General features: G+C 36.3%; 2 protein-coding genes and 1 pseudogene across 2 annotated transcripts; all 3 read left to right on the top strand.

The window, feature by feature from the left end:
- The first annotated feature begins 12,150 nt into the window (after positions 1-12,150).
- On the top strand, positions 12,151-15,609 carry LOC109193242 (wall-associated receptor kinase 2-like). Its single transcript, XM_019344084.1, has 4 exons — positions 12,151-13,094; positions 13,674-13,808; positions 13,938-14,105; positions 14,194-15,609. The coding sequence occupies exons 1-4, from the start codon at positions 12,194-12,196 to the stop codon at positions 15,393-15,395; spliced, it is 2,406 nt and encodes an 801-aa protein (XP_019199629.1). The 5' UTR covers positions 12,151-12,193; the 3' UTR covers positions 15,396-15,609.
- Positions 15,610-34,749: 19,140 nt separating this feature from the next.
- Positions 34,750-50,179, top strand: LOC109193252 (wall-associated receptor kinase 5-like; the record flags this gene model as incomplete). Its single annotated transcript, XM_019344091.1, has 5 exons — positions 34,750-35,373; positions 35,797-36,204; positions 36,977-37,177; positions 37,266-37,287; positions 49,999-50,179. Coding segments are annotated over exons 1-5 (1,269 nt in total), but the record flags the coding sequence as incomplete, so codon positions are not given.
- A 2-nt stretch (positions 50,180-50,181) lies between these two features.
- Positions 50,182-51,315, top strand: LOC109193251 (annotated as a pseudogene).
- Positions 51,316-71,077: the final 19,762 nt, after the last annotated feature.

The following is a 71,077-nucleotide window of genomic DNA, read 5'->3' as shown; positions in this document are numbered from 1 at the left end:
CATTTTTAGTGAAGTAAGGATCTTTTTTTTTCTTCATATTTTACTACTTATTTTCTGACTGATTATTATTACTATTAATTAATCTGTGAATTTCATTTCCTTTTCTATTTCTCGTGAATTAAGAAATTTTTTTTATTATTCTAATTTTTGGTAGAATTTTTTTTTTTACTGTTATCCTTATTATGACTTTTTTTTTTTTTTTTTCACACCCTTACGTTTCTTTTTTCCATTTTCATTGAATTAAGACTCTTTTTTTTTACCAATTATTATTAGTCATAATCAGTAAATTCCGTTTATATTTTCATTTTTAGTGAATTAAGGATCTTTTTTTTAATGATTATTGTTAGTTTTAATTAATTAGTGAATCCCGTTTCCTTTTCTATTTTTTGTGAATTAAGGATCTTTTTTTCTATTTTACTACTAACTTTTTTACTAATTATTATTAGTATCATTAATTGGTAATTTTTTTTTTTTATTGTTTGGGCGGGTAAGTAAGAAATGGGGGTTTAGTTTTTAAGAATAATATAGAATTTTAGTGAGTTAAGGATCCTTTTTATAGAATTCTCTTTCAATATTTAAATACATTAGCATAGTAATTACACCAAAGAAGGAAAGAAAAATTATTAGAATAATAGTATTTTCACCCGTTCGATGCACAGAATGGATTTGTTGTAATATATTAAGAATATTTGGATCAATATATAATTATTTAAATTAGAACATCAAATATTATATAGTGCAATTGAACATATGGTTTGGATTATCTATGTGTTTTGATGTTATCATTGCTTAAATTTGAGCAAATAATTGCTCAAATTAATAGCTAATGTGTAGATGTACGCATGCGGTGCTGTAATTTTGGAGATTTTACTTATCATTGTTTAGTTTTTTTTTTTTTAATTTTTATAAATTAGTCAAATGTGCTCATTCTCAAGCAACTCAGTTATAGGAATGAATTACTATCTTAATTCATTTGTATGGAAGATATATATTTTTTTGTCTAGATATATAGCAAATTTGTCATTTAAAAAAATATCAACGATTGTATGTACACATTATTGAAACATCTTTCGACATTGGTAGTAGCAACACAATCTTGTCCATCATCGTCTATAGCTAACACCTTCAGTCCATCATGATGGGTGACTCGAGTGAAAATATATAATTGTAGAATATTAGTCAATTAGGGATTTTTTTATATTTTAAGTAAGTTTGTAATATCATATTCATTTTCAGCCAATTATTCTTTTTTATTTTTAATCAATTAGTCAATTAGAATATCATATGCAATGATATTTTTACCTAATTTTCGTTCGAGTTTTAATTGATTATGTATAATATTATTATTGAAATATTTCTGTTGCATTTTTAATTTAACTTTATTATTGTTTAAAATATGCCTTTATTATCTATGATGTAGAATATTATTGTTGAAATATTCCGTCAAATTTTAGTTTCCATCAATTTTTAATTAAAATGCAATGATCTAACCATTTATTTTTTTCATATTAGTTAATTATAGATCATTTTTTATTTGCAGTCAACTATTAATATTCATTTCATTTTATATTTTCAGTTAATTAGTAATATCATATTCATTTTCAGCCAATTATTCTTTTTTATTTTCAGTCAATTGGTCAATTAGAATATCAGATGATATTTTATCCAATTTTCGTTCCATTTTTAATTGATGATGTAGAATATTATTATTAAAATATTTTTGTTTCATTTTTAATTTTCATTGCATTTTTAATTTAACTTTATTATTAATTAGAATATGCCTTTATTATTGATGATGTAGAATATTGTTATTTAAATATTTCCTTTTCATTTTTAATTTACGTTTACTTGATGATGTAAAATATTATTATTGAAATATTTCTGTTCCATTTTTAAAATTGTGAAAGATTTATGACGTAATTATGGTTTGATGTACTATATTGTGTAATATTATTGTAAAAAATTAAAATGTAATAATTTGACCATTTCCCTTTTTCATTTTAGTCAATTATGGATCATTTTTTATTTTTAGTCAATTATAAATATTTATTTCCTTTTTCAATTAACCTAATTTATGTTCCTTTTTTCATTTTTAATTTTCAGTCAATTATTAATATTCAGTTATTTTTTCAGTTTACCTAATTTCCATTCCATTTTACGGATGATGTAGAATATTATTGTGAAATATTTAAGTTCATTTTTTCCATTCTTTTTTTAAAATTTACCTTTACTATTTACTATTGTTTGGGTGGAAAATCAAATAAATAGGATTTTGTTTTTAATTATAGTATAGATTGACTCATTTACGAATTGGTTCAATAAATCGTAAATATTACCAATTATTTGGTCACAAAATAAGCTTTATCTAATTATATCTATATTAAATTATATATATATATATATATATATATATATATATATATATATTATTTAATAAATTAGAAATTATAAAAATAAAAAATGATTAAATTGTGTAAAGTATATCAGGGAATATTACGGATTATTTGCTTAGAGGAATTACTTACTGAAAAAAATGTAGTGAATTATTTTATTAAAAGTAGCAAAAAATTGTGTATATAAATTAATAAATTAGTTGTATAAATTAAAAATGAAAAAACAGGAAATACATACTTAAAATTAGATTTCTAACTTATTTAATTTTCAGAATTTCGGAATAAATTTGTAATTGTATATAGTAAGATAAGAATAATTCTTATGCAATATACAATTTGACAACTCAATTAATATTAAGATTTCGTGCAATGAACATGTATATCATCTTGTGTACTCATTTGAACGGTAATTTATTTTTATATAGTAATTATGCATAATAAATTAATATTATGCTAATTAATAACTAATAAAATTTATTATTAATTTGACAATTAAAATTAGTCTGGATGATAAAAAACATATATGAATTGGTTCAATAAATCATAAATATTACCAATTGTTTGGTTAGAAAATAATCATTATCAAATTAAAATTGATTAATTTGACAAATTATACTTAAGATAAATATTACAGATTATTTACTTATATAAAACTTTTATTGAATTATTATTTTATAATAAGGAGTGAAAAATTATATATATATATATATATATATATATATATATATATATATATACACCATATTGGTTATTGGTTATATACCATATTATGGATTTACGTCCATATGAGAATATGAAAAGAATAAATGTACAACCTAATTAATACTACGTATTACATAATATCATACCTAATATTACTATATATAATACCATACGTAATTATTATTTTTAATACCATGCATACAATTACCATACATACTTGAATTGGTTATCAATATAGATTTCTTAAATTGGTTATAAATCATATTATAGTTATTACGTCCATATGAAATAATATTAACATACCTAAAATTACCATACATGTTAATATTTAGATTTATTAAATTGGTTACAATTCATATTATGGTAAAATAATTGTTATGCAATATACGATTTGGAAACTCAATGAATATTAAGATTCCGTGCAATGAACATATATTCCATCATGTGTACTCATTTGACCAAAAATATGAAGGTTGGTTCAATAAATCGTAAATATTACTAATTGTTTGGTTAGAGAATAATCTTTATCAATAAAAATTAAAATAATTAAATCTCTATCATATTCATATGCTGTTGCTTTAGGCTTTTGTCAAGGAGCACTACTCACGATCCTCAACACATTGCCATGGCTCCAAATCCTTGTGTTACTCCTATTGGTGCTGGAAGGACCGTCACATCAGGAAAAAAAATATTAATAGTCCAAACTCATTCAATGATGTCCCCTCTCATGCAAATGACCTGCAGATCTAGTTGCTCAGAGTCCACTAATAATCAGATGGTCAATTTTTTTTCTATCACTATGAATAGTGCATTACTTAATCTTGCCCAAAGTCCAATAATAAACAACTTTTAATGGATTGAGATAAGGTATTAGAGAAATACCTTTTAATGGGTTGAGCAAACTCGTCCAGATTAATGATGAAGAAGATCATATGATATATATGATCAATATAATCATAGTTTATATAATATATGTAGATAGATTTTAAATTTCTCCAATGGTATATATGATTTTCTATTATTTATTAAAAAAAAAAAGAGTTGAAAAAGGATACAGAGATTTACCAAATGTGTAGGTGTAGTGCAACAGCTCTTCTGGATACGCAGAGAATATGGGTCTTGTTCCTCCTCTTCTTGAAGGTCCCTGTTCTCTACACCATTGCTATGCAGTTGCAGAGAATATTCCCTTAGGTTCTTCGTAACTTGGTACTGTTTGTATTGAAGAGAATGTGATGTATATATAGGTGTTTAGATATGATTAAGGGTAACATTTATGGTTTTTATTATATTACCAATTACCAATTACCAACTAAAATTAGAGTTACAATTTTACATTTGCTTACCAAAAAATTATATATAGATACTTAATTTATATTTGAAGAATATATTTACCTAATTTACTTTATATACAGTAATAAGTATGTCTACACATAAATGAATAATATATAATATATAATTTCAATATTTTGATAATTAATTAAAGTAGAAAATTAGGATATTATATAAATGCCGCTAAGTTTTGGGGAAAAATGTATATGGTTTCTATATTATTATTATTATTATTATTATTATTATTATTATTATTATTATTATTATTATTATTATTATTATTATTATTATTATTATTATTATTATTTTATTATGCTTACATTATTTCATAAGATTTTTATTATATTTGAATAATAATATTTTCAATTATATTATAGAATATAATATCATACATAATATTACCAATTATGTAATATAACAATTAATAGATTTATTTAATTTCCATTTGACATTTACTTACCAAATAAACTTTATTACAAAAGTTTTGGGGGGAAAATTTGTTAGGAGGATTTTACTTTTATATATATGTAGATATAGATATAGATATATAGATTACCAATTACCAATTAAAATTAGAGTTACAATTTTACATTTGCTTACCAAAAAATTATATATAGATACTTAATTTATATTTGAAGAATATATTTACCTAATTTACTTTATATACAGTAATAAGCATGTCTACACATAAATGAATAATATATAATATATAATTTCAATATTTTGATAATTAATTAAATTAGAAAATTAGGATATTATATAAATGCCGCTAAGTTTTGGGGAAAAATTTATATGGTTTCTATATTATTATTATTATTATTATTATTATTATTATTATTATTATTATTATTATTATTATTATTATTTTATTATGCTTACATTATTTCATAAGATTTTTATTATATTTGAATAATAATATTTTCAATTATATTATAGAATATAATACCATACATAATATTACCAATTATGTAATATAACAATTAATAGATTTATTTAATTTCCATTTGACATTTACTTACCAAATAAACTTTACTACAAAAGTTTTGGGGGGAAAATTTGTTAGGAGGATTTTACTTTTATATATATATATATAGATAAGTAGTTATTTATTAATAACACATTTCTTTATTTTCAGTAATATATTCTGATCTATTTTAATCAAGTATTAATTATCATTTTGTTTTTTAATTAGCCTAATTTTCATGTCATTTTTATTACCAACGAATAATTCTTTTTAATATATATTAATTATATTAGATAATTATTAATATAATGTTTTTTATTTCAAGTAAATTATTAATAACAGATACTTTTTTCTAATTTACATATACTATTGTTAATGTGTTTCATTTTCGACATTGTTAATTTGGATATTTTTTTTAATAAATAAAATATTATACCATAATTTGTATATTTCGATTCTTTTTTAATCTCAGTCAATTATTTTTATCATTAAACTTCCTGTAATATATTATATGTCATTTTTAATTAAGTATTAATTATCATTTCGTGTTTTCAAATATATATATATATATATATATATATATATATATATATATATATATATATATATATATATATATATATCTCATTTCCTTTTCCAACCATGCCATTTTTTTCTCATTCAATGATTCTTTTTTGATACATATTAATTAGTTAATTATTTATAACAGATTTTTTTTTAATATTTCTAGTAAATTATTAATAACAAATATCTTTTTCAATTTACATATACAATAGTTAATCCGTTTCCTTTCCTACATAGTTAATATCGGGATCGTTTTTTTTCTTAAATATATATTATACCATAATTTATGTATTTTGTGACATTTTTAATCACAATCAATTATTTTTTTAATTTACCTATACTATTGTTTGGGCTGTCCATATATATATATATATATATATATATATATATATATATATATATATATATATATATATATATATATATATATATATATATATATATATATATAAAAGGATAAGAAAAGTAAAAGTATACTATATATTACTCTTATAGCTAATGATTTTTTGAGAAATTAGTTTAGTTATTTTGCAAGATTATTCAATTATCAGTACCTTAACATTAACAAATTAAATAAAAGTAAATAAAAACACATTAACAATAAATATTCACTCGGAGGTCATCGTGGCTAGTATAATTTGCAAGGTAGATGTGTTGTATTGATTGATCTTTCAAATCAAACATTTTAATTTGAAGTCACTCATTATATTAATAAGAAAAAAAAAACTATTTCATTGAGTTAAACTTGTTTTTGTCAGATCACAGAATGTCTTGAGTATAGTTTAACTATAGGAAACACATTTAAGTATGTGTCATACTTAGATTCATCTATTGTAGTTTAAAGAATCCATACCTCTCGAGATTCAATCACGTGATATTCTCTCAATGAGAATTACAAGATACTAACTAAACACAATGTGCTCGGTAAAAATTTATGTTAAGTGAAATTTCATTTTAAAACAACATCATATATGTTAATTTGAATGTTGTTGAAACTTCAAATTTACACGTCATTTGAGATATTTAATGCAAGGCAGTGATTGATTTTAATTCCATGGCAATTAGGAAATGACTTTTTGGCTACATTTAAATAATGGGGTCCATATTTTGATCGTGACTAATAATATAACACCATAGAAAAATATTATTCACCAAATAACTTGCATAATAAGAGTGATGACGCCATACTCATGATATATACGTGATATTGACTATTGCTTCAATTATAATATTCAGCTAGTATAATGTACCTACCAAGTGAATTGAAATGACTTAATTGCTTAACATTATTCCAATTAGAATACTCTTAGCTTTGTCCTTTTAACATATTATTATCCAATGCTTATACCGAGAACCACAGTTTATATAATATACTATAATTGAATCTGTAGTACACTAATAATGGATCTGTATTAAAATATAATAAATATATTAAAACTAAAATTTTAATATATTAAACATGAATATATATATATAGATTAGCGCTCAAATACGGCAGTGGCTTTAGGTGCAGCGGTGCGGCTATATCTGTTGGATTCTGCTACATGAGTGATGAGAGATAGGAGGAGAAGAGGTGCAGAGAAGATGAAGAAGAAAGATGATGAGACGATATTATTAATGATGAGCGATACACTGGTTTTATATAAGGAAAAATAAAAGCAATAAAACGGAAGGGAGGATATTATATTTTTATCCTCCAACACCCCCCGTAAGCTGGAGTGTGTAGATCCTACATGCCCAGCTTAGATACAAAAGAGAAAAAAAAAACAATATTTGGTGGGACTGCATTTTGAGTGTATCTTGTGAAATCATCAACCAAACTGATTGTAAACTTTGGCTTCCAATATGAAACCCATTCAACTGAGACATCCTCTTTAGAATCAGCCATATCTTCTTCCACTACCTTGGCCACATCTGATTCATCTTTAGAATCTTTAGTGTTTCCTAACAAACTCTTCTTTTTATCTGCTTTTGACTTGGGAAAATACGTGACAACAGGATGTGTTCTTCCAAATGATACCAACGACTGGCACTCTGTATCACTGGGATCTAAAGCCTCAGATGAAAAGTACTTCAAAGAAAATGACCTTGAGCTAAAAAGCAAAGCAAGAGCCTCAGAATGACCCACTTGCATCCAATATCATTTAACTGCTTCACACTGATTTCTCCAGTAAAAGCTCCACCCTTTCCAATCCAACAATTCTGAGCAGAAATCTCAACCCGATCAGTTAAATTGTTCTTTACTTGATCATTATACAGAAAATGAGGTGCCACCACCACATCAACATCAGGCTCCAGCTTTGAACTGTTCAAGTCAGAGACTAGCTTGGCTATAGACTCTTTTGTTCCATTACATTTCCAGTTTCCACCAACATCTTGCATAACTCTTTTGAGAATTGGAACCTGCAATATCTGCTGAGCAGTAGAGACAAGAGTTTCCAAGAAAATAATAACCTCATTTGCATATTCATTTCCCCCTTGAGGAGGATCATCAGCCATCCAATTTACAATCTCTATCAGCATTAAAAACCCATCAACTTTTTGCTTAAGCAACCCAGACAGCATCTCTTCAACCTTATCACTGGCTTTAGTCAATGGAAACTGCCTCCTGCCCCTCTCCGCCATTCTCAACGAAATCCCTGAAAGTTGTGCAGCATGGCGAAAGAAGAAATCACAAGCCCGTTCAAACACTGCCATATTTGCTGCCATCTGCATAGCTTGAGTAACACCAATAATTGAGGTAGCGATAAGTTTCAATAAAACTCCATCTAGGGCCTCAGTCAAAAGACGGTCCAAATATTTCTTTACCATATTGTAGAAATCAAGCTGTCTGCCATATGACATAAAACTCACAGAATCCTCAGATATCTGCTTATGACAATCAGACAACAGGAGTTCATGATATTTATCCCTATGCTTGCTCAACACATCAAGCAAAGCATCAATCGGGTATCCATAACGACGCAATGTTACTCCAAGCAAGCTCACATAGTCCTTTATCAGCAGCAAATGGTTAGCAGTTTGCATCCTAGAAAATTGATCTTCAAAAACAGAACACATCTTACTAACAGCAATGTTTCATAAATTCTCCACCTCTAATTTAGATATCAATCCACCACCGGTCCTCAAAACACGACCCTCAATAATAAAAAATCCAGCAATTTGTGCAAAAACAGTGTTAATAGGGTTCATGGCCACCTGATTCATGAGACGCTCACTGTCAGTGAAACCGACGTAAGACGGCATCCTGTTACCTTGGTCATTGGCTATGATTTCGACACGATCGTGCTGCCACACGCCGACGCAGGAGTACGTGGTGCCGAGATCGATTCCGATCGCTGGCCCTTCACCTTTTCCGGCCATTGCTCTCTTCGAATGATGTGTCGGCGGAATACGTGAGGGACGAAGAGAGCTCTGATGAACTATTGTTTGAGAGAGAGACAGAGCGAGATTAAAAGCTCTACTGTATTCAACTCCATTAGCAGGAGTACTGTAACATTCATTCTTCTTCTTCACCAAAATATCTCGACCTGAGATTCGGTGTGGATTTTCCAGACCTTCTGGATTGTAGTTCCTCTTCGTGAACAGGTTCCGATGCGGAACGGCTATGGCTATCACCTGAACTGGAGATCGACTCGGAATCGCCAGACGAACTCCTTCCTTCCGCTGCGGAACGGCTGTGGAGATCGCCCGACCTGGAGATCGACTCGGAATCAACGGAGTTCCTTCCTTCCGCTGCGGAACGGCTACGGAATTTTACTTCTCCGAACTCAGATTCCTCTGCGAAATCATTGACGATGCTGATCTAACTGGTGATCGAGCATAGGCTTTGTTGCTACGCATCCTCTGCGGATGGATCGGAATTATCCTCTGCGGATTAACTAGGATTTGGATGAACTGGCTATTCAGGTGTCGGCGTCACTTCGCTTCATTGACATCTCCGGCACCGGAAAATGCAGCAGCGCGGGTGAGCTTCCGCCGCTCTGATACCATGTTGGATTCTGCTACATGAGTGATGAGAGATAGGAGGAGAAGAGGTGCAGAGAAGATGAAGAAGAAAGATGATGAGACGATATTATTGATGATGAGCGATACACTGGTTTTATATAAGGAAAAATAAAAGCAATAAAACGGAAGGGAGGATATTATATTTTTATCCTCCAACAATATCAGCATCGTCTATTTTGCTTAATCTAACGGCAGCGGCTAATTTCTGAAGATTTAAAGATTTAAGCGCGTCCTGATAAGTGGGGGGTGTTATGGTAATTGTAGTGGTCATTTATATCGGTCGCTTGTCAGAATACACCAACAGTGTTAACAAAAGACACCAATAGTGTTAGGAAAAAGCACAACAATGAAATGCACAAATACACCAAAAAACACACAACACACCCAAAAAATACACCATATAACTCACCACCGCAATGGTGTATTTCTGAACACTATGTGATGCTTTTATTCATACCTAATGGTGCGTTCTGGTGATGCGTATCTAATTTGTGCATGTTTTTTTTTTTTTTTTTTTTTTTTTTGTATGCATTTTCTAACATGGATGGTGTATATTCGTATAACTATTAGTGCACCCGCACTGACCGCATGGAAAGGCGCGGGCGCACCTGAACTTGGCACCAACACGAATCCTCAAATACACCACAGTAAGGTTAATAATGCACCAATAACGAACATAAAACACACAACACTATGATTTGATATATTCAGGTGCCCAATGACGACTTTAACCTTGCAGTTCGCGTAGTGTGAGAACGTGCGCGAAAATATCGGAAAAGCCTGGATGAATGTGATTCGTTGGATTTATCTAATCTAATGGCCTACAATTAACCGCACTGCCGCACTTGAACTTTCCTTTCTCTCTCTCTCTCTCTCTCTCTCTCTCTCTATATATATATATATATATATATATATATATATATATATATATATATATATATATATATATATATATATATATCAAGATCTATTTTGTTAGATAAACCAGTAAATCCCGCAAACTGACTAATTTGCCCCATTAAAGAATCTTGCGATGTAGAAATCAAGCATAGCGTAATATTGGGGACATTGACCGAGATAAGTTATAATTGGTTGCATAAGACGACGTTTACCCCCGTCAAGCACTCGTAATATACATAACCTTTGGGGAGTCAATGTAAATATTAAATTTATAATTCATTATTTTTTGATAAATAAGTTTAATTTTTTTATTTTTTAATCTTTTGAGTACTTAGTGACTCACCAGGACTATGTGGTCCAATGGTACTCGGGTTGGACTTCCTTTTGGAAGGTTGTGAGTTCGAGCCTTAGTGGAGGCGTTATTAGCTCTTTGTGTTTCAGTAGGTTGAGAAAGTATATGAACAGATACTACAATGTAATAGAGCTAGTAGCATTCAAAAAAAAAGAGTACTTAGTGACTCTGTAGTATTTATCTATAAATACTTTTTAAACCTATTGAAGCACAAAGAATCAATGTCTCCACACCAGAATTTGAACTTGAGATCTTTCATTTGAGAAGGCACAACTATGTCACTCCACCACAAGACCTTTGGCGATAAATTAGTTTAGTTATTTTGCAAAGATAAAAAAATACAAATAAAAATTATTATTAGTACCTTAGCATTAGCAAAGTACACAAAAACACATTAACATTCACTCAAAGTTTGTCGAAATTTAAAGTCATTAATATATACGAGATAAATATTGTATCGCATTCATTTCAAGTTGTATAATTTGAAGTCATTCATTATATATATATTTTTTAAAATACTATTCATCCTAGATGTGACTTGTTACATTGATATAATGATATATGTAATATTACTTTCTTAGGTGTTCCTAGACTTTATACATACAACCTTTGGTCTTCCTCCTCTTGGTGACTTCACTACTAGAAATTATGAAATTTCCGATTACTTTTTGCTCGATTTGATTTAAGATCACTTTCAGGTGGTTAGAAATTTCATAATTTGGTCTTATGTTTGTATTCCCACAACTGGAGGGCATAATATATATATATATATATATATATATATATATATATATATATATATATATATAGAGAGAGAGAGAGAGAGAGAGGGAGGGAGAGAGAGAGTGTGTGTGTGAGAGAAAGAGAGATAGAGGACTTCCCACAAGTAGAAGGCATTGCATTATATATATATAGATACAAATAATGTTGGTTAAGAATTCAACACAAACCAATCGTTCGGAAAGTGTATAGTCGAACAACATGAGCTTATTCCTTGTACTACTACTACTTGTGTCGTTGGCAGTAGTAAGTTTTGCTCCAACTGCCGCCACATCAAAAAGTAATTATCCCATAGCCAAACCCAACTGCCTTGATCATTGTGGGAACGTTAGCATCCCATTTCCCTTTGGGTTGACAGATGAGTGTGCTCTAAACCGAGGCTTCTTCATCGATTGCAACAATGCTACTTCCACTAATGGTTCTCCTATCCCATTTTTAGGACACGGCGGTAATGTAGAGGTAAGAAGGATATCAGTTGATGGGCAGATGAACGTCAAGAGCTACGTAGCTCGACGGTGTTATGACAAGGGTGAATACACTCCCCGACTCAACATATTTTCTTTTAAGTCATCGAGTCAATCGTTGATATTGTACGTCAACCAGACCGGCAATAAATTCGTCGCTGTGGGTTGCGACATTTTTGGTTACGTTTACGGCTATGGCGAGAGCGGCACCTATAGAGTCGAAGGTTGTAACGCCACGTGTAGCAACATAGGAAATATTGAAGAAGGGAGTTGCTCCGGCTTAGGGTGTTGCGAGACCGGGATTCCTAACGTGGCTAGGAACGTGTACGTTTCGGTGGATAGCTCGAATAATAACTATAGCTATATAACCGGTGTTATTCCCTGCAACTACGTGTTCGTGGTGCAGAAAGAGGAGTTCAACTTTTCCACCACTCTCCTTACCACCAGAAACTGGGATTTGGAGAGGGAAACGCCACTGACGATGCTTCTTGACTGGACCATTTCCGAGCAGTTATGCCTTACCGTGTGTTTAGGTAATACCACGTGTGTTCTCGTCAATGGTACTTTCAACAGTGAGGGGTACCGTTGCGGTTGTAAGGAGGGTTATGAAGGTAATCCTTATCTCACTGGTTGCCAAGGTATGCATGTCATCTCTTATCTCCATCTAACCATCTTTATCTCTCTCTCTTGCATACATAAATATATGAGGACATAATCAAATAAGAGCAGGGTAACTGGACGAGGAAAATTACCTCAACCTTTGTCTTGGACGAGGATGGAGACAACCATAGTTGTCCCCTCCTTTGTCCGATCTGGATGAAGGAGGGAACAACCAAGGCTGCCTCTCAGCTCCTTCGTTTGATTTTGATGAAGGGGAGGCAAGTATAACTGCTCCACGAAGGAGGGGTAGCCATGGTTGACTCCATGGACGAATTGAAGGTGGAGATATCCATGGTTACCTCCCCTTCTACAAATTTTAAAATTTTTATTTTTTATTTTTAAAAATAATAATTAAAATAATTTTTTATAAATAACTTAAGAGTAACTTACATGATGAATTTTTATAAATTTGTAAAAAATAAATTGTAAATATTCAACTTCTATGTATATGTGGGGCGGGACGGGCTGACCCAGATTTGACAGCTCTACACTCATCATATGTTGTTTGCTCTCCTTGTGTTTTGTACATCTTCATTTCTTGTTAACTGGGTCTGCAGATATTGATGAGTGTGAGGTTGGAGAGAAGAACAGCTGCTCAAAAAATTCTATTTGCACAAATACTGAAGGTGGTTATAAGTGCGCTTGTGAGAAGGGTTACGAAGGTAATCCATATTTTCAGCCAGGTTGCTTAGGTACGTATATACGGTTTACACTTCTATATGTACAATTTCATTTTTCAGAGTGTTTTTGTTTTTCTTTTTTCTTTCTTCTTTGCCATACCGGTCCCTTTAATTTACCCTTCTTGTTCATTGGCTCTACAGATATTAATGAATGCGAAAATGGGCAGCACAACTGCTCTGAAAACTTCACTTGTAAGAATAAACCAGGCAATTTTTCCTGTCATTGCAAGGATGGTTACAAAGATGATGGGAAAGGTGGCTGCCAATTACCTAGTATACATGGAAACAATGTGCACATGATTGCTTTGGGTAAGAATCTATTGCCATTTAACAACACTTCAAGTGATAGATACTACCATCAACACATGTTTAAGTAATTAAGAAATGTTTATTGCAGGTGCGGCTTTAGGTACTATAATGTTGCTGGTCATTTGTTTTTCTTTGTACTTGGCATATCGACAAAGGAAATCAGTACAGATGAGAGACAAATTCTTTAGAGACAATGGAGGAATGATTCTGCAACAAAGGATTGCCCAAGGTAGTACATCTTCTGGCACAACAAGAATTTTCACTGCCGAGGAGCTTAAAAAAGCCACCAGCAACTATGACCAAACTAGAATTATTGGTCAAGGAGGTTTTGGCATTGTCTACAAAGGACACCTTCTTGATGGCAGGATAGTAGCCGTTAAAAAGGCCAAGATGATGGACCCAACCCAAGTCGAGCAGTTCATCAATGAGGTAATTGTGCTCTCCCAAATTAATCACAAAAACATTGTTAAACTCTTTGGGTGTTGTTTAGAGACAGAAATTCCGTTGTTGGTTTACGAGTTCATAAGCAATGGGACGTTGTCCGAACATCTACACAACAAAGACATGTCATCGGCATTATCTTGGTCGACCCGTTTAAGAATAGCAACAGAAACAGCTGAGGTCCTCTCTTATTTGCACTCTGCAGCTTCTCCCCCAATCATCCATAGAGATGTTAAATCTGTAAATATTCTCCTTGATGATGACTACACCGCCAGGGTATCAGATTTTGGTGCATCGAGATTAGTCCCTCAAGATCAAACTCAATTGACAACAATGGTGCAAGGAACATTTGGTTATCTTGATCCGGAGTACTTGCAAACCAACCATTTAACAGAAAAGAGTGATGTCTATAGTTTTGGAGTTGTCCTCGTAGAGTTGCTAACAAGTAGAAGGGCTCTATCTTTTGAAGGTCCAGAAAAAGAGAGACATCTATCTCAGTATTTCCTTTCATTGTTGAAAGAGAATCAACCGTTCAAAATTCTTGATGCCAACATTGTATCTGAGGAAAACAATGATGAGTTACAAGAGGTTGCCTTGCTTGCCAAAAGGTGTTTGAATGTGAAGGGGGAGGATAGGCCAACAATGAAGGAAGTTGCTGTGGAACTAAGTGGGTTGAGGAGAGCATCAAAACATCCATGGACCAATAATTTAGGGACTTCAATTGAATCAGAGGCTCTACTTACTGGGCAACCAATCCCCTTTGGATATGATGCTACTTTCAGTATAACAACAACTGAGTATGATAGTTTAAAACATCATATGCAGTTTCCGGCTGCTGCTGGAAGATAATTGCAAGTTGCAACCCCTTCATTTCAGCAAATTAGCTATATGCTCAATCTGGGAATAATATATATGATGATTTGTTTCTATTATTCTTGTGATAAAAATTAAGATAATTAATGTATTTCAAATTTAATATTATGTTGGATCTTCTTTAGTTGAATTCTGTATTAGCTTTTAAACTTCAATTTTGATTGTATTTTTTTTTTATTTTTTACTTATATTATAAGTGCATTAATATTATTACCATTTGTTGGGATTGCGGCTTGGAGGACCGAGTTCAACATCTCACTATTTAACCGTGGTTAAATGGTTAATGTTTACTTACTTATCAATAATTGGTTTTAATAAGTATATGACAACTATATAACCAATGAACTCTATGGTTAAGCTGACTTATAGAAGGTCACTCTGGGAAGTAAGCATAGTGTAGCGTTGATATCCTATACCATTTAATAATTTTAATCACTTATTTCATTATACACCAACCATTTAATAATTTTAATCACTTATTTTCTTATACACCAACAATTAATTATAACTAATATAATATTTTAAAATTAACAAAGACGATATACATATACTTTCTTCATCTCATTTTATGTGTCGCCAATTAACAATGGTCCATTCAAATTAATCTTTTGATTTAATTTGAACCTTAAGATGAGAAGAGGTCATGTCGTGAAGTGAGGGTCACTCCTTCACACAATAACTCAATAATTTGTGGTAATTGGAGCTATGGCCTATGGAGACTTAAACAAGTAAAGCATAAGACGACGTTGAACCCGTTGAACACCAACAGTTATGCCATGGACCTGGGTCTACCTTGCAAGGTGCACCGACATTCAAAATACACAATTTACATAATTATATACTGAATATTTACAATTTGAATTGTAAACATTTAATATATAAATTGTGAACAATCAGTATATAAATTGTATATTTTTAGATTCGGGTCCACCTTGTTATAGAATATTTTTTGCCGTTGAACACCCATATTATATGTCGTGAGAAGAAAGAATGGCAAGTTAAATGTTAATTATTTTGCCATACTTTTGTTGAAAATGTAGAAAATTGGGATATAAAGTTTCATATCAGAGGTGTGTTAAAATTGATGTTGTAACAACCCAGACAGCATGTTAGGAACAAGTGTATTTAGATTTTGATGATACCAAACTGTCATAGATTGTAGACCCCTATTTTTCGTTTGTTAGATAAGTCTCGTATGACAAAAGCATGAAATGTTAAACCATGCACGAGACTATTATAATAGGTCTACATGAAGATTCGAAGATGATTGAAAGATGCTTCCAGACGAATGAAGGATTAAGCAAGTCTCGGATAGACTTCCTCTACAAAAGGAACCTTCGTCTAACAAGGAAGGACGAAAGATCAGGACAATCTTTCGTTCCTCATTCCTAAGTGAACAAGTCAAGGACAGACTTGTAAAAAGACAACACTCATTAAGTGAAGCAGTGAGAATGTTGTCTATTACTCAGATGGGCAAATCATTCGAACAAAGAGTGTCCTAGGAAAGATTTTCACTAAAGACAATGAGCATTAAAAGACTTATACCATCTTGTCAGAGATCAAGGACAAAAGCCACAATGCTTTTGGCTCCAACAGCTATACAGTACAAGTGCATTAAATGCTCAATGCTCACTAGGTAATTCACACTGGTTTTTAGGTTTGAAATTTTCATCTCCCTCCAACTGATGGATTTTTCCACCTATAAATACCTCTCTTCACCATTGAAGAAGGTTCTGTTTAACTCACTCTTGCGATCATAAGAAAAACTCTTCAAACGGTTTAATTTTCTAAATCTTTTCATAACCAGTGTCAGTTGTGAAGTTTTTCAAACACACATTCATCCTCATACTTCACAACTTGAAGCAGTCTTGTTATTTCTAAAGTGAAGATCAATCCAGACGTTAAAACAAGCTTCAACCTGTTGGAGAAACATCAGATTATCTTTCCAACATCTCAATTTAGGAAGAAGTTGATAGAGGCGAACACTGCTGGAAAACAACAAAATTCCGACCACCCGAAAGTGGTCAGAAATGGACTAAATCCGGTCGGAAACGTCTCTTCCGACCACTTTTCCGATCATTTGGGGGGTTCGGAAAATGCCTTGTCGGTACTTCCGACCACCTTGTTTGTGGTCGGAAGTAGCGACCATCTTATATAGAGTCGTCGGAACACAACGACGAGCTTGGAATTGGACATATCCCCGTGATTTCCGACCACCACGGTGGTCGGAAAATCCGGATCCAAGATTGAGTTCCAAATTTCCGACCACCCCATGGTCGGAAATCTGGAACCAAGAATTTGTTTTTCCAGCAACCAGTAAATATATTTTTTAGAAAAATACATTTATTTATTTTTGCTTTTTCTACAATTTTTTCACTGCTTTACCAATTTTAAAACAAGTAATAAATTCATAACACTACAAATATTATATATTTAAATAACAAATTTAGTTTCACATAATATTTCAATTCTAACATTCACTTTCAAAACACTAGTTTCCAGTTCTAAAATGCTACTTTACAAATCAAAATATTTCTTACATCACAAGTAGCATAAAAAACAAGTTAGTTTCCAATTCTAAAATGCTACTTTACAAATCAAAATATTTCCTACATCACAAGTAGCATCAAAAACAAGTTAGAATCTTGACCTATTGTTCTTGCATAGGAGACTGCGTGCCATCATTCATTCCAAGATCATCTAGCCCAACACCACTACTTTCATGGCTACCGACTGGATCTATAGATTGGAAACACAACTGATTTGAACCACAAAGTGCAGCAATTTGAGCTTCCATCAATGCAAATCTATCCTTCAACTGCTTGTTCTCTTCTTGTAGTTGGTTAATTTTTTCCTCACAAGCTACATGAGAGGATGATTGCCCAGATTTGGAATTCTTTTGCCTCACAACCTCAGGAAAGTAGTGTGGGGTGTCCGATCCGAATCCAAAAACGTTCCCTCCTTTCTTGAGACCACCGGTTGCCTCAAACCATACATTTGAATCTCCAAGCTCAGGTTGAGTTTGTTTTTTTTTTTCAGCTGCAACCTCCTATATTCACATATTCGAAGGATATAATCAAAGAATAATAAGATTACTAATCAACCATGAAAACCTACCTCAATTCCAACATGAATAATCAAAAGATAATAACATTAAACCACTATCATCTTAACTAAATGAACTTTGGCAGATTTGACATCTATTTTTGCATTTAACAGCACTACCTAGTGCCTACAATCACTCAAATGAAAGGGACCATATTTTTTTCAAACAAAGAAGCTGCCTACCATCACTCAATTAAGCTAATTAAACCAAGGAAAGCAGTACTGCTTGACAATACAATATTAAACCAAATTGTATTGTACATACTACTATATACTTAAACCAAGGAAATATAACGTATTATTTTGAATAAAATTGTAAAATTTATTTTATTTATTTCACTACCAATTATTGAGGCCTAAATTACAAGATCTAATCATAGTTTAATTAAGGTGAAAAGCAAATATTAGCTACTGCATAATAATTCAATTAAGCAAATAAGCAAATATTAACTACTTAAAAACAAATATTAGCTACAATAATATTACTTAGAGCAAGCAAATAATCTAATTCTTATAACAGTAAATACAGAATCCATATTTTAATAAAAATAATGAAGAAGCTGTACACAGTACGTAATGAATATATAGTAAAATTAATCCAACTCAAAATATACACTAATGAAAGAATATATAGTAAAATTAATCCAACTCAAAATATACACTAATGAAATAAGACTGTAATGAGTATACAATAATCCAAAATATACAATAATCCAATCCAAATTTCAATAAAGATAACTGTAATGAATATACATGCAGTAAAAGTAGTATAATTATAATCAATTAAAATTAATGCCATCAAGTACAATAGGATGCCTTAACTATCAATAAGTGTTCAATGTACAACCATGGGAGATGTAGCTGCTTATACTTAGCTAAAAAATCTTAGATGCATTGTTTATAGAAACAGTCAAATAGACTCAGTGTAATAGTCAATTTTTCAAAAAAAAAAAAAAAAAAAAAAAAAAAACCCATACCAACAAACCTCAAAGTCCTCAGATTTGCCTATAAGCAGATATGTCAAGTTCAGTGTAGAAGGAAGGCTAAAAATGAAATGCAAACAACATACAAAGCAGCTAACAGAAAATGATCAGAAAAAAAAAGTCAGATTTGTTTTAAAATGTGTAGTAATAAGTGGAAATGTCCAGCAATGAAACTTTGTGAAAGCAAACAAATGAAGCATCAAAGTAGAGAGTAATTCAATGATTGTCACGTCATGAAGTAAAAATAAGAAAATATAGTATCTTACCATTACTAGTTTAGTTTTTTTGCAAGCAAACTCATTAGTCTTTTTGCGCTTGTGTGTTTCTTGGAACAACATTGCATGCGTGGGCTCTTCACTAAGTTTTTCTTTCTATCCAAGAACAATAAACCAAATATTAATATTTTTGTTTAACTATAAAATGTATTTAAATAGTAAATGACTTACCAATCTTCTTCTATGCTCAGTTATGGGAATTGAACCCGCAGTGTGCAGCGACGGTCCCAATCCCCCACAGTCTGAATTTCTGTTTCTTTTATTCTTCTCGGAAGTTTTCTTAAAGTCCTCTTTATCCCACATGATGCGGTATTGAGCTAAAACCGGATCAAGCATCCATTGTGGTGGTGGATCACCGTCTGCCAACTTGCTACGAACCTCATACAATGTGTCAGACAGTCTCCTAGCAGCCTTTCGGTGAAATATTCTCTGAATAACTGCCTCATCTTCAGGATTCCACTTGTATAATTTCTTTTGATAAAATTAAAAAAAAAAAAACAAATTGTAATTAGTAAAGGAATATTAATTACATGCATGCATGTATTCTGTTAATACATATTAGCAGTTTCCTTTAGCAATTATAAACTAATTTACTAATAGCAGTTACAAACTCATTTACCTTGAACTCATTAAACCAGATGTCCTTCATATGTCTAGGAGCAGCACTATATGACTTTATTGCATCAGGGAATATTTTAGTAATGCAATCGATAACTTCCCTATTTGCCTTGCATGGCTCAAACCTGTAACAAATTATAAATGTTAGAGATAAAGGTAAACACGTTACAATTATTAATATATGACTTACGAATTGTTCCCAATGGGGTGTATTGTGGGCCTATTGCTTGGTGAAATTGGAGGTGATGAAACATTATCTGGTGATGCTGATATAGTACGCTCTGAATCGCTATTTCGGCTGGATTGTGGTAAAGTACTTGATGGTGGGCTGGAGTTTGCGACATTATTTGATGGTGGGCTGGAGTTTGCAACATTATTTGATGGACTTGGTAGTTGATTTTGTTCAGAATTAGATATTGGTGGTCGGGACATCAACCTTTTATTCTTTTGCCGTGGATTACGTTGAGACATTTTCTGCATTGCTAGCTGCGGTATATTAAAAGTTGTCTTGATATTCATCATCCTCAATGTATATGCCAGCTCTATTTCTTCATTAACATTCATTGATAAAGGTTGTCTCGCAGCATTTAACAAATCATAGAAGTTTTTTGCACTACTATGTGGCTCTTCATCTTGGTCATTCTCGGCATTTAGTGGAAAAAATGATGGACCAGATACATCAAAAACCATTTGTTCATACCGATTATTTTCACTAGGGCCCTCATTCATATGTGGTTGTATTGAGGGGGGAGCTCATTGTAACACGTCCAAATCCAATAATTCGGTTCAAAATCCTTCTTATACAAATAAACACGAACATCATCTGCAGACAAATGTACTCTGTTCTTACACTTACTACATGGGCACTTAATCTTCATTGAAACCTCGTATATAGGAAGCGTGCTTGCATAATTTACAAATTCCTCAACACCCATTAAGAACTCATCAGTGTACCCCCTTTTTCCGAGTAACAATCGGTTATACATCCATTTTCGATGTTCAGGTATATTAGCCATGTAAAACTACTGCAAAAACATATATACAATACAAACACATATATAAATATATTACAAATAATACTAATATTTTAAATAATTATATACAAGCACACTAATAAATATACACACATATAAAATGCAATTAAAAAAAATACACAAATAATTATAAGCATACACACATACAAACACATATACATATATGCACACTATACATTATTCAATCATAAAATAAATAATCTAAATAAGTATTCAAAAAAATCAAACCTAGATCTAAAAAAAAGTATAGCTTATTAAATGGAAGATCTAATAATATATACACATACCTTAGCTTGATATGATATATATGATGTAGTAGAACTTCATTTTAGCACTATTATAGAAGATTATATGAAAGAATACCTGCAACAAGGAAAAAATGAGCAGAAAGATGTAAAAAAACAGAGAAAATGTTCTGAAAATACGCAGAAGGAGTATATATATAAAGCTATTTCCGACCACTTTTGTAGGTGGTCGGAAACTAAATGTAAATTAAATGCAAGCTACTGACATTTTTTGCAAATTAAATGCAAGCTGCCAATATTTTTTGACCACCTTTGTAGATGGTCGGAAAATAAATGCAAAATAAATGCAAGCTGCTGAAATTTTCGACCACTCATGAGTGTGGTCGGAAGTTCCGACCACCTTGCGTTGGTGGTTGGAATTTCCGACCGCTTTCCGACCATCTTTTGCGGTTGCCGGAAAAATGATAATAAGTCGGTTTTTCCGACCAGTTTTTATGGTGGTCGGAAAAGTCGTCGGAAATTCATGTATTTCCAGCAGTGGAAGTAAACTCTATGAGTTGAAAAACCTTTCAAGTGGCTGTCCGGTTTAGTGATCAAGGAAGCCAGCTTGAAGTAGTTTGTACTAGGAGTGATAGTGCAAACCCTTTCACGAGTTGTGAAAGTAGAGTGGAGTAGGCTTCGTTAACAGCCGAACCACTATAAAAATCTCTCTCCCCTTATCTCTTTACTTTCAGCTATTACTTTCGTGCATTGCATATCATATCGACCAAACGCTAAGTTTTTATTTCAATGAAAGTGTGCAAAGAACACTTAAATCAAGATATTATTTCCGCTGTGCATAACTCAGAAAGGAGTCTCTTTAAAAAAATCGATTAGAGTCTATTCACCCCCCCCCCCCTCTAAACTCTCGTTAGACCCCACCGGGACCAACTAGTGGTATCAGAGCAGTTGTCTTTACGGTAAACGTTTTTGCTTTACTGCCTGGTAGATCCCTTTTTGCAAAATCTCCTTAAATTAAATTTTTCTTCTTTGCACAAATTTTCTGAAAGAAATGGAAAGAGAGCATTCTAACCGTTCTAGGCATCTTGCATTTAATCTCTTAAAGTTTGATGACTGGAAAGTGAGAATGCAAGCGCATCTCTCGGCTATTCATGATGAAATGTGGGATTTGATAAGTACCGGTCCTATTGTCGTGATGATGGTAAACACTCAGGCAACTGCTCAAGGAGCAGATCCAGAAGCCTTGATACCCAAGCCAAAATCGCAACTCACTTCAGATGAGAAGACTAGGGCAAACCTCGACAATGATGCGCGAGACATCCTCTACAAGTCTCTAGATGATTCGATATTTCCGAGAGTACGGAAATGCACTACAGCAAAACAAATCTGGGACACTCTCATGAGTTTAGGTGAAGGAGATGAACAGTTGAAGGACAACAAGCTCACCGTGGCCATGAAAAAGTTTGAAGATTTCAAAATGATGTCAAATGAAGCCATCACGGATATGGAGCTTAGATTCACAAAACTCATGGGTGATCTTTCGGATCTTGGAAAGGAGCCAACTGAAAAGGAGAAGAACTTAAAGATTCTTCGAGGGCTTCCAAAATCTTGGGAGATGAAAGTGACAGCCATGAGAGATCACAGAGATATGAAGACAACCAGCACTAGTAAGATCTTCAGCGATCTTAAAGCATACGAGTTCGAGCACGAGCCCAATGAATCTGAAGAACCCGAAACAAGAAATATAGCCTTGGTGGCTAATCAACAAGCATCAACATCAAACAGGTCGAATTCTAACCCTTGTGAATTCTTATCTGATGAACAATATGCTTTGTTTGTGCGAAAAATGAAAAGGTTCATGAGGAAGAATAACTTCCAAGACTATCATAATAAGAGACAATGGATTCGCAGATGCTATGTTATAATTTTCGAAAGCCAGGACATTTCAAGGAAAATTGTCCTCATCCAATAGTCAGCAAGCATCAGGATCAAAGTGTTAGCAAAAGTTCACCTAAAGAAACAGTCGAATCCAGCAAGCGAAATGAAAAACTGGAATCATCAAGCTCTCGACACGAGAGAAGGAGAAAGGCAATGGTGGTCAATGAACCAGCTGAGGAAGCTTAACCCGAAACAAGCACCTCAAGCTCAAGCTCAGAAAGTGATTGTTCAGAGGAAGAAAAAGATCTTCTATGCCTATTCAGTCAGGAAGAAGGAACAAGTGATCTATGCTTAATGGCTGATGATGACGAGGTAAATTCTCAAACCTCCTCATCAAATCAATTAGAACCTAGTTCGGATGGTGAAGGAAATCCAAATGAAACTATCTTTGAGATGATGATGGATTTCAAAGTAATAAAAAACACATACTCTAAATTAAAGGAAGAGAACTCTCGACTATTGATCAGCTACAATGAGCTAAAGCGAGTTAGAATTGATAACATTAAGCTAGCCATCGCAAAAGATCAGCTCGAAAAGCAAGTTCTTCTTCTTAAAGAGCAGTGTACAGAAAGAGAGTTGTGGGAGCAACAATTGCGTGAGGTTCTTGATTCATTTAACAATTCATCCAACTTAATGGATTGATTGGTGAATGGATCAAAACCGCCAGGGGAAAGAACCGGAATTGGTTATGACCTCAGCTCCCCTTCACATATTCCTTTGAACAAACCCACAGACAATTACTCACACGAAAGTTTTAAGTCTACATTTGTTCAAGGCCCTACCCAAATGTCTAAGCCAATGATTAAGATTAACAATCATGATCAACCACAATCAACAAGCCAACCGAAAGGAAAGGCTGTACAACGAATTGTGGAACCCCGAAATGGGAATTACTTGAAAGGCAACCCTAGGCATAATGCTAATGTGAAAAGGAATGGACCGAAAGATAATAGACCTAGTCTATACCGTCAAAAAGGTCAGCCTACAAGAAATAACCAAAACAAGGGTGAAACCAAATGTGAATCAGAGGCAAAATCGTTCTAAGTATCCACGAAAGGATCCTCTACGAGGAAATCCGAAAGAAGAACGAAACAGACATGCCAAGAGGACACTTAGAAAACCAATGATAGGCAACAGATGGAGTGGACCATCCGAAGAGGATTGGCTTGTTTATCCTGAACCCTTATCAAAAGCGCAATTTGAGAAGATACATCGGCATAAACAAACCAATTATTCTAAGCAGTATCGCAATCCACCTGGTGACTATTTTCAAAGTCGATACAAAGCCAAAAATTTTGCCAAAATTTATTATGATTATCAAGTTTTTAATGGGTACAAAGGACCAAGGATGAGTCGTGTTAACTCTAGGTTCATATGAATCCCAAAATTGACTACTAACCCTCAAGGACCCGAAACCGAAGGGGTACCTAAAGTCATATAACTTTTGATTTCAGGAAAAACAAGTCATATGGTATGTCGATAGTAGATGCTCAAGACATATGACCGGAGACAAATCAAACTTGAGCAATTACAAAGAAGTTGATGGACCAAAGGTTATATTTGGGGGAGAATCAAGTGGAAAGACAAAAGGAATCGGAGACATCATCAGAAATGGAGTGACCATTCAAGGTGTCTCACATGTTGAAGGACTCAAGTTCAATCTGCTAAGCACTAGTAAATTTTGTGACAAAGGCTACAAAGTAGAATTCTCCAAAGACAAATGCAAAGTCATCAGCACTGAAGATGGTGACATCGTCCTCACGGCAAAACGAAAGAAGAACATGTACGTGGTCGCTTGGTAACTTTCTAAGGCTAATGTTTGTCTTGTTGCTACTAGCAATGCAGATTTGAGCCTGGAATGGCACAACAAGATGAGCCATCTAAATCTCAAGACCATTAACAAGCTATCAAAGAAAGATCATGTGAAAGGTTTACCGAAAGTAAACTATGTCAAGGATAAAATCTACGACGCATGTAAAAAAGGAAAGCAGATTAAAACATCGTTCAAGTCAAAATCATCATACACAAATTCTCGTCCCCTAAGCCTACTGCATATGGATCTATTTGGTCCAGTCGATCCTGCAAGCCTGAGTGGAAGAAAGTATTCTCTTGTTGTTGTAGACGACCACTCGAGATATACTTGGACACAATTCCTATGAAAAAAGAATGAGACTGAGAAAGTACTGTCGGAATTGCTAAGGCAACTACAAACCGAAAAGGGTCTCAGTATAATAAGAATCAGGTCAAATCAAGGGACAGAGTTTGTAAATAAAGTTATCAAAGACTTCTGTGGACAAAATGGAATCTTTCATCAACTTTCGGCTGCACGAACTCCTCAGCAAAATGGGGTAGCCGAAAGAAGAAACAGAACCCTGAAGGAGGCTGCACGAACAATGATAGCATACTCAGGACTACCCAAACGCTTCTGGGCCGAAGCCATCAACACCGCATGCTACACTCAGAATTGATCTCTCATCAACAAAGCTCACAACAAGACCCCATATGAATTATGGAAAGGTAAGAAACCTGTTGTTAGTTACTTTCACATCTTTAGATGCAGGTGTTTCATTCACAACAACGGGAAGAATCACTTAAGAGCGTTTGATGAAAGAGCCGATGAAGGACTATTTATGGGATATTCTTCAACCTGCAAAGCATTCAGGATTCTAAAAAAAAGAACCATGGTTATTGAAGAATCTATCCATGTCAAATTTGACGAAAGTACAAGCTTGCACAAAAAGTCATATCGATAAAAAATCTGAACATACAAGCTGAACCAAATCATGAAGAAGAAGAAGATTCGGACCATGAAGATGATTACACTAAATATCAAGGATGTCAATCTATCGAATCTGAAGTATAAGTTGAGACTGAAGTTACGAATGAAGAAGGCTTATCTACGTCACAATCTCAACCCGAACCGATGATATATGTTGAATTACCATACATACCCGAGATAAATACACAAGGTCAATCAACATCTTTCGAACCGAATCTACGATGGTTAAAAGATCATCCGCTTGACCAAGTAATTGGCAACATTCAAGAAGGAGTGAGAACTAGTGCTTCAATACACGAGAATATGATGACATGTTTTCTATCACAAATGGAGCAAAAAACGATTGATGATGCCATGAGTGATCCAGACTGGGTCACAGCCATGCAAGAAGAATTTCATCAATTCGAACGAAACAACGTTTGGGAACTTGTTCCAAGACCTACTCATCATAATGTTATTGGAACCAAATGGGTTTTCAGAAACAAAATGAGTGAAGAATGAGTGATTTTCAGGAACAAGGCACGATTGGTAGCTAAAGGATGTTGTCAAGAAGAAGGCATAGATTTTGATGAAACTTTCGCTCCAGTTGCCAGACTTGAAGCCATTCGAATATTCCTAGCCTATGCTGCTCATAAGAACGTCAAGGTATTTCAAAAGGACGTAAAACGTGCGTTTTTAAACGGCCTTCTTGAGGAAGAAGTCTATGTTGAACAACCTCCAGGATTTGTGTCATGATAGGCCACTTGCTCAGCTTCAAAAAAGTTGTACTAAGAGAAAGCATTTCGCCTGGCCTGAAAGTTTGTCATATGAAGTCAAAACCCTCAAGCTATGATAAGCAACGAGCAATTGAATTGAATATGCCCATTCCAAAGTCAAAATCAAAAACGAAGTCCAAACGAAAGATTACCTCTGAGAGTGATCAACCCACGCCAAAGCGACAAAGGCGAACACGAAAGGTCAAGCACTCTTCCGAAGAAGTTTCGTCACCTTCCCTTTCTGTTGTTCAAGAGGATCAGAGTGATCATTGGTCACCGAAAGGTCTAGTCAAAGCTTCAACGCCTCTCGAATCATCAACAGCCTTGGCGGACAACCCCTTACCGAAACCTGTGACAATTGCAGACAAAGTCACACCTTCATCTCCACATGTTCATCAAATCAGCAGTTCTGAACACACTCAAATCGAAGACTCGTCCGAAGGCGAATGTTTAGACATCAAACATGCTGCTAATGTCAAGCTTCACTTTCGACCAATTCACAACAAAGCACAAGAAATCATGACTCGATTAGCTCCACCTCCTCCTTCTACCCTCTCCAAGTTCAGGAAGAAATCGGTTACACCCCGCTACTTAGGGGGAAGATAAATCCGAAAGTGTCTCTACAGTCCAGAAATTCTCTCAAGCCCTTACCATTGTGCGGGGAATGAAGAAGCGAAAAACTCTCTGAAAATCCCTGACCACAAGAACCTACTGTTGCATAGCAGGTCCCCCCGATTCTGACACAAGAACCTGCAATAGTTGAAAATGACAAGTGTGTTCCTTCTTATTCTGATCTCTTAAGTCTCCCACAAGAACCTGGCTTTCCAGAAGAGACGAGAGAAAAGATCAATGAAACCAGACAAGCTCCGCATCCATCACAAGATCAACTGCTTCGTCAAGCTATTTTCGAGGAGTATCAACGCGTTCTGAGATGGCAGAAATGGCGTACGTCTTCTCTCGACTCCTTTCTTATCAAACTTGATGAAATGCGAGAAGAAGAAGTCTTTGCCCTTAACTGGCTTTGCACGAAGGATGTCTATGAAGCTGTTATGATTCCAAGAATAAATCGGGCATATTCGTACAAGATCACAAATCGTAGCCTTGGGAAAGACAAAGCTCCGATCAGTCTTGATATTCAGATGCCCCCGCTTGATGATCCAGTATATGAAGCCGAAATGAAGAACCTCAGGGAAGCTATGAGGCTGTCCAAAATAAAAACCGAGCTTGAAAAGCTGTATAAGAATGATTCTCATTGCAGTACAAGTGGCACGAAAGATATTGATGCTCACATCACTCTACCAAATGAAGCACGAGAAGAACAAGTTACGAATCCAACACATGATGACACCGCCGTAAAGGACAACACACCAAAACATGTCCAAGACACAGACAAAAATAGCAGTGATGAAGATTCTGAAAAGGATGATTTTGATAAGGAAAATGGTGAAGATGATGATAATGAGGAAGATGATAACGAAGATGATGGTGATAATGGTGATGACCCGAATGATGATGGTGGAAATAGTGATGTTAATTCCAGTGATAATGATGATAATGATAGTGACGGATCTCCCATCATTGGAAGAACTGTAATGATTCCCCCTACTGATCTATATTCTCGTTCCAAGGATGGAAAATCATGGATACCGAAATCACCTCGTGATGGCAAACAGGAAGCATCACTGGGTGTGCAACATCATGTTCCCAGTCGAAAAGAGCATGGAATTCAAACTGATGATGAAAATCTTGATGTTGAAACACTTGCAATACTCCTTGCAAAGACACTCGAAGCGCTTCACAAACAACATCAACGATACAATGAGCAACGCATCGAAGATGTTGAAGTAATGACTCACCTGTCCTCTCAAATGGCTCTTATCTTGGGACAACTATCCTCCATGAAGAAGGAAAATCAAAAGGAGAAGCTCCCAACTCAGCAAGTTCCACAACCTCTTGATCAAAGTCACCAGACCGAAATGCTTGACAAAATTGCAAAGGAACAACATTTGCTCAAGCTTTCCCAATTCGGTCTCAAAGAAAGAGTGGATTTTACGTGTCTGAAGGTTGATACAGCCAATGACAATATCTTTATCATAGCTGAGTATCAACTTCAGATCCTGAACTATGTCAAAGATCTTTCCATCAAAGTTGATACGCTTATGAAGCCTTCTGACCTTCCTACTGATGGTGATGATGCCAAAAAGGGGGGGAAAGAGACACAAGAAAGATGATGATGATGCAGATGAAGGAAGAGGAAAGGAACCCGAAAGAAGAAATGAAGGAACAAGGGAAGGAGGAACCTTTGATCATAGATACAAAACACCTCATTCCAAGTCTCAGCAGAAGACACCTTCAAAGTCTTGACATGAAGCACCCTCCAAGTCTCGACGAGAATCTATAAGACCAAGACCTTCCTATGGATCACAGTCTGTCTACTCATTTGCTGGACCATCTCACCGAGAGAAGATCAATCTTCGGAAGAAGTTGATGAGAGACAACAAAGTAACAATGGATGGATCTGGAGCATTCGTCCAGTTTGAGGAATATGAAAAAGGAAGTGGCAAAAGCTTTGAAGGGTATAAATTGCCAATCTGGCTCAAGAAGAAAGATAATCATACCAGGCAAGACTATCAATGGTGACAAAACAAGAAGATAAGGGAAGAAAATGAAGCTCTCTGGCTTGAACAAGAAGAAGCGAGAAATCTGAGGACACGAGAGCTCACTAGGTATCAAGAGATACAAGAGAAAATAAAGGATGTTTCGACAATAGGAAAGGATGAAGACATATATGTTAAATATGATGCCATAGCAAAAGTTCACCGAGAATCTGGAAAAAGCTATGTAGAAGGAATGAACTCCATAGAGCTTGTAACTTGGTGGAACCATGGCATTGTATCAGGACGAAACATTCTAGAAGCCTACAATAACTACATGAGCTAATTTTGGAGAAAAATATGAAGATCTAGTCCGGGAAAGACCACTCCGAGATGTCAGAGTTTCAATCAACAATGAAATAGACTTTGACAATATGCTCAAGAAAAAGAAGGAGCGAGACGACAAAGAAAGAATGGAGGCACAACAGGTGAAACAGAATCTTTTAATCATGTAATAATCTAGTTTAAATTCCAGTACTCCTTATTTGTAATCTGCATTTGATTAATGAAAGTTTGCTTTTACATGTTCTGTGAGTACTTTCTGTTTTTGCTTTAAGCTAGCTTTATAGCTTCTGTAGATCTTCATGTAAACTCTTCAATAGGGCAGTTTTGTAATAAAATTTTCCTTTAAAGGATATCCTTCAGCCTTATAGTAAGAGTATAGGTTTTGGCATCATCAAAAATGGGAAAATTGTTAGGAACAAGTGTATTTAGATTTTGATGATACCAAACTGTCATAGATTGTAGACCCCTATTTTTCGTTTGTTAGATAAGTCTCGTATGACAAAAGCATGAAATGTTAAACCATGCACGAGACTATTATAATAGGTCTACATGAAGATTCGAAGATGATTGAAAGATGCTTCCAGACGAATGAAGGATTAAGCAAGTCTCGGATAGACTTCCTCTACAAAAGGAACCTTCGTCTAACAAGGAAGGACGAAAGATCAGGACAATCTTTCGTTCCTCATTCCTAAGTGAACAAGTCAAGGACAGACTTGTAAAAAGACAACACTCATTAAGTGAAGCAGTGAGAATGTTGTCTATTACTCAGATGGGAAAATCATTCGGACAAAGAGTGTCCTAGGAAAGATTTTCACTAAAGACAATGAGCATTAAAAGACTTATACCATCTTGTCAGAGATCAAGGACAAAAGCCACAATGCTTTTGGCTCCAACGGCTATACAGTACAAGTGCATTAAATGCTCAATGCTCACTAGGTATTACACACTGGTTTTTAGGTTTGAAATTTTCATCTCCCTCCAACGGATGGATTTTTTCACCTACAAATACCTCTCTTCACCATTGAAGAAGGTGATGGTTAACTCACTCTTGCGATCTTAAGAAAAACTCTTCAAACGGTTTAATTTTCTAAAGTTTTTCATAACCAGTGTCAGTTGTGAAGTTTTTCAAAGACACATTCATCCTCATACTTCACAACTTGAAACAGTCTTGTTATTTCTCAAGTGACGATCAATCCAGATGTCAAGACAAGCTTCAACCTGTTGGAGAAACATCAGATTATCTTTCCAACATCTCAACTTAGGAAGAAGTTGATAGAGACGGAGTAAACTCTAGGAGTTGAAAAACCTTTCAAGTGGCTGTCCGGCTTAGTGATCAAGAAAGCCAGCTTGAAGTAGTTTGTACTAGGAGTGATAGTGCAAACCCTTTCACGAGTTGTGAAAGAAGAGTGGAGTAGGCTTCGTTAACAGCCGAACCACTATAAAAATCTCTCTCCCCTTACCCCTTTACTTTTAGCTATTACTTTCGTGCATTGCATATCATATCGACCAAATGCTAAGTTTTTATTTCAACGAAAGTGTGCAAAGAACACTTAAATCAAGATATTATTTCCATTGTGCATAACTTCGAAAGGAGTCTCTTTAAAAAAGTCGATTAAAGTCTATTCACCCCCCCCCCTCTAGACTCTCGTTAGACCCTACCGGGACCAACACAGCATACCTGAGACAGAAAGAAAATAACGAAAATTTAATGATAACTAGTTTTTTACGCGCATTGCGCGATTGAGATATTGCCCAATGTTTTTCTTAAATAAGTATTTTAAAGTATATCAAGGTAAAATTATATTAGAATTGTTCATGCATAGATAATTGAATGTTGAATTTAAGTATTTAAATTGTTAATTCTAAGTTTACAAATGCAAGATAATATAGTCAAGATTGATTATAATTGTCAATAAAATAGTTGTATGGGTATGGTTGAAACCAAATACGGGACATAAGGGAGAGCAAATAAAAATTAAAGCATAAAATATTAAATATATAATTATATACTAAAATTGTTTAAGGAGATTCCAGCAGTAAGATTTGTAGTTAGAGTTCTATTAAGACTTTAATATTAGACTTAGATTAATGTTGTAGTTATAATTCTATATTAGACTTTAATATTAGAATTAGACTAATGGTGAATTAACGGTACTTAATGAAAAAGTTAACGGATCGGATAATCATATAATTAAGGATAAATTAGGAAATCTCAAGGCAAAATTAAAATTTGAACTATTTATTTGATTTAATAATTTGACAGTCATTTTTCTACCCAATGTTTATAATTAAATAAATATTTGAAAGTATATAAATGCAAGATTATATATGAGAAGTTCAACATAAGTAATTTAATGTCTAATTTGTTTATTTAAATATGTAATTCATATATATGAATTCAATGTAATATGAGAGATTCATTATAATTGTTACTAAACCTTTTTTTAAATAGTGACCAAGTATTTTTTTTGCAAAAGGGTTCTTATATATTTAATGAATGCACATATATATAAGATCAATGAATGAATCAACGGCACCAGTCCTTTACGTGTTTTGCTCCATGTTCATTTAGTTCAACCATTATTGTTGAATAAATTATTATGGATAAAGAAATTCCTAATTTAAGGAATTTAGATGTAGTAAAAATTTAAAATTTTTAATTATAATGTAACCCAAAGATATTGGACGATTGGTAAACATGATGTAACCCAAAGATCAAAATGCTAAAGAAAGTGTTTTGGTTATTCAACAGTTTGAAGCAACAATTTGTTCCAACCCACTGGAAATACAAATATTGCAATTTACAATATTTTCATAACGTTTTTGAAAATGATTTCCCCATATCTATATTTTTTAAAAAATTATTATTAAAACAATTATTATTATTATTATTATTTATTTATTTATTTATTATTATTATTATTATTATTATTATTATTATTATTATTATTATTATTATTATTATTATTATTATTATTATTATTATTATTATTATTATTATTATATGTATACCCTTAGGTCATTTTAAATGTTAATTTAAACAACTAATTTTTTCAAATATCTTTTTACCAACCATTGATATAATTCGCTGGTCAAATCCGCTAACGCTAACCGTTAACTGCTGATTGTCAAACAAGGACATTGCGAGGTAGTTTCTCACTTCAATTTGTTGTGTGATTTGAATACTCTCTTTGTCAACAAATCACTCAAGTAGTTAATATAATTGGCTTTATTAATTTAAATTTTTTAAGTTTTTTCAAGGTATTAATAAAATACTTGGTAAATAAATATATAGCATTATTTTGTATTATAACATTGATATTTAATTAAAAAATAATGCACAAAAATGATAATAGACAATGTAGTGAATATAATCAATTGATGAATTTGAATGTAAAAATTTTTACATTGGAGAAAAATAAAGACAATATAACTAATGAAATTATTTTTCTTAATTAATTTATTGATAATGAATAATTTTTTTTAATAAAGACATTGAAGAGACAATAATGTAGTAGCGAATATAATCAATTGATGAATTTGAATTTTGAATGTAAAGAATTTTTATATTGGAGAAAAATAAAGACAATATAACTAATGAAATTATTTCTCTTATTTAATTTATTGATAATAATGAATAATTTTTTTGAATAAAGGCATTGTAGACACATAATTCTAAATTAAAGAAATGCATATGTATTATTTTTTTTTGTAGCTACTAAATTATTATTTAATTTAATAAGAGCAAAATAGAATACTAATTATGCCAACTTTGGTTGGGATGTGGTTCGAACCTAAGACCTTTATTATTGAAATCGATGAGTAAGTTAACGGTGAATTAACAGAAATTAACGAAAAATATAATATTTAACGAAAAAGTTAACCGATAATCATATTCATTAAGAATAAATTAGGAAATCTCAAGAAAAAATTAAAATATAATCAATCTGAGTCATTCATTTGATTAAAAAATTTGACCATCATTTTTTCTACCCATTATAGGCCTAATTCTCTTAGGCTCTTATTAGTATATATATATATATATATATATATATATATATATATATATATAGTAGATAGTAGATATTGCAGATAATTATACTTAAACTCTATCTTCTCTTGTCTTTGTCTCGTCTTGTCTTATCATAAAGTTTGTACGTCCTAGAACGTTTATATAAGTGTTTGGATATTACGCTACTAGGTACCAATGTCATTCTCGTGGATATTATGTAGCATTGAACAGTATTCCAAGTTGTGCATTTTGGGACCATTCGTCATTAATATAATGAAGAAAATATTACTTATTTAAGACGTGACTTGTTGATATATACACAGATCAGAATACTAATTTCAATAAAAATCAGTCAATGAAGAAAAGTCTCCTTAATTGCTTCTTCTCCTTCTCCCAAGGAGAAGAAGTAATTAAGTCTCCTTGAATCACCAATCTAAGGGTCCCGACAAATTAGCATTGAGAGGATATAAATCATGGTTATTACTCAACTGAACACAAAGGTTAGATTTTTGCTTATTGTGCATAAGGAGTCCCTCACTTTGAGAGGTTACTCTCACACTGCCGCGGCTGGTGAGACTTGATCCCTGATCATTCTTTCCAAACTCTACCTACTATTTGAGTTGCCCATGCGTGCTAAGTCTCCTTAATTACTTGTTCTTAGTCTGATCTTGGTCGTCTTAGGTGACTTGGTGTTTTGTTTGAATTGTATTCCCATGAGAGGGCAGGCCGGCCATTACAATATAGTAGCTGCAAAGTGCAAACCATGTGACAGATCAAACACAAACCCCCCAATAGTATAGTAGAATCGAACAACATGAGCTCCTTCCTTGTACTATTACTACTACTTGTGTTGTGGGCAGTACTAGGTTGTGTTGCTCCCATGGCCACATCAGAAAGTAATTACCCCATAGCCAAACCCAACTGCGATGATCATTGTGGGAGCGTAACCATCCCATTTCCCTTTGGTTTGACCCAAGGTTGTTATCTAAACTCAGCCTTCTTGATCAATTGCAACACTACCACTGATGGATCTCGTAAGCCATTTCTAAGAGGCAGTGATATAGAGGTGAAAACAATATCAGTTGGAGGGCAGTTGAGCGTTATGAACAGCGTGGCTGAAAGTTGTGACGAAGAAGTCCCGTACAGCTGGGCTTGGATCAGGTTTCCAAAATTCTACGTTAACCAGACTGCCAATAAGTTTGTCGCCGTGGGCTGCAACACTATTGCCACTGTGGCTGGCTACGTCAACGATGGACGCTCTTACCAAACAGGTAGGTGTAAGAATAATATATATAAACTGCGTGGGTTTTGTGCTTAAGGTGGGTTGATTTTGTGATTAATGTAAGTAGTTGTTGAAACTTAGTGCTTGGTTTTCTTTCTTTTAAGTGCTTTGTTTTCCTTCTTAAGTGCGTGATTTGTATGTTAAGGTGCATGAAACTTAAGGTGAGCCATTTTAAAACTTTAGATGCGTGGTTTTTGTTCTTAAAGTGCTTTATTTGTGTGCTTAAGTTGCGTGATTTGTGTTATTAAGGTGTTTTGTTTGTGTGTTAAGGTGTGTGATTTGTGTACTTAAGATGCCCTATTTGAGTGCTTAAGGTGCGTCGCATAACTGCAAAAAAAAGCTATATCTTCAACTGAACCTTTCATTATGTTATATATTATATATTAGGGCCTTAATTAATTAAGTGGTGCAGGTTGTATAGCGTCCTGTAGCCGCTTAGAAGATGTAGTGAACCGGAGTTGCTCCGGAATCGGGTGTTGCCAGACCACCGACATTCCTATCTTGGCTAGGAACGTGAATCTTACATTGAAAGCCATGACGCCAGATCAATATACAGACAAAGTTCTTAACTGCAGCTACGCGTTCGTGGTGAAAAAGGATGAGTTCAACTTTTCGTCGGATATGCTTACGACCAAATGGAAAATCGACGAACTGCCGATGGTAATTGACTGGGTCATTTTCAACGAGACGTGCAGTAACTCTAGCGGCACATGCAAAGGTAATACCACTTGTGAAAAATATGAAGGTCCTGAAGGTGGATACCGATGTGCTTGTAAGAAGGGTTACCACGGTCATCCATATCTTGATCCAGGTTGCCTAGGTACGTACACTCTAAACTTTATATGCACAATTACTTCTTCTTTTTTTTTTCTTTTTTTTTTTTGGGAGGGGAGGGGGAGGGTTGGGTTTCCTTGTATATATTTACTTACCTTTTCGAAACATGGAAAATAGTGTACAGAAAATAATTTTGTTAGCTTATTTTTTGAAAAATATTTTAATTTTCTGACGTCTGGCTGAAGATTAAAAAAATATATCATTTCTGTTGGGTTGAAAGTTAAGAAATTATAATTTTTCTTTGGGGTGAGATAGTGGTGTTGGTGATAAAAATAATTTGAAAACTACCTTGAATAGAGATGAGGGAGAAGAGAGAGAAGGAAAATAAAAATTATTAGAAAAATGTCTTCCAGACTAAACATATAAGAAGATGTACATTTTTTGTCAAACTGAACCTTTTTCCGTTGACCAAGTTTTTTTTTTTTAAACTTTATTTTCTTGATACTCAAACATGGGAAAATCCTAAAAAATTACTCCTAAAAGTCATTTTCCAGTTTCCAAACAAACCCTTACAACCCACTTGGTTCGCTAGAAAATATTTGAAGGGGAATGAAATCTAAATTCCAGGAAAATGGATTCCATTATTTGGTTGGTGGAAAAGAAATTATTAGAAAAAATGTTTTTTAATATAAAATGTTTTTCATCCAACCAAATAAAAGAAAATCTAATTTTTCTTAAATTCAAGAAAAATATTTTCCTTGGAAAAAAATCCAACCAAACACCTCCTTAATGTAATTTCTTGTTTATTTGCTCTGCAGATATTGATGAATGTTCAAATGGAGAAAACACCTGCTCCGAAAACGCCACTTGCTTCAATACACTAGGCAATTATTCGTGCTCTTGCAACGAAGGTTACCGTGAAGATGACAAAGGTGGCTGCCAATTAATTATTGAAGACGAATGCAAAGAAAATGGAAAAGGATGTCATTCGTCAAACAGAGTGAACATGATTGCTTTGGGTAATCATCTTTTCCCCTTTAACAACACTTCGCCTAATTAGCATTTACACTACTAGTTTAGCAAATCAAGTTGGAACTGTTATTGCAGGTGGGGCTTTAGGTACTATAATGTTGCTAGTCATTTTCTTTTCTCTGTACTTGGCATATCGACAAAGGAAATCAGTACAGATGAGAGAGAAATTCTTTAGGGACAATGGAGGAATGATTCTGCAACAAAGGATTGTTCAAGGTAGTGCATCTTCTGGCACAACAAGAATTTTCACGGCCCAGGAGCTTAAAAAAGCTACCAATAACTATGACCAAACTAGAATTATTGGTCAAGGAGGTTTTGGCATTGTCTATAGAGGACACCTTCTCGATGGCAGAATAGTAGCAGTTAAAAAGGCCAAGATGATGGACCCAACTCAAGTTGAGCAGTTCATCAATGAGGTAATTGTGCTCTCACAAATCAATCACAGAAACATAGTTAAACTCTTTGGTTGCTGTTTAGAGACAGAAATTCCATTATTGGTTTATGAGTTCATAAGCAATGGGACGTTGTCTGAGCATCTACACAACAATGACAAGGCATCCAAAATACCTTGGTCAACCCGTTTAAGAATAGCAACAGAAACAGCTGAGGTCCTCTCTTATTTGCACTCTGCAGCTTCTCCCCCAATCATCCATAGAGATGTTAAATCTGTAAATATTCTCCTTGATGATGACTACACCGCCAGGGTATCAGATTTTGGTGCATCGAGATTAGTCCCTCAAGATCAAACTCAATTGACAACAATGGTGCAAGGAACATTTGGTTATCTAGATCCGGAGTACTTGCAAACCAACCATTTAACAGAAAAGAGTGATGTCTATAGTTTTGGAGTTGTCCTCGTAGAGTTGCTAACGAGTAAAAGGGCTCTATCTTTTGAAGGTCCAGAGAAAGAGAGACATCTATCTCAGTATTTCCTTTCATTGTTGAAAGAGAATCAACCGTTCAAAATTCTTGATGCCAACATTGTATCTGAGGAAAACAATGATGAGTTACAAGAGGTTTCCTTACTTGCCAAAAGGTGTTTGAATGTGAAGGGGGAGGATAGGCCAACAATGAAGGAAGTTGCTGTGGAACTAAGTGGATTGAGGAGAGCATCAAAACATCCATGGACCAATAATTCAGAGACTTCGATTGAATCTGAGGCTCTACTTACTGCGCAACCAATCCCCTTTGGATATGATGCTACTTTCAGTATAACAACAACTGAGTATGACAGCTTAAAACATAATATGGAGTTTCCAGCCGCTACTGGACGATAATTGCATCCAATTCATTTCAGCAAATTAGTTTTATGCTCAATCTGGGAATAATATATATGATGATTTGTTTCTATTAATCATGTGATAAAAATTAAAATAATTAATGTATTTCAAATTTAATATTATGTTGGATCTTCTTTAATTGAATTTTGTATTATATTAGCTTTTGAACTTCAATTTTGATTGTATTTTATTTAATTTTTTACTTATATTATGAGTGCATTAATATTATTACCATTTGTTGGAACTGCGGCTTGAAGGACCGAGTTCAACATCCTACCATCGAACCGTGGTTAAACGGTTAATGTTTACCTACTTATCAACAATTGATTTTAATAAGAATATGACGACCATATAACCAATGAACTCCATGGTTAAGCTGACTTATAGAAGGTCACTCTGGAAAGTAAGCATAGTTTAGCTTTGAGATCTTATACCATTTAATAATTTTAATCACTTATTTTATTATACACCAACCATTTAATAATTTTAATCACTTATTTTCTTATACACCAACAATTAATTATAACTAATTATAATATTTTAAAATTAACAAAGACGATATACATATACTTTCTTCATCTCATTTTATATGTCGCCAATTAACAATGCCCCATTCAAATTAATCTTTTGATTTAATTTGAACCTTAAGATGTCGTGAAGTAAGGGTCACTCATTCACACAATAACTCAATAATTTGTGGTACTTGGAGCTATGGAGACTTAAACAAGTAAAGCATAAGACACGTTGAACCCGTTGAACACCAATAGTTATGTCATGGTGGACTAGATTCAAAATATACAATTTACATAATTACATACTGAATTTTCACAATTTGAATTGTGAACATTTAGTATGTAAATTGTGAACATTCAGTATGTAAATTGTATATTTTTGGATTCGGGTCTACCTTGCAAGGTGGATCTGAGTTCACAGAATAATTTGCTGTTGACCATGGTCCACACAATAATGATTGCGTATTAGACAAATTATTGTGTGGACCATAACAAAAAGTACATTTTTAATATACTAAATGTACATTATTTTTGTACTCAATGTACATTATACAATATAATGTACACACAGAACAAAAATAATATACATCCCCTGAATACAATATACATTATTTTTGTACTGAATGTACATTATTTTACAGTAGACAAAATATGGTCCACACAACTTGTGTGCACCATGGTCCACACAATAATGATTGGTCATATTATATGTCGTGAGAAGAAAGAATGGCATGTTAAATGTTAATTATTTCGCCATAATTTCGTTGAAAATGTAGAAAATTGGGGTATAAAGTTGTAGAACAGAGGTGTGTTAAAACTGATGTTGTAACAACCCAGACACTAGACCTGAGACAGAAAGAAAATAACAAAAATATAATGATAATATTGCAGATAATTATACTTAAACTCTATCTTCTCTTGTCTTGTCTCGTCTTGTCTTATCATAAAGTTTGTCATAGACCCTTTATATAGGTGTTTGGATGAGTTAATACCCAAAATGGTCCTCCGACTATTAGTTAATACTCGATTTAGTCCCAAAGTATTAAACAAACTCAATTTAGTCCTCTTACTATTAAAACGATACCCAATGTGGTCTTCCGTTACAAATCTCTTCCAACCACCGTTAAAGTGAGGGGCAAAAACGTCATCCGATTTTGTGTTTGCTGACGGTGGGACTGCGGCTTCGGTTCTCCGCCGTGAGCCTTGCTGTTGGTAAGACACCGCCATGGGCATTGCGGTCACCAGCTACTGCTAACGGTGGGGCTACGGTTAGGAGAACGACGGATGCGGGTTGGGTTCCGGCAGAGGTGCTCCATCATCGAAGAAAGTATCAACCAAACCAATGGTGCGAGAGACAGAAGGTTCACTACTGCCACTAAGTTCAGCATTTGCAGCGGGGCAAGCATTTGTGATTTACACTTCAGGTGACACCGCAAGAAGATAAGTGCTAATTCTTAGTATTTTTATGTGCATAATTGATATCAAACTCATATGATTTCACGTTAATTGGAAGCTAAGTACGTGCATATTTAGTCAAACATAGTCTTGGATGAGAAGAAAGGTCAAAATATCCCTAGATTACACGACCTCTTGATGGAAATACTAACGGTGGGACTAAAGTCGAACACATTCAATAATAGTGGTTATAAAGTGGCAAAAAAAATTAAGGTGGACTAAAATTGAACACGCCCCTATAACAGTAGGACCAAAAATGGAATTCACTCTAATAATAATAATAATAATAATAATAATAATAATAATAATAATAATAATAATAATAATAATAATAATAATAATAATAATAATAATAATAATAATAATAATAATAATAATAATAATAATAATAATAATAATAATAATAATAATAATAATAATAATAATAATAATAATAATAATAATAATAATAATATAATAATAATAATAATAATAATAATAATAATAATAATAATAATAATAATAATAATAATAATAATAATAATAATAATAATAAATAATAATAATAATAATAATAATAATAATAATAATAATAATAATAATAATAATAATAATAATAATAATAATAATAATAATAAATAATAATAATAATAATAATAATAATAATAATAAAATAATAATAATAATAATAATAATAATAATAATAATAATAATAATAATAATAATAATAATAATAATAATAATAATAATAATAATAATAATAATAATAATAATAATAATAATAATAATAATAATAATAATAATAAATAATAATAATAATAATAATAATAATAATAATAATAATAATAAAATAATAATAATAATAATAATAATAATAATAATAATAATATAATAATAATAATAATAATAATAATAATAATAATAATAATAATAATAATAATAATAATAATAATAATAATAATAATAATAATAATAATAATAATAATAATAATAATAATAATAATAATAATAATAATAATAATAATAATAATAATAATAATAATAATAATAATAATAATAATAATAATAATAATAATAATAATAATAATAATAATAATAATAATAATAATAATAATAATAATAATAATAATAATAATAATAATAATAATAATAATAATAATAATAATAATAATAATATAATAATAATAATAATAATAAAATAATAATAATAAATAATAATAATAATAATAATAATAATAATAATAATAATAATAATAATAATAATAATAATAATAATAATAATAATAATAATAATAATAATAAATAATAATAATAATAATAATAATAATAATAATAATAATAATAATAATAATAATAATAATAATAATAATAATAATAATAATAATAATAATAATAATAATAATAATAATAATAATAATAATAATAATAATAATAATAATAATAATAATAATAATAATAATAATAATAATAATAATAATAATAATAATAATAATAAATAATAATAAATAATAATAATAATAATAAATAATAATAATAATAATAATAATAATAATAATAATAATAATAATAATAATAATAATAATAATAATAATAATATTAATAATAATAATAATAATAATAATAATAATAATAATAATAATAATAATAATAATAATAATAATAATAATAATAATAATAATAATAATTGCGATGAAAGTTGCGGATGAAGAAGAAATTAACAGAAAAGAGTTTTAATTGGGAAGGGTAAAAGATGTCATTTCTTTCAAATAATAAGGACAATGATAGAAAAAAAAAAAGTTAGGAAGCTACTAGCTTATTTTGAAACGCTTCCAAAATAAGCTCTTACTTAAACTATGAGCTTATTTTGGGAACATTACCAAACAGAGCATATAACTTATTGGTAGCTTGAAATAAACTATAACAAGCTAAGGCGTTTGGTTGGAGAGGGAATTACGTGGGAAAGGAATTGCAATTCCTTGGGAGATGAATTACTGGGAATGAAGTGAGAATTTAAATTCCAGTGTTTTGTTTACAGGAATAGAATTACTTGGAATTTCAATTCCAATTTTTGGTATATATGAGAATTGAAAGAGAATAAGTAGTATAAAGTTCAAAATGCTCATTGTTGTTGTATTAATTTTACATTAAAAAAAAGAGGGGTAATTTTGTCTCATCACTAACTTTTTTTCTTCCTAAAATTTCAGGAATTAAAATCCCAGGGAGGACATGGGATTTTAATTCCATGAAAATGAGGGAATTGCAATTCCTTCCAACCAAACTAAGGAATTTGATGGCCTTTGAAATTAGATGGGAATTAAATGGGAAGGAAATTTAAATTATCTCCAACCAAACGCCCTGTAAGCTCCTAAATAAGCTCTGTCAAATAGACTTTGAATAGGGATGAAAAATAAGAGAGAGAAGGGAAAATATAAATTATTCCAAAATGTGAGTAAAGTTATAGGAAGACGTACATTTTGTGTCAAATTGAACCTTTTTCCGTTGACATACACACACACACACACACACACATATATATATATTACTTTATTTTCTTGAGTAATCAAACATGAGAAAATTCTAAAAAATTACTCTTGAACTCATTTTCCAGTTTCCAAACAAACCCTTACAGCCTGCTTGGTTCGCTGGAAAATATTTGAAAGGGAATGGAATTGGAATTCCATGGAAAATAAATTTCAAGAAAATGGATTCCATTGTTTGGTTGGTAGAAAAGAAATTACTGGTAATATAAATTCCATTGTTTATTTGGATTTGGGATTGCACGAAATAATGGGTATAAAGACAATTATACCCTTACGCAATATAATACAACAATAAAAGTAATTAAAAAAAGTTGGTGATGACATAATTGTTCTTCTTGTTTTTCATGGAAAACAAAATACCAAGGGGACAAGGAAAATGTTTTCCATCCAATCAAACAAAAAAAATCTAGTTTTTCTCAAATTCTAGAAGAATATTTTCTTTGGAAAACAATCCAACCAAACACCTCCTGAATGTAATTTCTTGTTTATTTGCTCTGCAGATATTGATTAATGTTCAAATGGAGAAAACACCTGCTCCAAAAACGCCACTTGCTTCAATACACTAGGCAGTTATTTGTGCTCTTGCAACGAAGGTTACCGTGAAGATGGCAAAGGTGGCTGCCAATCTTAACTATAATAAAGCTATATGGTTTGGGAAGTAATTAATGTTACAATTATTATCTCTATCCTTATTAAATTATTGTTATAAAATAGCCACAACATCATTTACTATAAATAAATAAATAAATAAATAAATAAATAAATAACACAACATTTGAAAAATAAAATAACTAGTTTTATATTATATAATCATATAAAAAAAATGTGTTCAATTAGAGTTTAAATTTACTCCTACAAAATTTGGAATTTGCTTTCTAAATATAATTATCATAGTTATTATTCGTATTGTGAAAATTATAATATAGATAAAATACAATTAAGAATAAATCAATGGAATTATGTACATTCTCTACCAGGACTATGGGGTCTAATGGTACCCGGATTGGATTTCCATTTGGAAGATTATAAGTTCAAGCCTCAGTGGGGAGGCGTTATTGGTTCATTGTGTTTCAATAGGTTGTGTTTCAATAGGTTGAGAAAGTATACGAACAGATACTACAATGTAATAGAGCCAGTAGCTTTCAAAAAAAAAATGTAAATTCTCTTATAAGTTTATTTGAATATCTACATAATTAGAGATTATATTAACCATACAAAATTTTAGTTTTAATTGTAATTTTGTGTTCTATAAAAATAATAAATACTTGACCAATGGAAGCTCAAAAATATTATTATATTAAACAATTTAAAATATTTTTATTTTTTTTATTTTTTATTTATATTTATAATAATATAATTTTTTCCCGTGCATCGTGCGGGTGAATTACTAGTTACTTATTAAAGACGAATGCAAAGAAAATGGAAAAGGATGTCATTCGTCTAACAGAGTGAACATGATTGCTTTTATTTTTTTTATTTTTTATTTATATTTATAATAATATAATTTTTTCCTGTGCATTGTGCGGGTGAATTACTAGTTACTTATTAAAGACGAATGCAAAGAAAATGGAAAAGGATGTCATTCGTCTAACAGAGTGAACATGATTGCTTTGGGTAATCATCTTTTCCCATTTAACAACACTTCTCCTAATTACCATTAACACTAGTTTAGGAAATCAAGCTAGAAATGTTGATTGCAGGTGGGGCTTTAGGTACTTGTAACGGAACTAGGGTTAGAAGAGGTGCGAAGTAGAAGAAGAAGAAGAAGAAGAGAAGAAGAGAATTTGAGAGTTGAGAAGTAGAAATTGCATTATCTGAAAACTCAATAGTCCTCCACAATCATAACTGCTGCTATTTAAGTTCTACAATGTAACAAACTTAACGGAATTAAGAAGCTAAACGGCGTCGTTGACTAACTCCATAACTGCCACTTAATTTCCCCTTCAAACGCTGCGTTTTGCATTTCCCATAACTATTTTAACTTCCTTGCTCTCATACGACGTCGTCTGTTCTCCTGCTTTCTTGATTAATCTCCGGAACCATTACATTACATCCTCCTCTTAATGATCCTTGACCCCAAGGATCAAACTCAGGAAATTGACTCTTAACATGGTAGAAATCTTCCCAGGTGGCAGTTTCAACTGGAAGATTCGCCCACTGTACTAAAATTTGCGTTACTGCCTGATTATTTCTCTTCACCTGTCTTTTGTCCAACACTGCTATTGGCTGTGTGAGTACTTCTCCTTCTGGTCCCACAGTGGGTGGTTCCAGCTGAGGTACTTCTTGGTTGCCCACCTTCTTCTTCAATTGGGAAACGTGGAAGACATGATGGATTTGGGCACTTGCAGGTAAGGCTAGTTTGTAGGCCACAGTTCCCACCTTCCCAATCACCTTATATGGACCATAATACTTTGATGCCAGCTTCACATTGGTCCTGACGGCTACTGAGACTTGCCTATAGGGTTGGATCTTTAGGTATACCCAATCCCGCACTTGTAACACTTTCTCAGACCTCCTTCTGTCAGCCTGATGCTTCATTCTTTGCTGAGCTAGTCTCAAATTGTCTTTAAGAATTGCTAACATAGCCTCCCTTTCTGTCACCCATCCTTCCAATTTCACTCCCTGAGCCTGATTCATGCCCAACATAGGAGGACTGTATCCATATAATGCCTGGAAGGGTGTGCATTGCAGAGATGAGTGGAAAGTTGTGTTATACCAGTATTCAGCTAGGAACAACCACTTTGCCCAAGTTTTTGGTTTGCTAAATACCATGCATCTGAGGTAGGTTTCTAAGCACTTGTTGACCCTTTCAGTTTGGCCATCTGATTGGGGGTGATAAGCAGTGGACATACTCAACTTGACCTGCAGCTGCTTAAAAATGGATTGCCAGAGTTTGCTGAGAAACACCTTGTCCCTATCAGTTACAATATCAACAGGTAACCCATGTAACTTATAGACATTCTCCATGAATGTTAGGGCTACACTCTCAGATGAGTATGGGTGATTGATAGCAATGAAATGGCTGTACTTTGTCAGTCTATCCACCACAACAAGAATTACTTCCTTCCCTTGAGATTTAGGCAATCCCTCAACAAAATCCATAGAAATCCCCTTCCATGCTTGGTCTGGGATAGCCAGGGGCTGTAGGAGGCCAGGGAGGGCTACATTTTCTCCCTTACACCTCTGGCAAGTATCACACTCTTCTACTACTGTCTTGACTGCCAATTTCACCTTCTTCCAATAAAATAAGGATCTCAGTCTCTGGTAAGTGCCTTGCTGTCCAAAGTGTCCCCCTAGGGATGAGGCATGCATCTGTAAAATCAATTTATTCTTCAGTCCCCTATTACTTCCCACATAAGTCTTCTGTTTATACCTGATCAATCCATCAGTAATGGTAATGTCAGAATCACTGCCAGGGCTGATTAAATTCCTTGTCAACTGCTCTTGAGCCCACTCATCACCTTCATAACTGGTAACCAGCTCCTCCATCCACTGGGGTCTAATGACAAGAGTAGAGTTGAGTTCAGCCTCTCTCCTGGAAAGGGCATCAGCAACACAGTTCTCACTGCCCTTCTTATACTGGATTGTATAATGCAACCCCAGAAGCTTGGATAATCCTCTTTGTTGTGTAGCAGTTGTTATTTTCTGATCTAGGAGAAATTTAAGGCTGTGGTGATCAGTTTGGATAAAGAAGTGCCTGCCAAGTAGATAAGGCCTCCACTTCTCTACTGTATTGATAATAGACAAAAACTCCTTCTCATAGATGGATAAGCCTAGATGTTTATCTCCAAACGCTTTGCTGAAATAGGCTATAGGTTTTCCTTCCTGTATCAACACAGCTCTCATTCCCTTATAACATGCATCAGCGTCCACTGTAAACTCTTTATTAAAATCTGGTAATGCCAAGACAGGAGCTTGACATAGTGCCTGCTTCAATGTATCAAAGGAAAATTCAGCTTCCTTGTTCCACTGGAAAGAGTTCTGTTTCAACATATTTGTCAAGGGCCTGCTAATGGTTCCATAAGCCTTAATAAATTTTCTATAGTAGCCAGTCAGCCCCAAGAATCCCCTCAGGCCTTTAACTGATGTGGGCTTAGGCCATTGAGCTATTGCCTGCAACTTGGAGGGGTCAGTGTGTAATCCCTCCCCAGAAATAACATGTCCCAAATACTCCACTTCCCTCTTAGCAAATGAACATTTACTAATTTTAGCATACAGCTTGTGCCTTCTCATAAGTTCCACAACCTCCCTCAAGTGATTCCAGTGGGCCTCCAATTCATGGCTATAGATCATAATGTCATAAAAAAAAACTAGTACAAATCTCCTCAACAAGTGCTTGAAAACATGGTTCATTAAGGCTTGGAAGGTAGCTGGAGCATTAGTGAGTCCAAAGGGCATGACTCTAAATTCATACAGCCCTTGGTGAGTTTTGAATGTTGTCTTATACTCCTCCCCTTCCCTCATTCTCACTTGGTGGTATCCTGCTCTCAGATCTAATTTAGAAAAATACTTGGAGCCTGCTAATTCAGAAAACAAATCATCCACCACTGGAATGGGAAATTTATTCTTGACAGTGATGTTGTTCAATGCCCTATAGTCAATGCAAAACCTCTATGTGTTGTCCTTCTTAGGTACTAACAACACAGGTGAAGAAAAAGGGGACACACTCTCAGCAATCACTCCAGTTTCCAGCATCTCTCTCACCATCTCCACTATAACATTTTTTTTGGTCAAAACTGTATCTGTAGGGCTTGATATTAACTGGTTGAGACCTTGGAATTAGAGGGATGGAGTGATCATACATTCTTCTGGGAGGTAGGTCCTTAGGTTCCTCAAACACTTCTTAGAACTCTTGGATTATATTAGACAGTTCCTGATGTTCTGTCAGAATGTTCACTTTTAAACAACTGCTCCTGGGCACCTTGGATTCCTTGCTATCCCATCCTTCACATTGAATCAAGAACCCTTGAATTCCCCCCTTCTGCCATTTCTGCAATTCCTTCTTGGATACCTCTTGTAACCTAGTTGTCTTGTTGGTCAGGCCCTTCAATAAGACCTTTTTCCCATCCATGTGGAATGAGATGCCCAGGGGTCTAGTATGGAGTTGGATAGGAACAAATTGATCTATCCAATCCATTCCAAGGACCATGTCACAACCCCCTAGCCATAGTAACCTGAAATCCTTTTCAAACTTTTCTCCTTGGATCTGCCATTTCAGTCCCCTGCACATGGCATCACACCTCACTTGTTCCCCATTAGCCACTGTAACACTCAGTGTGGGGGCTTTTTCTGGTTCAACCCTTAATTGAGTTAAGAGTTTAGGATCTAAAAAACTGTGGGTGCTCCCACTGTCAACTATGATTACTACTGGTTGTTTGGAGACACTTCCCAGTAGTTTAATTGTGTTCAACCCTTCACCCCCCATTATGGCATATAGGGAGATTTCAGCTTGTTCTTGGCATTCACCATCCTCCTGCTCATTCTAATTTATTTCTTCTGGTGCATCATGGAACTCATTCTCTTTAATACTGTGGAGTGTGGATCCCTTACACCTATGGCCAGGCTGCTAGGGTTCAAAACACTTAAAACATTTGTTTTGTTCTTTTAATTGTGCTCTTGCCCTCATATTTTCAGAATTCCTTGCAGTGCTATTCAGGGTGTTAGAGGCTGAGGAGTCTTGGGTAGTTTGGGGGCTGGTGGGATTGGTGTTTAGGGTTGGGTTGTATGGTTTAAGTGTGGAAGGGTTGATTGAGGTCTGGAAGGGCTTGGCTGTATACTGGTTTCAGCTGCCTAGCAATCCACATTGCATCTGCTAGGTTCTTAGGCTTATTTGTTTTCACAAATCCTCTCAAGGTTGGTTTCAGTCTGGCTAGGTAAGCTTCGAGGAAGTATAAGTCAGTGAGTGTAGGGTGATTCTGGATCAATAGACTCCGGAATTCTTCAAACTTATCATTAAATTCAAGCACTCCTGCATTTTGTCTAAACACAGTAAACTCCTCCATGACTACACCACTGTCTTCCCCAAACCTCCTACAAATTGCTTCGGCAAACTGGGACCATTGGAAGCGTCTATCCAACCCCGTTAGGTACCCCTCAAACCACAGGCCAACTCTACCAGTTAGATTAACATACAACACATGCATAACCTCCACTCTAGGAATATGAGCCATTAATAGGAACCGCTCACACCTGTTAATCCAAAGCCTAGGTTGACTGTAATCAAAGGTTGGGAAGTCATACCGGTATCTTAACAGAGGAGAGTCCATTCCAGGCCTTTGGGAAACTGCTGGCCGGTTCCTTCTGAATCCATTAGTACTCAGCTCCTCCGGTGCCATCTCACTGTCGGAATCCTCACCATAGTTCTGTACTGCCGGCGCTTTCCCCGGCCTATAGAGTTGCGTCGTCTGGCCTTGTTGAGATTTAACTGGAGGCTCAGCTCATACGCCATTCACTGAGGATCCTCCCTGAGCAGCGTCCAGAATCGGTGGTGGAGGTCGGTTGAGTCGCAGAGTTTCTACGATCTCATTTTTCCATTCGTTCATCCGATTCTCCATCTGATTGGTCTGATTCTCCATCTGAACTTCTATTCGATCCACCAGTTCTGCTGTTGTCCTTCGATGCTCCCCCATTTGGTTGCTCATATCGGCAACTACCAATTCCAATTGGTTCATTCGAGCTTCCATCGTGGGCTCTGATACTAGATGTAACGGAACTAGGGTTAGAAGAGGTGCGAAGTAGAAGAAGAAGAAGAAGAGAAGAAGAAGAGAATTTGAGAGTTGAGAAGTAGAAATTGCATTATCTGAAAACTCAATAGTCCTCCACAATCATAACTGCTGCTATTTAAGTTCTACAATGTAACAAACTTAACGGAATTAAGAAGCTAAACGGCGTCGTTGGCTAACTCCATAACTGCCACTTAATTTCCCCTTCAAACGCTGCGTTTTGCATTTCCCGTAACTGTTTTAACTTCCCTGCTCTCATACGACGTCGTCTGTTCTCCTGCTTTCTTGATTAATCTCCGGAACCATTACAGTACTATAATGTTGCTGGTCATTTGTTTTTCTCTGTACTTGGCATATCGACAAAGGAAATCAGCACAGATGAGAGAGAAATTCTTTAGGGACAATGGAGAAATGATTCTGCAACAAAGGATTGCTCAAGGTAGTGCATCTTCTGGTACAACACGAATTTTCACTGCCTTTAGGAACTTAAAAAAGCCACCAACAACTATGACCAAACTAGAATTATTGGTCAAGGAGGTCTTGGCATTGTCTATAGAGGACACATTCTCGATGAAAGAATAGTAGCAGTTAAAAAGGCCAAGATGATGGACCCAACCCAAGTCGAGCCATTCATCAATGAGGTAATTGTGCTCTCCCAAATCAATCACAGAAACATTGTCATCAAACTCTTTGGGTGTTGTTTAGAGACAGAAATTCCATTGTTGGTTTACGAGTTCATAAGCAACAGGATGTTGTCCAAACATCTACACAACAAAGACAAGGCATCTGCATTACCTTGGTCGACCCGTTTAAGAATAGCAACCGAAACAATTGAGGTCCTCTCTTATTTGCACTCTGCAGCCTCTCCTCCCATCATTCATAGAGATGTTAAATCAGTAAATATTCTCCTTGATGATGACTACACCGCCAGGGTATAAGATTTTGGTGCATCGAGATTAGTCCCTCAAGATCAAACCCAATTGACAACATTGGTGCAAGGAACATTTGGTTATCTAGATCCCGAGTGCTTGCAAACCAACCATTTAACAGAAAAGAGTGATGTCTATAGTTTCGGAGTTGTCCTCGTAGAGTTGCTAACAATTAGAAGGGCGCTATCTTTTGAAGGTCCAGAGAAAGAGAGACATCTATCTCAGTATTTCCTTTCATTGTTGAAAGAGAATAATCTGTTCGAAATTCTTGATGCCAACATTGTATGCGAGGAAAACACTGAAGAGTTACAAGAGGTTGCCTTGCTTGCAAAAAGGTGCTTGAATGTCCGGGGGGAAGATACGCAATGATGAAAGAAGTTGCAGTAGAACTTAGTGGATTGAGGAGAGCAGCAAAACATCCATGGACTAATAATTCAGAGACTTCAATTGAATCAGAGGCTCTACTTACTGCGCAACCAATCCCCTTTGGATATGATGCTACTTTCAGTATAACAACAACTGAATATGATAATTTAAAACATCATATGGATTTTACAGTTGCTGCCGGGAGATAATTGCATCCAATTTATCTCAGCAAATTAGCTATCATATCCCCAATATAAATAATGATTTGTTTATAGTATTCCTTGTGATAAAAAATTAAAATAGTTACTATATTCGATTTGAACTTCAATTTTTGATTGTATTTTGTTTTTTACTGATACTACGACTACAATAATGTTATTACATGCTTTTAACGGTTTTGAAAAATTCAATTACGGAGTTCTATTTTTTAATTTTTTTTTATAAATTAACAATAAACTACCACTAATAATTTTTGAGTATCTCAATATATATTAAAGTAAAATGATGGCCAAAATTCTTCCCCCAAAAATTTTCACCCCAATTCTGCTAATTTATTTTACATATTCTTTATATACATAATTATAAAAATGCTAAATCAAGTATACAAAAATCATTGTCAATTTACCAAATATAATATTATAATAATTAATTTCATCAAATTTTCTAACTTCAATTCTGCTAAATCAATTTCAATTCTACTAAATCATTTTAAAACCTAACTTCAATTCTTCAATTATACAAAATTGCCAATTTACCAAATATAATATTATAATAATTAATTTCATTTCTCTGTATTTGTTATTCCAAAAATTCAAATTAGTTCAATTCTTTCAATTTTGCTAATTTATTTTACATATACTTTATATACATAATTACAAAAATGCTAAATCAATTAAACAAAAAACATTACCAATTTACCAAATATAACATTATAATAATTAATTTCATCAAATTTCCTAACTTTAACTATGCTCCCACTACCACTATATAAATTAGAGGTGTAAATGAGCTGAGCAGCTCGAGAGCCGCTTGCGAGCGGCTCGGTAAAATCTCGGCTCGAGCTCGGTCAAAATCGAGCTCGAGCCGAGCTCGAGCGGCTCGTTTAGTAATCGAGCTCGAGCCGAGCCTAGATATTCTAGGCTCGTGGCTCGTCGAGCCGCTCGCGAGCCATATAATATATAATATATATAATACATAATATAATATAATAACAATTTATAAAAATAACAATTAGAAATTAAAATTTTAAACTTAAAATCCCTAAAAGATTTCTATTATTTATGTATGGATAAAACAAAGTAGTTTGAATTTTAAATCAAAAGTATTAAATAGGTCAAATTCAATGTCAAAATCGAGCTCGAACTCGAACAATCGAGCTACTCGAGCCGAGCTCGAGCAGCCCGAAAATTATCGAGCTCGAGCTCGAGCATCAGTTCTCAAGCTCGATCGAGCTCGAGCTCGGCTCGATTCGTTTACACCCCTAATATAAATCAAGCATTTCAAGAAACATATTACCACTACCAATTTCATATATTTCATTATTCTCCATATAAAATAATCTACATATAATATAATGGCTCATATTTTTATTTTATTGAATAAAATAAACGCCTACAGTGCTGCGTGGGCAATAAAAGTACGATTGATTCGTCTCTACAAACTCAAAAATAACTGCGGAGCAACCTTAGAATCTGTGCTTGAAGATGTGGAGGTATATGATGTTATTTACACTAGTATTTTCACCCGTGCGTTGCACGAAATGGATTTGTTATAATATTTTAAGAATATTTAGATTATAAATTATAACAACGAATATTATATAGTGCAATTGATGAAATGGGTTGAATCAATTATGTTTTCGGATGTTATCATTGCTTGAATTTGAGCAAATAATTGTCCAATTACCCGTGCGATGCACGGATAAAATTTTTTTATTATATGTTTAGGTAATAAAATTAAGGTTAAATGACATTTTTTCTCCTTGAGTTATTCATGTATCCACATTGCCCCCTCAATTATGTTAAAAGTGTCAGTTTTTCCCTCTTTTATGTTAGAATAACATTTTTACCCTTAAAAATAAGCATTTCATTTGTACACGACATTGGTAGTCGCAACACAATATTGTCCATCCTCGTCTAGTGCTAACACATTCAGGCCATCAGGATGGGTGACTCGGGAGAAAGCCACGCACAATTCTCTATGCTTAAAGATCAATATTTTTAGCAATAACCCAATGTGAGCTAGTATTTTGCCTTGGCTTTTGTTGATAGTCATAGCATATGCAAGCATCAACGGGAATTGTTTGTGTTGGAACTTGAAGGGAAATCTCATATCATAAGGAGTGGGAGACATTCGTGGGGATAAGAACTTTGGTTCATTCATGTGTCCCATTAACTATTCTTGCTTCGATAATGTGATCTGTCACTCTTGTGATGATGGGCCGCGTCCCGTTACAAAGACCAAGAGAGTGGTCTATGTTCCGCAATAACATAACATGTGCACCAACCTTTAATGTCAATGAATGATTTAATTAGGAAGACCCGACAATCTCAAACTATTTAAGAATTTAGGAGTGCGTGTTTTTGATAGATTTTCACTGTCTGATTATGCCTTGCATAAAGAGTCACAACTTAAATATGTTCGTCCTTCTACAGTATTCATGTCGCACATGTACTGATTAATTTGATCAACGATATCTAAAGTTGGCGAGAGGATCGCTCGGCCTTCTAGCTGCGACTCATCAAGCATGCCATATCTCGAGCTTGGAAAGGTGTTTTCCACTATAGTTGTTATGGGATCGTGTCCACACTTCAACAAAAACCGTGTCGGAATATCGATCTCAAATGAACTACCGTTTACAACCCCTGCAATCCCATCTCCGATGTCTACAATCCATTTTGAAAACCAATCATCTGTCTGTCTATCTTCCTTTGAAGCTAATTAAGATCCGTTGTCTTAATTTCTTGGTGAGCCTTAATGCCTTGCAATTTGTCAACATGTATGAACAATTAATAGTTTCTCCAACAACTACTGGTCTTGTTGCTTTCGGAATAACATGCAGGATTTATCTAAAATCACCACCCAAAACTATTGTCTTTCCACCAAAAGTCTTTTCAGCACTACCCGGTATGGCGAACCTCAATAGATCTCTCATGATTTTGTCCAAATCTTCGAAATAGTGTTTGTGTGCCATTAGTGCTTCATCCCATATTATCAATTTGCTCATTATTATAAGCTCAACAAGGTCACTAGTTTGTAATATATTGCACGTAGAATCTTCGTTCAAAGAGAGTGGTATAGCAAATCTGGAATGCATTGTCCTACCTCGCAGTAAGAGCAAAGATGTTATTCCACTAGAAGCAACATTCAAAACAATATCACCGCGGCTCCTTATCTTTGACGATAATGTTATCCACACGAACGTCTTTCCTGTTCCTCTGTAACCATACACAAAGAACAAAACATCTCCATTGGAATCAATATCATTCATCACAATGTCGTAAACATTCTTTTGCTCGTCGGTTAATTGTGTTACCAATGTTTCGTGCTCTGTATTCAACGATTCCTTGTCATATGCCAACTCTTCAGCTATCAACATGTTGTCACTCAAACCCATGCTAGTTTCATCTACAATTGACATTTCTGGAAAGTCCTTCAAGCCAAACTCTTCCCCATATAAAATAATATACATATAATATAATGGCTCCTACTTTTGTTTTATTGAATAAAATAAATGCCTACAGTGCTGCGTGGGCAATAAAGGTACGATTGATTCATCTCTACGAAGTCAAGAATAACCGCGAGGCAACCTTAGAATATGTGCTTTAAGATGTGGAGGTATATGTTGTTATTTACATTTGGTATTCTTTTCGCATAATAATATCTTTATTATGTAAATGTATTGACATATTGAAATCTGTCCTTAAAATGCATATATTAATTCTTTAATTTTTTTAAAACTTTTCCATCAAACAGTATGAAAAATAAACATATATCGCCAAATTTTTTTGATAAAATTATTAAAATCTATATTTTTTTGATGCACTGTTACATTAAAAAAAAAAAAAAAAAACTATAAGATCATTGAAAATTTGGTGTATTTTTTTTTCTAATTATTCACAATTTATAACTAATTAATATATCAGGGTACCCTTATACATAATTTAATAGTTTATAGTTTATTACTTTTAAATAATAAAAAGAAAATAATATATGTACTTTTATTCTATACGATTCAGATGCATTTTCCACATTATAACTTGGACAAGTTAACAGTGTTGAGGTAATTTCTCTTTGTAATTTAATAAACCATTTTTATATTTATTCTTCTAACTTCGTAAATATTAGTCAATAAAGAATTATGTACACTTTTTTTTTTTTTTTATGAAATTATCTTCTAGGGGTGAGGTCACTACACCAGTAAAAGAACAACCCTTATAAGATGCTGAAATTGAAATAATTGAATCTGGATCTTCCAGCCACAACGTTAAGCGTAGACTGGATGATTCATTTTCATCAAATGTGGGAAAGAAGGCCAAATCCATTGTGAAGTTAGAGAAATTGTGAAATTGCATAAGTTTGGGTTTAATTGGTGGACTATTTATGAATTTTTTATGAGAAATTTTAAAGTAGTTTTTTTTTTTTTGGTTAAGTATTTAGGGTTTTTTGTTGATGTCCTTGAATAATGTTTGGGTTTAGATTTGTGTTTTATACACAATGATTTATTCTATTGTTAAATGTTGCATTAAGTTTTTTTATTCCAATATATTATATTTTTGTATAAGATTTATTAATTATTATACATGGATAATTAGTTCAATTAACAACCTTATTTTAAGCTATAAATCAATTAGCTATGTAGAACAAAGCAAGCACTATCAAACATAATAAACAAAAATATACAACATACCTATTCCACATACAATATGATTGACTGGTTGCAGAATATAAGAATACATGAAATGAGGACAATTTCCTTACGTGCATCCATCCCTGCACAATTAACATATGAAAATCAAGAAAACACAAGATTAAATAAAAATGAAAACTATCTCCATGCACAAGATACTGACCAGTAGTGTTGTTAACAATTAATAACACAAAATAACAAAAAATAAAAACACTTGCAATTTGCAGTATTTATGTAACAATTAGCTCATTTCATCAACAGTGCAATTATAAATTTCTGCGAACACCACGATGTAAAATAAAATAAAATATTATTCAAAATCATTCCAATATGACCAATATTGAATATTTTATATGAACCAAATCGGTGAAATAATTATAAATTATTTAAATTTCTCTTGATATAAAATAAAATCAAATATTTATTGAAAATCATTTCAAATATGAGATAACTAAATTTATATCATTTTTAAAAGAAAATTCATTCCAAATATGAGATAACCTTATCATTGCGGATTAGATCCAATTTATAAATTTAATATTATAATAATTAATTAATTTCATCAAATTTCATAACTTCAATTCTACTAAATCATTTTAAAATTCTTAACGGAATTGCAGTATTTATGTAACAATTAACTCATTTCATCAACAGTGCAATTATAAATTTCTGCGAACACCACGATGTAAAATAAAATCAAATATTATTCAAAATCATTCGAAATATGACCAATATTGAATATGGCACAAGTGTCAAATAGGCCCATCTACTACTGCGAAGTGCTCAATTTCAACCACGAACTAAATTAAGTGTCAAATAGGTCCATCTACAAGTTAAATTTTTTCAATTGGCTTTTTTTACAGGTTAATAACAGGTTACCTATTTAATTATTAAAATAAAATAAAATAAAATAATACAGCCACTGGCTGTCCTCGCCATTTCAAAGACAGTCGTGGCTATCCGGCGAGGACAGCCGGACAGCCACGGTTGCCTAATATGAGGTCCAGATCTGGACCTCATATTAGACAGACGTGACTGTCCAACTGTCCTCACCAGACAGCCACGATTGTCTTTGAAATGGCAGCCACCGACTGTCCGGCGAGGACAGCCGGTGGCTGTATTCTTTTTTTTTTTTTTTTTAATAATTTTTAAATTATTTTGAAATTATTTTTTTAATAATTGAATTGGTAACCTGCAAAAAAAAAGTTAATTACCTACAAAAAAATCTAATTGAACAAAGGGAAATTCTATTCATACCACCTATTTCACTATTTGCACCACCTATTGAATAGGTCAAACCACTTTATAGGTGGTGCTAATTAAAAAGTGCTATTTGCACCACCATCATTATGGTCAAAGACAAATATATATATATATATATATATATATATATATATATATATATATATATATATATATATTGATACTGCTAATTCTACGTAAGCAATATAAAATAACACGAGACCAATTAAAGCAAGTAAAGTCTTTATTGATCAAGGTAAAGGCCCTAAGTACAATCTACTTGGTTGCCCTGAGTACCGACTGACTGCGGTCGGTGTTCTCTAACAACAACCTATCGATCGTCCAAAAGTCCCTTACACTGTAGCTACTGTGGGTATTTATAGCCGCTATGCCGGGGACAGGATTCCAGCCGTTCGGCATGTCCTCCACGTAGCCACCACGTGTCATCCTCCCGAGTGCCCTGCCTGTCGATGTAGAGAGCCGCCACGTGTCCTTCGTCAGCTCTCTCGCCAAAGGGCTACCGCTCGGTGGTTGACATCATCGTTCGGGCAACTCCCGGTCGGACCCCGACCGGGTTCTTCACAAGGAGCCCGACCTGTTACCTGCAAAGACAAAGAGAAAAGGACAAAGGCATCTTGGTCGTGGTGAAGCTATGTCGGTCGGGATATTCCCTACCAAGAGCCCCCCAGCCCGGGCCTTTTTGATCGTCCGGGAAAAAACGGGACGGGATGAATAAGCCCAACCGTCGGCCACTAAACTGACCGGCCAGCTGTCATTCCCCTCCTCGCCACGTGTCGGCCACTGCCGGCCTCTGCGACTGCAACCGTCACCTCGGAGTCAGCGCTGGTCGTGTCACGCAAGTGGATGATTTTCCCGCCAAACGCTCTCCTATAAATAGGCCCCTGAGGCCTTCATTTGAACTTTCCTCAACCTTCTGAAGCAGTCGGTACCCTCAGAGAGTCCCGAGCATCAGTTTAGCGAACCAGTCGAGCAAAGTCAAACTTCAAGTTCTCTCCAAAGTACCAGCAATCGGTAAGCTCTTGATCCCTCAGCTTTTTACTTTGTTTTTAGCTTTGCGTAGGAGCAGGATAGGACTAACTTTGAGCTAACCTCCCGACCCTGTACTAACCCCGACCGACCTTTAGGTAGAAAACATGTCGGATTCGGATAGCCAGAACGCCTCGATCGCAGACTACGACAACGCAATCGAGCACAGCAGCGAGGAGGTGGACATCATGTCCTACTCCCCAGAGGTCGAACAACGACCACAGCCCATTCCCGACCGAGCCCCCGAGCCAGCAGGGTCATCAAGTTCGTCAGGGACCTCGGGGTCGAGCTCCAGTGGGTCGGGGAGCGAGGCAACGTCCACGAGCGGACGAAGCCTCCCGGACGAAGGCGTTAGGGAAACGCCTACGAGGGTAATAGGGGATTACCCTCGAGTCGAGCCTGAGGGCGGAGACCGGGCCAACGAAGCCGAAGCGGATGAAGAGGACCCGACCGGGCCGGCGCCGCCGGGCGGGGACGGGTTTGAGTTCCTCAACAGCGAGAGCGTTGAAGGCCAGAAAAGCTTGCTGACAAAAGGAGAAGCAAGCAAAATTGCGGCAACTCTTGCTGGTCGGGTCGAGTTCGACACCAGCAGACAGCTCGGAAATATCATCGAGCGGCACCAGGGGAAATGGATCGGGCTGCATTACGATTCGCTAATGGCCCCGATCACATTCCCCTTTTCCAGCCTCCTTACAGCATTCTTGGGCTACTACCAAGTTATGCCCGGGCAGATTTGCCCGAACGCGCATCGGATCATCGCATGCTTTCCCCAAATCTGCAGTCGGCACGACGTATCCTGTACGATGGAGCTCTTCAACTTTGTCTACCAAGTGAAGGTGCTAGCGACTGCGTATGGGGGTGGATTTCTGATGATACAATCCTGAGCGGACAGATGCTCGATCGAAGGGCTGCCCGGGAACAACCGGGGGTGGAAGAACCGGATCTTCTCAGTGAAGTACGATCCGTGGATCCTCCTGGTCGAGAGGGTCTGGAGCCAGCGTTTTCGGAAACAAGTCATCCCAACCGAGACCCAGGCCCTTATAGACGCCGTCACCAAAATCTTGGGCGAAATCTACGAGTATCGAATCTTCAAGACGCCCGAGTCCCTCGAAGCGGCTGACTTGCCCGAGCCTGTATATAATATACCCGATAAATACAAGCCCGAGCCCCGGGGCGTCACGATCGCAAAGATGCCCGCCCGGGGCAAACGAAAGGGCAAAGGTGCGACGTTAGCCCTTTTCACCGATCTCAAAAGCCCAACTGCGCCTTTAGCTCGACCTAACCTATTTTGTTTTGTTTTGCAGAAATGGCCGGTTTCGGAGATGAAGATGTCCCGGTGCACCCGGTGGCCAAGATTTCCCTTGGCAAGAAGAAGGGCCAAGCCAAGCCGGCCGGGGAAAAGGGGATCCCGGTTGCCCGACCCATTGGGGCGTCGACCATCACCACGACCGAAGGCTTCGTGGTGGATGCCTCAGAGGTCCTGGTCTCCCGAGTGGCGGTCGGGAAGGGGAAAGAGAAGGTGGCAGAGAAGACCACCTCAGAGACCGGGGCCTTGAAGCGGCGCCGGGAACAACACAGCCCGACCCCATCGGGCGGGGGCAGCAGAGGCGGATCTTCGATCCTTGCTCGGATCGGGAACGCCGGGTCGGCCAAGGAGGACTTCTCCAAGTTGACCCCGAGCCAGGTAGCCGAGAAGATCGGCTACGACTTGGCTGAGGTAAGCGTATTTTCCTTCTTCTGAGTTTTCTCGAAGTACTGCTGTCCGGCTAACACGGTCGTTCATATGTGCAGATCTCCCGAGCGGCCCAGTTTCTTCAACAACGGGCCCTTCAGGCCAACGAAGCTGAGGCCTTGAAGAAGGTCGCCAACCGGCGGCTACAGGAGATCCGGGATCTGGAGGCTCAGCTAAAGAAGGTCAAAGCTGAGCGGGACCTCTCCGAGCAGGTCGCCCAATAGGCGATCGGGGAGGCAGCCAAGCTCAAGGCTCGCCAGAACGACCCGGATAAGCTCGCCCAGCATCTTTTCCAAGACACCAAATCGGGCGCTCGCTTTCTCCAGTCCGTTCGAGGCACGGAGTTCGGGGAGAAGCTGATATGGACGTTTGGCCGGTGGGCGTACAAAGCCGGTCAACGAAAAATGCGTGATCAGACCAAGAAGATCATGGAGCAGGCCCTTGAAGGGGAGGATCTTCAGTTGGTCTTGACCACACTCCCTGACGACGTAGCCGACCCGGGGCCAGCACCTTTTGATCCGAAGGATCGGGCTACGGCGAGCGGAGCTGAAGCCGCCCCGAGCGGGGAGGAAGCGCCGAGGAAGGGCGATGCCGAGGCGAAGAAGTAGAATAGGTCTTACTTCTATATTAAGTGACCTCAATCGGGAGCCCGGTCCCGAAATTGTACCGGGCACTTTTTTGATGATTAATACTATCTCTTTTTGCAAAGTTACTTCGCTCGTTTTTTCTTTTCACACTTTTACTTTTAGTCATGCAAATGCCGATCCTTAATGCTCGACCTCGCGGCCTTATGGCCCGGTCTTGTACTACTCGATCCGTTCGACACCCGACCCTACGGCCTTATGGCCCGGTCACGCATCCGAGACTTCGACGTCAAACTGGCCCACCCGATCTCCAGGCCTTGACGAAATTTTTGAAAATAAGCAAGCCTCTATGGTCGGAATATAACCGAGCGACGGGCCTTATAACCGAGCGACGGTTAGAAGTTGGACGAGTGGGTGCAATCGATTGTGCGCTCGAGTGCGCTCGTCCCAGCCCCCACACGATTGTGCGCTCGAGGCACGAGTGGGTGCAATCGTGGAAAGAAGTTGGACGGATCGGGGACGTATGCTGAGAACTCCTGGCTTCCCCGATCAGTGGCGAGACTCAGATGTCCGCCGATGTGGAGCGCATCTGACCGGTCGATAGATTCGCCCGGTCTATGTAACTTGAAGATGAGTTGATCTGCGTGCACTGAAGGCAAAGAAAATAACCGACCGGGTCGCCGCATGCAAGCGGTCAAGCAATCACCGATCGTATATACATTAAAACCTTCCCGCTCGCAGGCGGTTAAGCAAATATTTACAATCATAAAGCTTAATTACAACCGACGACCGGGACCTACTCGCAGGTCAAGCCCCCACTTCGTCAAAAGTTACAAAAAATAGGCTTAATGCCTAAACATAACGAGGTGCTCGGAATTCCAAGTCCCCTCGATTACCCGACCGGTTGTCGTCTCCAGTCGGTACGTGCCCGGCCGTATGACCGCGCTAATGATATACGGCCCTTCCCAGTTCTGAGCTAGTTTTCCGCCCTCTAAAGGTTGACTGGCCTCCCTTCGTCGTAGAACGTAATCCCCCACTTGAAAATAGCGAGGATTGACCCGAACGTCCTTCGAACTTTTGACACGCTTCTGGTATTCGGCCATCCGCCGGGCTGCTAGCTCTCGTTTTTCCTCAACCCCATCAAGATCCACGGCCATCGCATGTTCGTTTTCCTCCGCATTGTAGGTTCTCTCTCAATCGGTCGGGATCCAAGCCTCGATCGGGAGTCGGGCTTCAGCTCCATAAACCAGGGCGAAAGGGGTCTCCAAAGTAGCTTCCCTCGGGGTCGTCCGATAAGTCCATAAGACATATGGCAACTCATCGGCCCAACTACGACCGGCCGAGTGTAACTTCTTTTTCAGACCTTCCAAAATCGTCCGGTTCGCGTTCTCCACTTGACCGTTTCCCTGCGGGTAAGCCACCGACGACCGGACGTGAGTTGTCCCGATCGTGGCCAAAAAGTTCTGGAAATACTGGCTTACGAATTGGCGGCCATTGTCGCTGATGAGATGCACGGGCACACCAAAGCGGGAAATCACATTTCGCCAAAGAAAACGAGCACATTGCTGAGAGGTGATCGTGGCTAAGGGCTCGGCTTCTATCCACTTGGAGAAATAATCAATGGCGACAATCACGAACCTTCTCCGACCAGAGAGCTGAGGGAAAGGGCCTAAGATGTCCACCCCCCACCTAGCGAAAGGAATGGCGGTCGTGACTGGCTGGTAGAAGGTTGCCGGTCGTCCAGGCATCCGGGCGAACAGTTGGCACGTCTCACATTCCCGAGCTAACTTTTCACAGTCTAGCTGGAGGGACGGCCAATAGTACCCGATCAGCATGATACGACGGGCCAGGGATCGGCCTCCTTGATGTGAGGAGCAAATTCCCGAGTGGAGTTCCTTCATGACTAAATCGGCCTCAAATGCGGTCAAGCAACGCATGAGAGGGCCTCCATATGATCGCCTATAGAGACGGCCGTTCAAAACTTGGAACCTCGGGGCTCTCAACTTGGCTTTTCGAGCACGCTGGGGGTCGTCTGGAAGTCGACCGTGCTCGAGGAACTCCTTAAGGTCGGTGATCCAATTATCTTCTACCGGTTGGATCAGATTGACCGGTAGGCGATGGATGCTGTGTCTCGGGATCACCAAAATCCGAGCTATTTTCGACATGTGTTCCGGGGCGTCTTGAGCCAATTTAGATAAGATATCTGCGTCGGCATTATCCAATTGGGGTATGTGTCGGACGGTATACCCCCGGAACTGAGCGAGCTTCTCCATGGCAAGATCTCGATAAAGCTGCAGACGCTCTCCATTGACTTCATAATCCCCGAGAACTTGCCCGACCACGAGCGCGGAATCTGTCTGAGCTCGGATGTACTCAGCCCCCAAGTCCCGAGCGCACTGTAAGCCATTAACAAATGCTTTCTACTCGGCTTCGTTATTGGTCGGGTGGAACTGGTACATTAGAGCAAAATAGACCTTGAATCCTTCCGGGCTCGTGACCACCACTCCTCCTCCTGCTCCCTTCTTGCTACTTGACCCATCAGTAGCCAACGACCACCACTCGGCCTCGGGATCCGCAACCTCGGGAGGTCGGGTATCCCGGGCGGTGCACTCGACCAAGAAATCAGCGAGAGCTTGTCCTTTGATTGCTGGCCTCGGTCGGTATTCGATCGCGTACTGGGTCAGCATTAACGCCCACTTGACTAGGCAACCTGATGATGAAGCAGTTCGGAGGACTGGCCCGATCGGCTGATCGGTCAACACGCGTATTGCTCGACCTTGGAAGTAGGGAGCCAACTTTTTCGCGGCAATGTACAAGGCATAGACGACCTTCTCTAACCGGGAGTACCGGAGCTCGGGACCATGTAGCGCGTGGCTTACATAGTACACCGGTCGCTGGACCCCTTCCGGATCGGTTCGGCACAGCACTGCGCTTACTGCACGATCGGAGACGGCGAGGTACACGTCTAGCTCTTCTCCGAGCTCGGGCTTTGAGAGTACGATCGGTGACATGAGATACTCCTTCAGCTCGTCAAAAGCCGCTCGACACTCTTCGTCCCAGACGAATCCATTAACTTTTCGCAATACCTTGAAGAAAGGTAGAGCGCGCTCGGCTAACTTGGAGAGGAATCGGCTGAGGGCTGCCAGCCGACCGGTCAATTGCTGGACTTCCCGAACGGTGGAAGGTGGTTGCATGTCCAGAATCGCTTTTACTTTGGCCGGGTTGGGCTCGATTCCTCTCTTGGTCATCATATAGCCGAGGAACTTGCCGGTCTGAACCGCGAATGTGCATTTGGTCGGGTTCAGCCGCAACTGGTACTTCCTCATGATCTGGAAGCACTCCCGGAGGTCCCGAGTGTGGTCGGATCGGTCCCGACTCTTGACCAGCATGTCATCGATGTAGGCTTCCATCGTTCGGCCCAATAGATCGGCAAAGAGCATATTGACCATCCTCTGGTAGGTCGCTCCTGCGTTCCGGAGGCCGAACGGCATCACTCGGTAGCAATACAGCCCGTCCGGGGTTTCGAAAGCTGTCTTGCTCTCGTCTTCATGGTGCATCATGATCTGATGGTACCCCTTGAAGGCATCCATGAAGCTCATTAATTCGGCCCCGGCCGTCTCGTCGACCATCTGGTGAATGCTCGGTAGAGGATACGGGTCGAGCGGACAGGCCTTGTTGAGGTCCGTAAAATCAATGCACATCCTCCATGCTGGGGGCTTAGGAACAAGAACGATATTTGCCACTCACTCGGGATATACCACCGGACGGATGTGCTCGATCGCCGCCATCTTTTTGACTTCTTCTCTGACAAATTCGCGGCGATCGGAGGAAAGGTGTCGTGTCTTCTGCACGACCGGCTTTGCTGCGGGATCGACGGCTAACTTGTGACAGATGACCGACCGATCGATCCCGGGCATGTCTTCGGGCCCCCACGCAAAGATATCAGCATACTCCCGGAGTATGGCCAAAACTTCTGCTCGAAGCTCGGGGTGAGGGCTCGGCCAATCTTAATCTTCCTATCCGGGCGGTCCTCGGATAGGGGAACTTCTTCTATTTCTTCGGAAGGCTCAGGCTGCTCCTTCCGTTCCTTAGCCTCCTCGTTGGCTATGGTGTTCACCCGGGAAGATGGACCGGAGTCACGTCTATTGACCGCTCGGGTGTAACACTTCCGGGCGGATTGGACATCGCCACGGACCACGCCGACCCCATTAGGGGTGGGGAATTTCATGCACAGGTGGGGCATAGAAATTATCCCACCGATCTTCATAATGGCGGGTCGGCCCAAGATTATGTTGTGGACGCAATGAAGGTTGACAACAACAAATTCCAGCTCCGTTGTGATCGACTTTGGAGGTGCGCCGATCTCAACCGGGAGCGTTACCTTTCCCTCGGGGTAAATAAGGGCCCCGGTAAATCCCGACAGTGGTACACCGACCGGAGTCAGCTCCTTCCTGTCGAGGCCAAGCTTCTCAAAAACGTCCAAGTACAGGACGTTCACGCTGCTGCCCGTATCGACCATAACCCTCTGGACGTCCGTCCCCTTAACGTCAATCGTGACCACGAGCGCCTCCATGCCGTGGTCACTGCTGGTAGGTTGGTCCTCGAGGGTGAAGGTTATGGGTTCCATTTTCTGCCTTTTGTCGGTCTCTCGGGAATCCACTATTGCGACCGGGCAATTAGTCCTCGGCCGGGATGCGTCTTCCAGCCCACCAAAAATGACATGGATGGTAGGCTTTCCGGACGGGCGGCTACCAGACGGAGGGTCAGGGTCCCGTCGGTCATCATGACGATCGTCCCTTCGATCATCTCTTCCGTCCTGACCTGACCGATCGGAGCGGTGATGAGAACGCCTGTGATCCCTCCGATCGGTATTCTTCTTGTTGTCCTCTCTCTTCTCCACACACTTGTCCAATTTTCCCAGGTTGAGCAGATCTTCCAACAATTGGCGCAAGTGGGTACACTCCTCTGTGTCATGCCCGGCACATCGATGATAAGCACAGTGCTTACTCTTGTCAGGGCCGTCTCGATCGGGATGGGGGAGTTTGATGAGATTGCAGGACTGGGCGTACTGCATGGCCTCCGCTGCGGATCGGTTCAAAGCCGTAAACTCGCCAGGCCTGGTGCGGGGTTGGGGATTGTCATCTCCCGATCGATGTTCCGCCCGGCCGGCCGGTTTACGGGACGAAGAACCGACCTCCTGCAAGCGCTTGACGGCATTCGCCTCGCCAGCGTTGGCATAATCAGTGACCCTCCGAAGGGCCTCCTCATAAGTGGTCGGGGGGTGTAGGATGAAGTCTTGATACAAATGTCCCGCCCGGAGGGAGATGTGAAGCATGTGGATGGCGGTCGCATCGTCCATGGGCTCGACCCCCCGACCGCTGCTTTCCATTTGATGAGGAAATCGGTCAAGCTTTCCCCTTCTAGCTGCTTGGCCTTCTCGAGATACATGTAGGACTTTCTCACCACTTTGGAAGTGATGAACTTCCTTACAAATTTGATCGCCAGGGTCTCAAATTTATCGATCGACCCCGGTTGCAGGGTTCGGAACCACTCTGCTGCCCGACCGGTGAGGGTCGAGTAGAAGGCCCTGCACATCACGGCGTCCGAAACGCCCTTCAGCATCATGTTGCTGAAAAAATCATTCACGTGGGCCTCAGGATCTGCCCGTCCGTCATAACTCTTCTCTCCAGAGACCTTTAAGTCAAGCGGGTAAGGCTGGGCCATTACCGCTGCTGTGAAAGGCGTCTGGTGCAGGGTCGATTGGTTGACCGGGGATGTTGCAGGGTACGCATTCCTAAGTTGCGCAACTTCGGCCTAGAGGTTGTAGAGCAATCCTCGGGTTTCGCTGAGCTCGGCGGTTTGGACGGCTTGGGCTGTTTCCCGAGCACGTCGCCGTCGGTGTGATCTCGACCCGCTATGCCCGGATGAAGCCTCCTGACTAGCATCCTGCATGTGCACGTCTTCCGGTTGGCGATTCGGATCTTGGGGTCCCAATCTTTGCCGCATTTCTGGTCGAAGACGGTCAAAAGCTACCGCTCGGGCGACTTCTTCAGGATCCTCCGCTCGGGCGAGAACCTCTTCTGCTTGCTGAGCCTGCCGTGATGCCTCCATCGCAACAGCACCCCCCGACCCCAACCGCGAACGAGCCGAGCGTCGAGCTCGGGAAGTGGGCTGATGCTGCGGCTCTGCTTGAGCGGCCGGGTATACTGGAGGGGCGGCGGCTGGAGCCGTGTACGCAGGCGTGAACGGTGGGTAGCCAACCGGAGGAGTATAGTACATCGGTTGGCCTGGCCAATACCCATACGGTTGAGGTGGGACCGGGTACGGATACTGACCGGGATACATCATCGGTTGCGGGTATTGCTGACCGGGCGTCTGAAATCCCGGTTGTATGTAGTTCACCGGCTGTTGGGCGGCCGGGTATGTGTTTGATGGATGCGGTGGCGAGAGGTTGAGGTTGAGGTCCATCGTCTGACCCTGCTGTTGGGTAGCATAGTGGTCGGATGAGCTCGCCGCATCTGCTTGGTCGTCGGCGAAATTGTTGTATGCCCACGGATACATTGTTGTAAAGAGGCCGAGTGCTCGTCAAGACGTAGCTTTGTTGCACAGGTCCCCACGGACGGCGCCAAAATGATACTGCTAATTCTACGTAAGCAATATAAAATAACACGAGACCAATTAAAGCAAGTAAAGTCTTTATTGATCAAGGTAAAGGCCCTAAGTACAATCTACTTGGTTGCCCTGAGTACCGACTGACTGCGGTCGGTGTTCTCTAACAACAACCTATCGATCGTCCAAAAGTCCCTTACACTGTAGCTACTGTGGGTATTTATAGCCGCTATGCCGGGGACAGGATTCCAGCCGTTCGGCATGTCCTCCACGTAGCCACCACGTGTCATCCTCCCGAGTGCCCTGCCTGTCGATGTAGAGAGCCGCCACGTGTCCTTCGTCAGCTCTCTCGCCAAAGGGCTACCGCTCGGTGGTTGACATCATCGTTCGGGCAACTCCCGGTCGGACCCCGACCGGGTTCTTCACAAGGAGCCCGACCTGTTACCTGCAAAGACAAAGAGAAAAGGACAAAGGCATCTCGGTCGTGGTGAAGCTATGTCGGTCGGGATATTCCCTACCATATATATATATATATATATATATATATATATATATATATATATATATATATATATATATATATATATATATATATATATATATATATATATATATTACAATCAAATTATTAATTTAAAAAAAAAAAAAAAAAAAGTTAAACGCCTTGCCTTCTCACTGGAGAAGGTGACCCAGGTAGCCTTCTCCGGTGAGAAGGCAGCCAACCCACTAGGCTGCCTTCTCACTGGAGAAGGCAACCCAGGTGGGTTGGCTGCCTTCTCCGGTGAGAAGGCATGTCCATGGCTTTCTCACCGGAGAAGGCCATGGTTTTTTTTCTTTTTAGTTTTAATGAATTAAATTTTGAATTAATTAATTATTACTTAAATCTAATAAATGCAGTTTTATTAAGGTGGTACAAATAGCATTTTGACCACCCATTAGGTTATTTGCACCACCTATGTATTTATTACAAATTATCACATTTTTATATTTTCAATGTACTTTATACCCCATTTTAGTCAAAGGGTGGGGCAAATAGCAACACCCTTGAACAAATTTAGTAGATAAGTGTGGTTAATTAGCCTTTAATTTAGTTCATGGTGGGAATTGAACACTTGACAATAGTACATGGGCCTATTTGACACTTCTCCCTATTTTATATGAACCAAATCGGTAAAATAATTATAAATTATTTGAATTTATCTTGACGTAAAATAAAATCAAATATTTATTGAAAATCATTCCAAATATGAGATAACTAAATTTATATTATTTTTAAAAGCAAAATCATTCCAAATATGAGGTGACCTTATCATTGCAGATTGGATCCAATTTACCAAATTTAATATTGTAATAATTAATTTTATCAAATTTCATAACTTCAATTATGCTAAATCATTTTAAAATTCTTTACGGAATTGCATTATTTATGTAACAATTAACTCATTTCATCAACAGTGCAATTAAAAATTTTTGCGAACACCACGATGTAAAATAAAATCAAATATTATTCAAAATCATTCCAAATATAACCAATATTGAATATATTTTATATGAACCAAATCAGTAAAATAATTATAAATTATTAGAATTTATCTTGATGTAAAATAAAATCAAATATTGTCTCCAACAACTCAAGTACAAATGCTACATCAATAACGAACGTGGTATACCACGAAATCTTCAATAATTTGTAATTTTGTGACACATATTTTTGTATATTGTATGTTAAAGTAATTTCATTATTGTTACTATTTTGCCTTTACATTTTTCTTAAAGATCGACTTTGGAATTTGCAAATTTTAATATAGTAATCTCTTAAATTTTTCACACAATTAGACAATATCTTGAATAATATCCTTCCCCGTGCATAGCACGGATACTATACTAGTATATATAATTAATATAAAAATAAATATACACTCTAACTACCAGTTTAATCTAGAATTTTAATTGAAACAAACACATGTAAAATGTCAATATATTTGTACTCCACTTTAGGAGACCATTTTAATATATGTCACAAGTTTATTTCAAAACTTATATTCATACTAAATTAAAGTGAATTTCCATTTTAAAATAATATCATAAATGTTATGATTAGCATGAACTCAATAAAAGACTAGTTTAATAAAACATTTTCAGTTTCAATCACTTCACAATGTTTTAATTGGAATCAATATAAGATCATAATAATAATTTTAAATTCATTTTATTGTCATTTAATTTTTTTTTCAATAAAAATGTATAAAATCCACAATTCCATTAATCTACGGTGGGTCACGTCCCAAATGAAAGTCTTAGTCTACGTTCTATTAGTGATTTATTGTTTGGTTATGATGAACTATGAAGTATGGTCTACTATGTTTACTTAGTCAACATTATTGATATATGTCCTTTTGCATGGTGTTTAAATCAATAGCAAAATTTTTTGAAAAGGATAAATTTGTCAGACTCATGATCATCTATTCATATAATAAGTTAGATTCTCGTAGACTTTGACCTTATAGTGATAATTAATATAAGCATTTTTTTAATGACGAATAAAACTTGCAATTATTATTTGAGAGTGCACATTGTGTAAGTTTGTAAACTATGCGAAATATGTAAATCACACTAGAAAAACTCTGTGAGACGAACGTAACCGAGAATGTGTTGAAAAGAATCGCCAGAATCTTTAATTTTTGAAGAGCCACATCCGGGAACTTTACCGGTTATTATGGATGGTTGCTTGTCTATTCCTAGCCCAAGGATAATCATTGAGAAATGCTAGTAAGAATGGTATTTGGAATTTCATTTCACATGAAACAAATTTAACAGTTCTTCTATTGATCGAAGAATATGTTGTTTGTCCCGAACAAGTAAAAGTATATATAGATGTGGTGAATAGACCAATGAAAACTTTTTCACTTAGGGACCGTTTGAAAATCTGAAAAATATTTTTTAGAATATGATTTCCAGAAAATGAGTCATTTTTCAAAAAATATTTTAAAATTTTGGTGTTTGACTGAATGTCAAAAAATTATCTTTTTCCGTTTGGTTGAAAGTTAAGAAATTGTATTTTTTCTATTTGGTTCATTTTTCTGAAAATGAACATATTATTTGTTATAATAATAATAATAATAATAATAATAATAATAATAATAATAATAATAATAATAATAATAATAATGTGGTGTGGTGTGGTAATGGTGGTGTTTTCGGGGGAGATAGTGGTGGTTGTGTTGGTGTTGGTGTTGGTGGTGGTGTTGGTGGTAGTGACGGTGGTGGTGTGATAGTGATGGTGGTGTGGTGGTGTTGTCATGCTGGTGGAGATGGTGGTGGCCGTGTTGGTGGTGATTGTGATGTTGGCGGCGGTGGTGGTGGTGTTTGTAGTGGCAGTGGTAGTGGTGGTAATATTGGTGGCGGTGGTGGTGTAGTAGTGGTGGTGATGGTGGTTGTGGTGGTGGTGTGGTTGTTGGTGTTGGTGGTTGTGGTTGTGGTAATATTGGTGGTGGTGGTGGCGGCGGTGGTGTCACAATGGATGTTGATGTTGTGGTTGTGGTGATTGTTATGGTAATAATAATAATAATAATAATAATAATAATAATAATAATAATAATAATAATAATAATAATAATAATAATAATAATTAGAAAACTAATTTTAAAAAGAAGTGAGGAAAGAGATGGAAAATAAAGAATTCGAAAATGTCTTCAGAATAAAAAAATTTAGATAGACATTTTTCACCAAATTAGTCCTTTTTCTGTTTACGATAATTAATATTTTCTTTTGACTTCATTTTCCTTGAATATCCAAACATTGGATAATTTAAAAAATGACTCCGGAAAGTCATTTTTCAGATTTTCAAATGGTGAAAATTATACTAAAGACTTCAACTTGCCAAGTTTTATTATATTAGTAGCTAGCTTAGTTTTGTACTTTGAAAGGTTTGGCGTAAGTGTGTGCATATGAATTTATTGCAAGTGATTAAATAAATAAATT

Source organism: Ipomoea nil, unplaced genomic scaffold (genome assembly GCF_001879475.1).
Source record: "Ipomoea nil cultivar Tokyo-kokei standard unplaced genomic scaffold, Asagao_1.1 scaffold1848, whole genome shotgun sequence".
NCBI classification, from domain to species: Eukaryota; Viridiplantae; Streptophyta; class Magnoliopsida; order Solanales; family Convolvulaceae; genus Ipomoea; species Ipomoea nil.
This window is presented reverse-complemented; position numbering and strand designations above follow the sequence as displayed.

Bases quoted from the DNA above. Each gene is read 5' to 3' on its own strand.
- LOC109193242 (XM_019344084.1), top strand. From the start codon at position 12,194: ATGAGCTTATTCCTTGTACTACTACTACTTGTGTCGTTGGCAGTAGTA. The intron at 13,095-13,673 runs GTATGCATGTCA...CTGGGTCTGCAG, and splicing joins TTATCTCACTGGTTGCCAAG to ATATTGATGAGTGTGAGGTT. The intron at 13,809-13,937 runs GTACGTATATAC...TTGGCTCTACAG, and splicing joins TTTTCAGCCAGGTTGCTTAG to ATATTAATGAATGCGAAAAT.